Source organism: Carya illinoinensis, chromosome 11 (assembly GCF_018687715.1).
Source record: "Carya illinoinensis cultivar Pawnee chromosome 11, C.illinoinensisPawnee_v1, whole genome shotgun sequence".
NCBI lineage: Eukaryota > Viridiplantae > Streptophyta > Magnoliopsida > Fagales > Juglandaceae > Carya > Carya illinoinensis.
In genome coordinates this window covers 1,719,122-1,780,069 of record NC_056762.1, presented here as the reverse complement: position 1 = coordinate 1,780,069, position 60,948 = coordinate 1,719,122, and the positions used below count along the sequence as shown (strand labels likewise).

At 36.8% G+C, this 60,948-nt stretch overlaps 5 protein-coding genes, 1 long non-coding RNA gene and 1 pseudogene across 6 annotated transcripts; 4 read left to right on the top strand and 3 right to left on the bottom strand.

Annotated features, from left to right (window-relative positions):
• Positions 1–1,691: 1,691 nt before the first annotated feature.
• Positions 1,692–5,554, top strand: LOC122281734. Its single transcript, XM_043093483.1, has 10 exons — positions 1,692–1,987; positions 2,240–2,265; positions 2,483–2,573; positions 2,658–2,867; positions 3,637–3,759; positions 3,839–3,896; positions 4,056–4,129; positions 4,410–4,498; positions 4,580–4,652; positions 5,162–5,554. Exons 1-9 carry the CDS (start codon positions 1,883–1,885, stop codon positions 4,647–4,649), a joined length of 846 nt encoding a protein of 281 aa, XP_042949417.1. The 5' UTR covers positions 1,692–1,882; the 3' UTR covers positions 4,650–4,652; positions 5,162–5,554.
• Positions 5,555–5,716: 162 nt separating this feature from the next.
• LOC122281733 (heme chaperone HemW) lies at positions 5,717–7,642 on the bottom strand. The gene is made up of 2 exons (XM_043093482.1): positions 6,661–7,642; positions 5,717–6,581 (listed from the first exon to the last, which is right to left on the bottom strand). Exons 1-2 carry the CDS (start codon positions 7,455–7,457, stop codon positions 5,954–5,956), a joined length of 1,425 nt encoding a protein of 474 aa, XP_042949416.1. The 5' UTR covers positions 7,458–7,642; the 3' UTR covers positions 5,717–5,953.
• Positions 7,643–8,064: 422 nt separating this feature from the next.
• LOC122280576 (probable ubiquitin-like-specific protease 2A) lies at positions 8,065–11,475 on the bottom strand. The gene is made up of 7 exons (XM_043091533.1): positions 11,262–11,475; positions 9,647–9,845; positions 9,390–9,557; positions 9,131–9,262; positions 8,936–9,017; positions 8,721–8,831; positions 8,065–8,631 (listed from the first exon to the last, which is right to left on the bottom strand). The coding sequence occupies exons 1-7, from the start codon at positions 11,326–11,328 to the stop codon at positions 8,554–8,556; spliced, it is 837 nt and encodes a 278-aa protein (XP_042947467.1). The 5' UTR covers positions 11,329–11,475; the 3' UTR covers positions 8,065–8,553.
• A 14,686-nt stretch (positions 11,476–26,161) lies between these two features.
• On the top strand, positions 26,162–27,083 carry LOC122281305. The gene is made up of 2 exons (XM_043092681.1): positions 26,162–26,234; positions 26,308–27,083. Exons 1-2 carry the CDS (start codon positions 26,162–26,164, stop codon positions 27,081–27,083), a joined length of 849 nt encoding a protein of 282 aa, XP_042948615.1.
• A 2,566-nt stretch (positions 27,084–29,649) lies between these two features.
• Positions 29,650–34,069, top strand: LOC122281029 (annotated as a pseudogene).
• Positions 33,650–40,234, top strand: LOC122281028 (uncharacterized protein slr0889). Its single transcript, XM_043092221.1, has 13 exons — positions 33,650–33,784; positions 34,927–35,375; positions 35,485–35,613; positions 36,028–36,222; positions 36,791–36,838; positions 36,908–37,036; positions 37,320–37,444; positions 37,795–37,905; positions 38,437–38,545; positions 38,778–38,896; positions 39,330–39,483; positions 39,812–39,956; positions 40,098–40,234. The coding sequence occupies exons 2-13, from the start codon at positions 35,259–35,261 to the stop codon at positions 40,148–40,150; spliced, it is 1,434 nt and encodes a 477-aa protein (XP_042948155.1). The 5' UTR covers positions 33,650–33,784; positions 34,927–35,258; the 3' UTR covers positions 40,151–40,234.
• On the bottom strand, positions 36,029–36,928 carry LOC122281030. The gene is made up of 2 exons (XR_006230121.1): positions 36,795–36,928; positions 36,029–36,226 (listed from the first exon to the last, which is right to left on the bottom strand). It is a non-coding gene; the product is annotated as an uncharacterized LOC122281030 (long non-coding RNA).
• Positions 40,235–60,948: the final 20,714 nt, after the last annotated feature.

Genomic DNA, 60,948 nt, shown 5'->3' with positions numbered 1-60,948 from the left:
AAAGTAAATTCAACCAATTAACGTAATCATGTAAATTAATTAAAGATAAATTCAATTTTATAAAAATTAACATTATTTTATTCTTTGAGTCAATTTTTATAAAATTAAATTTATTTTGAATTAATTTACATGATTATGTTAGTTGAATGAATTTGTTTTATTTTGAATTATGCAAGACGGTCATATTTTAAAATTTTTTTGAATAGTAAAATAGTAATAAAAAAGGTGTAAGGATATCTTTGTCCAAAATTTTTTGGTAGTTTGTACTAAGAGCATTCATATGGGTTTCCTATAATTCAACTAAAAATCATATTCCCTAAAATTTTTCTCTAAATTTTATTCATCTTTCAAAAATTTCCTATTAAGAGTGTAAAAAAAACCCGATAAACCGGAAAACCGGCCAAGACCGAACTGGACCAGACCGGTTGTGCTGGTTTTGGACCGGTTTGGTCCTGAACCGGTTTCCATAAATGAAAAAGAAAAACTAGCCGGAATTGGTCCGATTTTGGTTCCGGATAGTTTTAGACCAGACCAGACCGATACTGTTTATATATTAATATTATATATAATATGTTTTATATTATATATAATTTTTAATCACATAAAAAATAATCACATATATACTAATATTAATATTCTCATATAGACCATAGTTATACTCATACAAATATAGTTATATTAAATCATCAAAACTAATACTAATATATAGCTATACTAATAGTCTAATATTAATACTATTATATTGTCTAATATATTATATAGCTATAACTAATACTCTTATATATATATATACTAATACTAATAGTCTAATATAGGATTATAATAGATTTTTTTTACACTAGATTTTTTATTTTAGTTTTTGTTTTATAGCATTTTTTTATATAGCAGAATTTTGTTTATATAATAGATTTTTTTATAAAATAGATTTTTTATATCAGAATTTTTTTACATATCAGAATTTTTTTACATAGCTGATTTTTGTAAATGGTAATAGATTTTTAATAAAATAGAATTTTTTAAATCAATTTTTTTTTAAACAAAATTTTTATGAAAAATTTGTATTTTATTAAAATCGAAAAACCGGACCAGAAACCGGAATACCGGTTTAGGAGGAAAATCGAACCGTAATTGGTTTTGAAAAATACAAAACCGGTGCTTACCGGTTCGGTCCTAGATTTTGTCCAAAACCGAACTGAACCGGACCGGTTACATCCTTACCTCCTATATCTCATTCTCTATTTTTTCTCTATTCTATTAAAATAATATTCCTTTATTCTTTCTTTATTACTTCTTTCTCTCACCTCTCTTTATAAACTTAACTACAAACAATTATAAACGTAAAATAATAGTTTGGGGATAAATAGTAGATCTCTATATTTGGAGATTCTCTATAGTAACCCCATCCATTCACCCCAAAATGGGGGAATGGGAAGGGGAGCGGTTTGGGATGAAATCTCCAAACTTTTTCTCAAAATTTAGAGAATTTATACCTTTACAGTATGGAATGCGGATGCTCTAACCAAAGTGTTTTATATAAACCAATTGGAACAAACTTTGATAAGTTGTTATAACTAAAGAAAACATTTTTATAACTATTTACAACTTATTTTAAATTAACCAATGTAACTATGCATATAAATATCCTTGAAAAAATATCCTTTCTAAAGAAATAATTTTAATTTTATATAAATATCCTTGAAAAAATTGAGTTATAATTATAAGTTCATTAGTTTTTCTTTCTAAAAAAATTCATAATCCAAGCATCCAAACACATCCATATGAAATTCCAAGAAACGAAAACGAAGCTCCATCGAAGCTTTTCTTTCCGAGGAAAAGTTACGCAGATCGTCTCACAAAAGTTCATACCAATCTCAAGATAGAGATGAAGAAAGCCGCAGCTATCGCGTCGATTCTTCTATTGATATCTCTTTCCCTTCAAGAAATATCCCATGGTTCTTCGGCTTCATCCCTTACAGGGGGAAATCAGGTACTCTTACAAAGCTCAAAAGCATAGATGGAGAAGTTGCATTTACAAGAGTTCAAACCACTATAATAAATACAAAAATGAGATTTTGGTTTGTTTTTATATTGAATTTCATAATTTGAGTCATCGGTGTCACTGTGATTTTGGTAAGCGATGGTGATATATGTTCTGATATGGATCTGGTGCTTAGTTTATGTATATAGGATCAATAAGAGATATAATTTTTTTATTTTTTATTTTTGTTTTGTTCTCCAGGATTCTGAAGGATCTGCAGCTGCAAGGTACCATTGCTTTCTTGACAGATTACGCCGAGAAATTAGTATTTGAATTCATTATTAGTGTGGTATTTCAGTATTGAGGTTAATTAGATGCCTGTTGAATGATGAATGAATTAGGAGCGTATATTCGTTATGCCTGTTGAATGATTTCGGTATTATTGGTGTCATATGTTATAGTGCGAAGTTTGGTCATCTGAACTTGTTATGTGTCTTATGTTAGAACTCTTAATCAAGAGCAAGACCAAGAGCATGCTCATGAGGTTCATTGTTCTAGAGAAAGAAGTAGGGCAGCTTGGGAAGTAATTGAGGAGGTATGAGGAAATGTTTCACAGTTACTTGTGGAGTTCTGAATTTGAATAACATCCATGACTTTGTTGTTTGTACACATTGTGCAGTATCTGATGCCATTTGTGGAACGAGAAGACTATCAGATTTCAAGTAAATGTAGACTTCATCCTGACAATGATCTGTTCAGGGATCAGGAGCAGCACAAAATTCATGTGGATATAAATGAATGGAAGTGTGGATACTGTAAGAAAAGCTTCCGTGCTGAAAAGTTTCTTGATCAGCATTTTGACAACAGACACTACAATCTATTGAATATTGTATGTGGAACTATGTTCCTTATCTTTATACAATCTATTGAATATTGTATGTGGCACCATGTTCCAGATCTTCATATGTTCCGGAGCATCCATTCACTAATTGCAGCTCAGTATATCAATTGCCACAATGTGACCAACGTTGCATTCTAGTTTTTTATTTTTTCCTCTATGAGATGGTGCTAATTGTCGTTCATGCATTGACCAATGTTGAGTTGACCACCTGCCATCTGTTATCAACTAATTTATGTTTCTCTCTTCCTTGTACTAAAGTCTGATTTTTTTTCAAGTCTAATAATTTATCAAGTATCATGATATTTATTTATATAAATGATGATTCAAAAGAAGTGGTACATGCCTTAGACAACTTATATTTTAATTTCTAAGTTTTTTTTTTCATTTTATTTAACTGTATACCATAGCGTCTGAAGTATGAAATAATTTTTTCAACCAAAAAATAGAAATAAAAGTAGAAAACTAAATTTTAAGATACATTCTTTGTGAAGAATATATGCTGATTATTCTGTGATGGTGGAAGTCAAATATTGCATTTGTAGTTCTTTTGATTCTGTAAGATTGCCTTGAGTACATTTCAAGACTACACATACTGAAAGCGCCAAGTCTCCTAGGTTCCTAGACATAATGAATTCATGAATTCTGTTTTCAAGAAATTTTGTAATAATTTATTTTTTAGTTTTGAATTGAAAATTTGAGTTCTTTGCATTCAGAAAAATTGGATTAGCTTAACACAACCAACTTTTAATGAATTCAGAGTCATGGCAAGTGCTTGGCTGATTTATGTGGTGCATTGCATTGTGATACCATGATGAATACCAAGTCCCGCAAAACCAAGTGCAATCCAGCGGCTGCTGCTAGAAATCATCACCTATGTGAGGTTGCTTTTTCAGTTGTATTATTTCTCGCCTTCTGTTTTTAGTATGTTTTGTTGCTCACAAATATTATATTTCTTGCAGAGTCTTGCTGACAGTTGTTTTCCAGTCCATCAGGGTCCCTCGGCAAGCCATCTTCATGGTATCCTTCTACCTTTTCAAGAAGATATTCTGTCTTGTTTGTGTAACATACTACTTACATTGACACTACCACTATAGTTCTTTCATTTTTCTTCAAAATAAATGTTTTCAGTCTATTTAGTTGCTAATTTCCCACGGTGGCATTTTGATGCACTGGCAGATTTATTTTTGCGCCAATTTTGTGATGCTCAAACTTGCTCCGGAAAACAGAAACCTTTTCCAAAGGGAGGCAGGGTAAGAGCACTCTCTTACTGCAGTAGTTTTGATTTTGAAGGCGGAGCTCCAATTTACAATTAATAGTCTGTGTTGATCAATGTTATTACAGAAAAAGTGAAATTCATCTTCTTGTCCATAGATGTTTTGCTCATATAGGTTTTCTGGCATGCCTCTCTCTCTCTCTCTCTCTCAAATCCACAATGTCAGGAGATGGCTTCCTGTTGGTTTATGGAATTTATAACTATTAAGATATTCTCTGCATAGTTGATGTCAGCTACCCACTTTTTCATCTGTGCAGAAGAAAACAAGTGTATTCTACCTGGCTATATCAATATTGACTTTGATGCTGCTCCCTATTTTCTATCTAGTCGTCTATTTGCACCAGAGGTACCTTTTTCTGCCTTTCCTTTCTCATTTGACAAGCTTTTTTTTTTTTTTTAAATAACTTTTTCTTTGTGTATTTTGCAGCGAGACGAGGAAGAAAACCCAAGAGCTTAGGCGCATCTCTAAAATTGGACAGAAAGCAAAACCCTCATAGCTGGTAATTTATACCCTTACTTTTCGTATAAAATAAGATATTACATTAATAGATTTCTTAAGTTTTCAGTTGTTGGTATAATGGTTCATATAGTCCCAAGGTTAATTTGTTTTCAGTAAAAAAATGTGATTTTTATACTTCAAGCATTTGTATGCAAAAAGAAAAATAAACCATTACGCTAAGATAGATTGTCACAGAAATTGGTTGGGAACGGCAGGAAATTATCTTTGTATTAGTCTATAATTGCGGAATTATTAAAGCTCAATAGACATTATAGCCTTCAGCAAAGTAGACACTACTAGTCTTACATTATAGTCTTCCGCAAGTAGACACTACTAGTCTTGGATCTGGCTTCGTTATTAAAGCAAGAACAATCAATATGCGTTGTTTCCTCTGATTCTTGGTTATGCTGCCTGTTTTATAGTATCCTTTATACAGGATAGCAGTAAATGTTTCGCAAGTTCAATTCAAACGGTTTCATGTTGTACAGCTCCATTGTTTTGTTGCTACAGGTTAGGCTGGTGCAATAATCAAGGAGGAGAACAGGGAGGATAATGGCGAGATGTATTCTATGTGTGATGCTTTCTTCCAATAGATTCCTCTGTAAATTTGCATTTGTCATGAAAGGCACAAGGAAGGAATTGCATTGCAAGTGTTTGAAGGTACCAGGAATGGAGGCAAACCTTGCCAGGATTCCATTCGATGGTGTAACCACTTTTTTCCCTCAAGAAGGATCTAATAGTTGATGAAAGGGCAGAGATATGTGAAAATTCTCATTTTTATTATTTAGTTTTCCATTGGTTGGAACATTTTGCTCGTGTAAACTCTTTAGACAAAGCCCACCTTACGAATTGAAAAAGTTCTTCCCACTGCTGGGAAACAATCCAAAGAAAGTTCCAAGTAAATTTTTGCTTGCTTTTTATGCAATTCATCCCCTGTTCATTCTCTGCCTTGTTGTGCCCCCAGAGTAGACAGCTTCTTTCTTGATCGTCCGACGCAGCTGTCTCGTAAGTTAAGCTGGTCCTGTCTCAGATTTGATTACTCAGTCTCTTCGGAACTCACCTAAATAACGCCATATCACAACTAGGTTGAACTGCATAATACTTTGTAATAGCACCAGACGATCTGGTGTACAAAACTTAGATTCTCATTGTTTATGCAACAAGTTAGGCACTATGAAACTTTCAACAGAAGGTTGCCCTTGGCCCTAGGATGATACTGGCAGAATTGTTTCGACAATGGCTGTAGGAATCAGATTCTGGTCACTTCGAAAAGACTAATGAATCCCATGAAGAATCGTAGTTCTATGGAGCTATTACCCGAAATGCAAGGGATATCAATTCATTTGATAAAAGGAAACCATCTGGATCACTTAGCCGAATATAAGCCAGCTTTCTTTCCATCGTGTCCTCATCTAGTAATGCAGCATCCAGTTCATCTGCAGTTAAGGCTCTTCTGTTCTCATCCAAGCAAACAACATGCCCACTTTCCAGATAAGGTTTATAGGCCCTGATAAGAGAGGAAACAAGAGAGCCACCATAAGTTTCTCTGAAAGACCTCAGATCTAGGCCTCTTGCAGTTCTGAGAGAGAGCATCAGAACATCCATGGCCATGTCCTTGACATCGAAAGTATCGTTCCCACACCAATCCACCACCCCATTCTCCAAATTCTGCACATAATCCGTGTATTCTTTTAGTTTTCTTGGCCTTGAAAACCTCAACCCACCGACATAACTAGCAGACCCAAGGCCAAACCCATAGAAAGGTATGTTCTTCCAATATGTAAGATTGTGTTTGCACGCAAAGCCATCCTTGCAGTAACTGCTAATTTCATAATGGTTGTAACCAGCATTAGAAAGCGTTCTTGAAGCCGTTCTGTAGAAATCAGCAGACCATGTTTCAGAGGGCAGAGGGGACACCCCGGGTGTGTACCTGCAAGCAACTCCAATATCAACTTCAAATCCACAAGGAAGCTAAAAATAATGTGTTCACTTCTGATTTTAATACTTACAAGTTTCCAAATTTCGTGCCTTGTTCGACTTGTAAATCATATACGGAAACATGGGTGGGTTGCGCCTCAACGGTGAGCCTCAAACTCTCTCGCCACATCTCCGGTGTCTGGTGAGGGAGAGATGAAATAAGATCCACACTCCAATTCTCGACCCCACATGACCCAACAATTTCAATGGCTTCATAGACCTCATTCAAACCATGTGCCCTTCCACATACCTTCAGCAATTCTTCTTGAAATGCCTGAACTCCCAAAGATACTCGATTAACGCCCAACCCAATCAATTCCTCCATCTTCTTAGAATCAAAAGTCCCAGGGTCCATCTCCATAGATATTTCAGCATTTGAACTCAACCCAAATTTCATCCCCAAAACTTCGAGAACCGACGCCACAAGTCTCGGTGGCACAAGTGAAGGCGTACCACCCCCGAAAAAAACCGTTTCTAGAGAGGGGCTGGTCTCAAATTCTACTCTAGTGGCATTAATTTCTCGACAAAGCAATTGTATATAGTTTAACACTCGTGGGTCGTCATCGATTTGGTTAGAAGAAGAGCCGAGAGCGACAATTGGGAAGTCACAGTAGTGGCAGCGCTTTCGACAGAAGGGTAGGTGGATGTATGCTGAAGTAGGGGGAAGCTGGGGTGCTGGGGCGGAAGTGAGAGTGTCGGGCGAATCATTTTGTCGGACAGTTGGTGTGCTGTGCGCGGAATTATTGGTAAAAGCTTGGTACACGAAGTTTGGCGTTCTGGGTTTTGCAGGAAAGATTGAGAAAACGGGAGCAAGTGTTGATTTGAGCATAGTTGCAATGGTAATAATAATAGATGTAAAGCCAAGAACATGGAAGATGGAAGTGGAACAAGAACAACGTCCGCAGCGAAGACAAATAAATAATTTTATTTTGCATCTGTTTTTTTTTCATCCCATCTCAGTCTCTTGTATTACCATTGCTAGCTTAATTGGGCTTTTATGGGTTTCGGCTTATGAACCTCCCCCATTCCTCAAAAACATCGTAGGAATTCAGAAGCATTGTCCAGTAAAGTCCGGTGGGCCCAGGTTCCTTTTTCTGGGTCTGAAAAGAAGCCCCCATTCTTGGCCCAGCACCACAGGCTTACCGGTCTACCAAATCATATCTAAAAGATGGGGGAATTGACAACGACAACTTCTTCCTCTTCTTCTTCATTTTTTTTTTTAAATATATAATTCTGTTTTAAATGGAGGACATAAAATAATGATGCCTCTATAATTATTTATAAGTTATTTTATGAAAATAACCTCTATTTAAAACAAAGTTGTAAAAAGAAAACATGGTAAAAAAGATCATGTCTCTAACATCATTCATATAACATCACCCGACTCAAGGTTTTGCCATCTAAAAATGATCAAATTGTTAATGACAAGCCAATGGTAGAGGTAGAGGCACCACTTTCATTTCTGGAGTTTCAAAAGCAGTAAAATCCAACTTCACCTACCATACAACTAATGTAAGACTTATATTTTACAATTTTCCCAGCTAATGTGGGGATTTCAAAAACTTCACAATTTGGAAGATCAGAGAAGAGAGAGGTGTTCTACAAACATGAAAGAAGAAAAACGTACATAGCCAAATGGTGAACTCAGACTTTTAGCACCATTAACTACCTATCTCTAATTGAAATCATACATCCTAGAAAGTAAATCTGTGGACAACACAATTGCCTCAAATACAACAGTAAACCTACACCTATCTGATATCTGTAATCCTCTAGCAGAGCTTAAAGCTATGGAGCAGTTCAATCCTCGCAATTCTGTATTCATCATCGCGTTCATCACTTCTCTATTTATTTATGGCGAGATGGAAGAAAAGCGGTGCTTGCAGGATAAAGTGCGTCTTTTCATCTGCCAAAGCTTATAAACATCACCTTTTCTTTCTCAAGGAGCCAAGTTTTTGGCAGAAGCTTTCCAAGCCTTGAAGGGTAAACCAATTTTTTCTCATCTGCAGTATATCACAGAAAGGTAAACTCCCTCACTACATCTATGTCCAGTGCTTTATATAATAAACAGGACAACAGGTGGAAAGCTTACAAAGTAAGGATAATCCTCAATGCTAAAATCCTCAGGAGCATCCTCCATGAACAAGTTAATAAAGTAGAGAACATATATGCCACATTCCTCACCATTTCTCTGTTGAGGAACCTGAAAAGGTCGTTTTCCCTTTTCTTATTCTTCCAGAGGCAAAGATAAGTCAAAACACACTAGCATTGATGTGAATATTAATTGCATGCATGCATTATTGTCACCTTAGGCACCAAGAGAGGAATTTTATAAACAGAGCTTTTACTCTCAGGCCTGCCCTCTGCTTTATAGATGTCCACTGCAAATCTGAAAGAAACCAAAACAAAAAAGTTTAACAAACTTTTTTTTTTTTATAAGTACAAAAAAGTTCAACAAACTACTAGCTGAAACAAGTGGTCAGGGTCTATTTAGATGCATACTTTCTTATTTCTGGTTCAAGACGCCTTGGATTTCCCATTTCTAGTGAATCCAGCAATAACATGCATGGTGTTATAGTTTTTGATTGCAAGCTCTCACCAAAGTGGCAGAAGATCAAAAGGCTCCAGTGATTCCTAAAGAAATGGTATTGCAAACAATAAAATAGTCCTACCTCAGGGAAAAGAAACAAGACAATAAAATATAGTCCCATGCATTGGCAAGAAACAAAATTTACAGCAGCAAGTTGATGGAAAAACCTACCAGCAAACTATGGGAACGAAAACAAATTTCTTTGAAAAAATTTGCTTCTTTTTAATCCATGTTATCACCTTGGCTTTATAGTGTGGTTTCCTATACAAGGCAAACCACAAGCAGTCAAGGTAAGCAAAGGAGGTCCTCTTATCTTCTGAAAAGCTCCTCCATAGATTCCTATATATGTCAGACACTTGTATTCAAAACACAGACAAGAAATCTGACATGATTATTGTCAACATATGTCCATTGATATTATGACTCACTGAAAGTGATATTCAAAAGCTCCACTATCTATCTTCTTTTCCTGTAAGATAGCATTCTTAGGGCTAACTCTGCTCTTTGTACGTGGGCGGCGAGGGAAGGGAGCTACAACCTGTGGGACTTCAGCTTCTCCTTCACTCAACTTTTTGCAACCAGACAAGGACAAAACAAAACACTCCGGCATTTGATTATCCAGAGACTCTGCCACAACAAAACAAGCTCATTCATCAGAATCTGATTAATAATCACACAACACCAGTCTTCAACTGGTATGATCAAAACAGTAAAGCACGAACCAAGTTTCTTTGACAAGTTTGGTTGCTAAGAATATACAGGAAAAGAAAATTTTCAATTCCACCAGAAGTTTTATGGCACTATGACATGGTTACGTGGAACAATCCCTGGCCACTAGCAATACAATCTCTTGTTAAATTTAAAGCTTCCATTAACGTAAAAAGGGACCAAAGCCCATTCTCCTAGGGTGTACAAAGGCCTCAATAGCTCAGCACAAAGATAAAAATTTGAAAAGTTCAGATGAACAAAAGAATAATTCCAATGAGTAGAGATAAAAAGGTTTTGGAAAAAACCAAATAAATGAAGCTCAAAATATACTGTGCCACTCCCCCCCCCCCCCCCCCCCCCCCCCCAAAAAAAAAAGAACACACACACACACACACCCACACCCACCCAAAGAAAGACCAGAGAAAAAAAAAAATACAATTCCACACATTCAGCTACAATATCAAAAATAGACATTAGTACAAACAAAAGAGGTGTCCCATTTTGTTATGGCTGCAATTCACACATTGGGGCAAGCAAACTAACCATTGACACCATGCTTAAATGATTCCAACCTTCTAAAATCAATATAATAGAACGTAAAATATTTAGCATAACAATCCCTGCAATACTACCTGAAAGAACTAGTGATCACACATACTCAACCACCTCAAGTCCATTCAATATTGCGGATCCTATTTAACTGATAGTAACAGGGCAGTTTTTGGACCTATTAAAATGTTATAAATACAAACTCCAAAGCAACCGTGTCCACAGATGCCATTTTCTATGATTTTCCCTGTGAAAAGTTAGAACTACACATACACAATGTGGCTATCAATTATCCGTCAACTCCGAGACACTCAGTATCTACATTCTCTAAATTTTTCTTCGTTTTGTCTGAAATATTCACAAAAACAGTGTGAAATCTGATTCAATCGAAAAATGCGAAACAAATCACTGGGTCATTGTTAAATTGAAATGTTCATTATTATTCTGTCTAAACGCACGAGAGAGAGAGAGAGAGAGAGAGAGAGAGAGAGAGAGAGAGAGAGAGAGAGCATCAAGTATAGATACAAACACGTCGCAAATCCTAATTCTCTTTACCATTAACAAAATAAACGTTTAATTTAATACTTTGTTTGGAAAATAACTAAAAAGTGTAAGAGGCTATCAGAAGCTTCCATTCAAATCTTAGGTTTATTTCCATCTAAGACCTGTATCGTCCAAGAGTATTGCACAATCAAGCCTAGTATTTATATTACCCCAGAACGAAATTTCCAACTTTTTTTCAGAAACCAAACAAGGAAGGTGATAGAACATTGAAGAATGATATACCGGAACTCGGATTGTCGCTGTCAATTGCGATTGTTTCTGGAACGAGCTTTCTCTTGCCCTTTGACATTGATATGTGTCACACACCCCAAGTGTCTGACAAATTGCAAGAATGGAACTGCTTTCTTCTAGGGAGCTCCTCCTTGTGAGTTGGCGAAAAAGGGGTGGGGGAGAAGAGAGTGAGGAAGAAGGAGAATTTAAGGGGATGTTTGAAAGTTTCTAATCTTATTTTTATCTTATTAAATTAAATATAATTTATTTATTATTATTAGATAAAAAATAATAAAAAATAATTATTTAATAATACTAAATATATCACATCATACTTATTAACATAAAAATAAGATAGTAGTATGATACATAAAATTTTCTAACTAATAATTATAACTTTTACAAAATTTTAAATAAAAAATAAAAAATAATTTATTTTTTCAAATTTTAAAATAAAAATAATATTAAAAAATAATATTTTAATAATATTTTAATTTTATAATATTTTTTTATTCAATTTTCTCTCTCCTTTCTCAAAATTTAATAAATATTTAATTTAAACTATCTTACTACTATTTATAAATTATTTTACTATTATTTACAAAAATTTTATATTATCTCATTGTTTATGCGTCCTCCAAGTTTCAAAATGTTTACAACACGTAGTGCTACTGTGCTAGGTTCAAAATGTTTACAACACGTAGTGCTAGGATAAATATACCACAAGAGAATCCTATTAACCTAAATAAAGTCATGGGCCCTCAAGTCCAGTTAAACAAACAACATAAAGAGAAAATGCAACAACTAACCTACAACTCGGCCTTGCCCATATAAAGGTATATAATAAGTATTGAAAACAATTAGAACTAAACATAGTCTCGTATCATATAAGCCCATTATGTCCATGAGCCCAGTCTAGCTTCAACTCAATCACTTCAATTAAGCTCAGTGTTTGATCAAAAACCAAGTGAGTTCTCTTCTGCATGTCTCAAAGCTTCCTCTATCCTGAACTCATTTCTTCCTTCTTGCAAACCCTATATCTAAAGTTGTGACGGATCCCTCCCCCATTAAAACACCTTGCCTGCATGCTAGGGCAAAACCTCTTTCAACTTCAACTAAACCACCCAAGTAGCATCCTCAACCTCCTCAACCACCCAACTCTACCCTTGCTCGATTCCCAACCTTGATCTCCGTCTTGCAAGGATCTATTCAAGTTCGGGCTTTTATGACGCCTTGTTCATCTATGAGAGGTAGAACTGGTATGGCGGTAGGGGTGTGGCCTAACTTCCTATTCAGTTGTGAAACATGGAAGGTTGGATGGATGGATAGAACCGATAGGCCAACTTCAAGTTCCTCCATTATGCTACCGTGGTCTAGCGATAAGGTTGAAGCCTTAGGTAAACCCACTCTCCCTCTATAAATTCTCGATCTTTTCTTTTGAGATCAGAGTACCTTTTCATACGTTCTTGTGCCTAGAGTAGATTTGTTGTAATAGTTTGGAAATTTGGTCATAGGAACGAAGGGGGGCTTCCACTATTTCCAATTTGCTTGTTCCCAGTACATAATCTAGGAGCTTCAAACGGGGTAGTCAGAGAGAACCACGAATGGGATGATTTAGGTTGACATGTGTGGAGTAGAGTTATACCACCATTTGGCCAGTGGTATCCATAAGGACCAATCACCTGGTCTGTCCCCTGTGAAGCAATGTAGGTAGTTCTCCAGAGTTTTATTTACGGCCTTTATTTGGCCATCTATTGGTGGATGGTAAGTAGTTTTGAGAGACATCCGAACTCCTTGGAGATTAAAAAGCTCTCGCCAAAACTGGCTAGTGAATGTGTTGTCTTTGTCAGAGACCATAGACTGAGGTAGCCCATGTAGTTTAAGGAAATTTTTTAAGAAGATTTTAGCCACATCCTTGGTTGAGTAGGGGTGCTTGAGGGGGCAAAAGTGGCAATACTTTGTTAACACCACCCAAAGATGACTAAAGCCCCTTAAATTAGGTAGGTCCTCTACAAAATCTATAGTTATATGAGTCTATGGTTGAGAGGGTATGAGAATTGGTTGTAGTAACCCACTTACGTGACTGTTTGGGGCCTTCACCCTCTGACAGGCTGACATATGCCCCACCCTATAATAAATTTCTTAACATCACTTTTCTATCCAGGCCATTAGAAATCTTTCCTAATCATTTGTATAGTCTTTTCCTACTCTGAATAGCCTCCCCTAGGGTTGTTGTGTGCTAGTTGCAATAACTTCTGTTTGAACTCTTCTTATTGAGGAATAAACAATCGAATCTTGTACGTAAGTAATCTAGCCCTTAGCTCATAATCACTACTCAATTTATTGACTTGAAGTAAAGAGATTAGGGTCTATACTTGCTGGTGAGTGGCATAAGCTACCTTTAATTTCTCAACCTAATCCACTATTGGAAATGTGATTAACATGAGAGTGCATTCTTCTTCCTTCTCTTTCCTATCAACAGCCGTATATTTTGCCCATTTATTGTATTCCACAACAAAATCATATCTCATTAGCTTGGAAACCCATTTTTGCTATAGAGGGGTTCCAACCTTCTTATCCACCAAGTATTTAAGGCTTTGTTGGCAGTTTTGACCACAAACCTCTACCCAATAGATAGGGTCTCCATTTAAGGATGGTTGACATTAGGGCAAACAACTTATTTTCATAAGTAGACATCATTAAGGTCCTTCCCTTAAATGCTTGGCTGTAAAAAGCTATAGGCCTTTCATATTGCATCAGCACTACTCCAACTGTTGTCCCCAATGTATCACACTCAACAATAAGAGGGTTTAGAAATTGAAATGCTGAAACTGGGGGACATATAACAGCCTTCTTTAATTGCAAACATGCAACCTTGGCCTTATCATTCATTGGAACTAGCCCTTTTTAAGCAATATAGTTAGGGGGCAGCAAACACCCCATATCACTTTATAAACCTTCGGTAATACCCTGTCAATTCCAAAAATCCCTCATTAATTCCTTTATGGAGTTTGGTAGAGGCGACTCTTTAATAGCAACCAGCTTGTCTAGGTGGGACTTAACCCTTTGGGTTGAGATCATATGGCCCAAATAAGCCACCTCCTTGCACCCAAACCGATATTTAGTCAGTTTTGCATACATTTGGTGTTGCCTCAAGGTATTTATGGCCACTTAAAGATGCCTCACATGGTCATTTTCCTGTTTGGCTGTAGATTAGAATATCATAAAAAAAAAACAATATGAGCTTCCTTATATAGTCTAAACACCTCATTTATTATATTTTGGAATATGGAGTGGGTATTAGTTATCCCAAATGGCATAAGTAGGAATTCATAGTACTCCTCATGAGGTCTAAAAACTGTCTTAGGTACATCAGTTGATTTAACTTGAATTTGATGGTAACCCGACCTCATGCGAATATGACAATCACATATAGTTCATCCATTAGTTCCTCTACCACATGAATTGGGTACCTGTCCTTAATGGTAACATTGTCGAGCCCCCTATGGTCAACACATAGCTTCCAAGTCCTATACGATTTCCTAACCAGCAACATGGAGGAAGAATAAAGGCTTTGCCTTGGTTGGATGAATAGCAACATGAGGGAAGAATAAGGGCTTTGCCTTGGTTGGATGACCCCAGATGCCAATAGTTCCTAGACTATCTTCTATATCTCATCTTTTTAGTAATATGGATACCTATAGGGCCTTATGGATATAGGTTGAGTATTGGGAACTAAGTTAATGGCATGGTTATGGATTCTAGGTGGGGAAAGGCCTTTGGGTTCACTAAATACATCAGAAAAGTATCATAGTAGTTTCTGTATTTATGTAGATGGCTCATTTCCAGCCTCTGATTTGTCTCCCAAGTCTCTCTCTAACACTTGTAAAATCATTTCATTCCTCTCTAATTTGTTGAACTTGTTGATTGACTATTCCTTAATCAGTTTCGATGTTGTTAACCCTTGTAGCACCATTGCTTAGCCTTGGTAGCAAAACTCCATGGTTAACTTATGAAATTCCATAATATCGAACCCAATTCTCTGAGCCAGTGGATTCCAACCATATCACAGCCAACCAGCACAAGTATGTGCACATCCATATTAAAAATAGTTCCTTGTTTTTTAACCCTAACATCCTTGCACCTACCCTCACTAGGGATCACTTCCCCATTAGTCACCTTAACCTTCGCCTTTCAGCACAATCTAGGGGCAGCTTTTCCTTTTTCACCACAGCTAGGTCTAATAAATTGTGGGTGGACCCAGTATCCACTAAAATAGTCACCCATGGGGCCCTAATTCTTCCTATGACCCTATAGTTTTAGGGTTATGGGAATATTTCTAGTTCCCCTTGGTTGTCACTTATTTCACCAATTTTTATTGTTCCTTCTTCCTCAACAAAATTCTCTTCTTGGTCACATTCATCTTCCCTATTCATTAGGAACTACTTTAATAGATATAACTTAGGATTTTAGCATTTATACCCAGGGCTTTACTTAGTATCGCAATAGTAGCAAAGCCTATTTTCTGCTTTTTCTTTCATTTGATTCTAATTAATTTTCTAGATTTGTAAATTTGGTTTTGGAACCATTTTACTTGTCTCACTGACCATTGGATTGGATCTTTTAAGTATCCCTGGGTCAGGAGAATAAGTGACCCTAGACCTTTTGTTCCTTTTGGCTAAATTAATATTCTTTTCTTGAAGTTGTTAAATTTGTGGGATTAAACATCCGAATAGGCAATCGTATATCATCACGAAGGCCACTTAGGAAACAACTAGGTTTATAAGTGTCGGACAACCCCTTTTAGTCTATTGGATAGGGTCTTCTGGCCTTGTAATCCTCTATAGTCCCCATTTGCCTTAGCCTAATAAGTGCCTACATAGGATCATCATAGGCACTTGATCAATTAATCGAAATCTAACTAGCAAGGCTTTAATAAAGGCCCCCAAATCAGTAAGCTGTCCTGACTCCTCTAGATCTTGAAACCATGTTAGGGTCTTACCCTCCATATGAAATAAAGTTAATCTTATTCTGTGTTGTGGCATGTAAAAAACTGGTGTACCTTGTAGATTCAGTTGGCTGGGTCCTCACCATGGAAGGTTGCAAATTCCAAGCATATGGTTCAGGTTTGCACTTCACCTTTAAACCCTTGGTCAACTTCATCATCCCTTGGGTGTACATCATAAGAAGTTCCTCTAAGGCTGGTGTTGTGGTTTCTTCTTTGCACCTCCAAGGTTAAGGTAGAGAGTTGATAGACAATAGAATCATTGTATTTTTAAGGCTACCACGTCAGTTTCTATATTGTGAATCTGTTTGTCTCTTTAGCGCCTGCACTTCAATTTCTAAACCTTGATACTGTGAATATGTAGCATTCTTAACGGAATTAAGCCTATCTTGTAACTAAGTTAACCTACTTCCTTCAACCATGGAAATATATGTAGCTAAATCATAGAGATTGGTATATCTTTGATACGAACTCATCACACACCCCTCAAGTGTTTGACATAATATAAGAATGAGACTGCTCTCTTCAAGTGGAGATCCTTCTTGTTAATTGGGTAAAAGGAGAATAGAGTGAAGAGAGATAGGAAAAAAGAGATTTTTATTAAGTTCCAGAATGCCTTACAACTAGGGATGTAACTGGTTTGATTTGGTACAATTTTGGATAAAATCTAAAACCGAAAAATCTAAAATCGAACTGGTAACAATTTGTTTTGTATTTTTTAATCGATTACGTATCAATTACCTCCTTAAACCGGTATTTCCGATTTTAACGATTCCAGTCCGGTTCTCTGGTTTTAATATATTAAGTATATTAGTATTACTAATATTTTTATCAAAAGAAATATGTTGAGAATTTATTAGGTAATAAACTTTATTTAATATATTTATATTTTATATTTAAAAAATATGATTAAATAAATATTTATATTTAAGATTAAAATGTTATATTATAAATTATAATATATTATTTCATATATAATTATATATAATATAAAATATATTATATATAAAATTAAAAATGAATAAAAATATATAATATGGGAACCCATCTGGTCCAGTGTTGGAAAACGTAAAATCAATTTCAAACTGGATTTGACCAATTTTTAAAATGAAGGAACCAATTTCGGACCGAACCAACTTGTTCTCTCCTATCCAACCAGTTTTTCAACTTTTTTGTTTGTTTTTACGCTTCTCCTTACAATGCCTAGTGCTTGGATACATATACTCTAAGGGAATCCTATGTAACCTGAAAAAGGTCATGTGCCCTCAAGTCCGTTTAAACAAACAACATAAAAGGAAAATGCAACAACCGGCCTACAACTCGACCTAACGTATATAAATAAAAATAATAAGACCTAAACTGTCTCGGATCATATAAGCCCATCATGCCCATGAGCCCAGCCCAGCTTCAAATTAACCACTTCAGTTAAACTCAAGCGTTTGACTGAAAGCCAAGTGAGTTCTCTTCTAGATGTCTCAATGCTTCCTCTATCTCGAACCCATTTTTTCCTGCTTGAAAACCCTGGATCTAGGGTTGTGACAATATGCCAAATTCGAGACCGATTGGAGGTTTTCCTTGTAAAAGAGATTCGTTGCAACTAGGGTTGGGCTGCGAAACGTGCTTCTTGTGAGATTCTCCACCGCTATTAAAATTTTAAAAAATCTATTGTTTAAAGCAAAATGTGTTTGCACAGACGATTTAAACTTGTTAAGAGATTGATTTAAAAAATTTAGCTATAAACTACACAACTGTTTGAATTAATTCTAGGCAAAATCTACTTTTCAAGAAACATTATTTTTCTAAGGAGGTTTTTACATTATTTTGTAGAAATATATATAAAAAAGTTTTATTTATGGAAATTATACTCATTGTGAGTGTGTAATTGACATGAGTTAGAGATAAATTGAGATTAGCTTGAGAATTCGAGCATATGGAAAGCACCAATTAAGCTTTTTTCTAAAGTAGAAGTTTAAAAATAAGTGATTTGCATACTAAATAATATATATACATATATATTGTTCGAGCATTTTTCATGATGGGGCGGGCACATAGCCTGCCATGCTGGTTGGGCGGGGAGAAATGTAGTGCTTGGGAGGTAAGTGACTGGCATGATTGATGTTCAGGGTGAGCTCCATTGCTTGCTTATAAGCATGGTTATTACAGCAAGCAAAATGCTAGCAAGCGTTTAGCGCGAGCGAGCTTCATTGCTCACCCACCATGCTGGTTGGTCGGGGAGAAATTTAGTGCTTGGGAAGTAAGTTCCCAACAACCTTTTTGCTCAAGGTGAGTTTCATTGCTCACCTCCCATGCTTGCTCCTCGATGCGAGTTTCATTACTATCCCTAGGTATTCCGAACACAGATAGGTTGAGTGCCCATCGTGCTTGTATTCGAGGGCGAGCTTTGGTGCTTGCCCTTGCATGCCATATGCATGGGCATGCAGTGCCTGCGTGTGTAGTGCATGCCACAATGCTTTTAAATGTTAGAGATAAGGATAGTTAGTAGTTCCCACTCAAATAGCTCCACTAGATGGTGAATAATCATAAAGCCTACTTCTTAGATAATGGCCATTGAGCCCTATTTTTTGGAAATAACTACCCATTTCCAACTATCTAACTATCAAAAGTTGACATGTGGTAAGCATTTCTAAACTCTGAAAATCCTATAAAAGACTATTTTGTAAGAAGTAAAGGGGATGATAAAAAGAGGGAAGAAAATACGCTCTCTCTCTCTCTCTCTCTCTCTCTCTCTCTCTCTCTCTCTCTCTCTCTCTCTCTCTCTCTCTCTCTCTCTCTCTCTCTCGGATTTCACTATAAGAAAAGAGTGACTAACTTAATCATCAAAGTATCTCCAGTCTTTAAAGACCTAGTGGATTTCTATGAGGATTTTCTTGTTTTACATGAGGAGTTCAAATTACTACAAGAAAGGAGAGGTTCATTCAATCATAGTGATGGCAATCTCCATGGAAATTGAACAAACAATTTGGCACCATATGTGTCATCATTTACTGCTCTCTGAATATAAGGTTGCATGGCCCAATAAAGACTAGTTCTAGACAAAGGAGGCGTATAGGAAAATTACAAAAAAAAAAAAAAAAAAAACCATTTTATTTAAAGTTTAAAATAGCAAGCACCGGGGCGGGTGCAACGTTGCACACACAGGCACTACACGCCCATGCACACGACATGCAAGGGAGAGCACCAAAGCTCGCCCTCGACCATAAGCATGATGGACACTCAACCTGCCTGCATTGGGAATACCTTGGGCAGGTAATGAAACTCGCTATGAGTAACATGAATGGCAGGGGAAAAGCTTGAGAGCATTTTGCTTGCCGCAATAACCACGCTCAAGAGCGAGTAACGAAGCTCGCCCCAAACACCAAGTGTGCTAGGGACTTACCTCTTAAGCACTGCATTTCTCCTCAACCAACGAGTATGGTAGGCAAGCAATGAAATTTGCCCCTAAACACCAACCATGCCGAGCACTTACCTCTTAAGCACTACATTTCTCCCTGAGCAACTAGCATGGCAAACTATGTGCTCACCCCATCACGGGAAGTGATAGAGCTCTCCCTGAGCAACAAGGTATACTCACAGGTGAACAAAGAAGCTTGCCTCGAACAATAAGCATGTGAGGCACTTTCCTCTCTAGCGCTACATTTCTCCAAAGAAACTAGCATGGTGGGCTATGTTCCCGCCCATCATGAAAAGCAACAAAGTTCCTCTCAAGCAACAAGATATCCCACAACAAGCAATGAAACTCGCCCAAAACTAGGAGTGTAACAGGATCAGCACAACGAGCAATAAGACAAAAACTTCCCCAAGCTTTTCTGCTAAGCAAACCTTAACCTTTGAGCAAAGATATATCTTGTATTTGAGCTTTACATGTGTTATAAGTTGACCAACTTGTTTGGTTTATCTATGCAAGCTAATAAAACTCATCAAGTTTTGCCAAGCTTTCACACTGACTTGCCCATCCAAACAACTATCGTCCCTTTAATGAAAAACACAATGGTGTGATGAAAAACTTCTTAGTTCTCACCAATCTTGGTACATGCATACTGGTTGAGAGCAATGACGAGCAGTGGCAACCTATTATGAGGTTTTCTAATTGGTCTCTAATTCAATGAAGCCTGACAAAGAAAATACAAACATTGAATGGTCAAAATAGAAGAAAGAGAGATTCGCAATAGCAAGTGGCAAATAGCTCATCCGTAAACCCTTAACTTTTCTTTTTTACAAAATATAGTTTGAAACTTCTATGCATGTGTCCTCGTTAACATATTTGCAAAGTACCAAAATTATATATCTATGCTTGCTTTTGAATATGTACAAGAAATGAGCTTTGTCTATGCACTAAAATGACATTGAAAAAGGGTCTCACTTGAAATTAGTGAGGTACAAGAATAATCTTTGCTTGGTAATATTGAGTAAGCTTGATCTCTACAAGACCTCACGATTATTGAGGAGGAGACATACTAAGCCCTTATTCAGGACTACCGAGTAAAGCTAATCTCTATAAGACCTCTATGGAGGCACAAAAAATCCTCTACGGAGGCACAAAAAGACCTTTATAGAGGCACAAGAAGACCCTCTATGGAGGCATAAAATAGACCTCTATCGAGGCATAGAAAGACCTCTATAGAGGCGCAAAAAGAGACCTTTACAGAGGTACAAAATGACCATTACAGAGGCAAAAAAGAACTCAATAGAAGCATAAAAAGACCTTTATAGAGGCAACAAGAAGACTTCCATGGAAGCACTAGATAAGACCTCCATGAAGGAAACATAAATACCTTAAATGCTTTAAACAATCCCTCATTCGGGATGAATAAATTAGGGCAATAGATTAAGGTAACATTGTTTGATATATAATTGGACACTTTGACTAAGTAACCAACACATTACCCATAGCATTGAATGGTAGAAATTACCATGATTAAAGTTCTATACAAGATTCCCAAGCTCGATCTACTTAACATGTCAATTAGGGGCGTAACCGATTCGATTTTAAACAAAATTTGAGACCGAACTGGTATGCATTGGTTTTGAATTTTCGAAAATCGACTACGCACCGATTACCCTCCTAAACTAGTACCTTTGATTTTACAGATTTCGGTCTGGTTTGATTCGATTTTCCAGTTTTAATAGTATTAGCATATATATTAGTATTAGTTATAGTGATTAGAATAACTATATATTAATATTTGTTATGATGGTTTTAATTTATTATAATTATATCATTGATAGTGATAGTATTAGTATTACCATATCATTATTTCATATATAATTATTTAATATAGTGATTTATATAGTAATTTATATATAGACTTAAAATATATTACTAATAGTAATATAGTATTAGACTATTACTATTAGGCCATAAAATGTTATTAATATATATATTTTATGATTAAAGCATATGATCAAATAAATTTTCATATTTAAAATTAAAATCTTATGTTATAAATTATAATAACATTATATTATATATAATTATAATTTATATTATTATATATATTATATATAATATAAAAAAATTAATTTAAAATATATAATATAGCGAACCGATCTGATATGGTCTTAAAAATCATAGAACCAGAACCAGTCAATGTTGGAACTAAAGGAACAGGTCTCGGACTGGAGCGGTCCAAAATCGGATAGGTTCTACCGATTCCGGCTTGTTTGGTTCGGTTTTTCGATTTCCTAGTTAGTTTTTACATCCCTAATGCCAACCACGAAAATCAGAAGTTCCTATTAAAGGTGAGGATGGTTAGTGGTCCCCACTCAAATAGCATGGTGTATAACCATAAAGATCACTCCTTAGATAATGGCTACTTAGTACCATTTTTAGGAAGAGTACTGCGATATTTGTAAAAGAATTAAATAAAAATAATATTACAAATTGAGGTGGTTTCATCTGATCTGTTAGATCTATTTTATAATAAAAGTAATTTTATAATCTGACGAATCATATCAAGTTATGTCAATTTATGAGATTACTTTTATGTGATTCTTTTATGATTAAAATATTTTTCTTTTAAAAAATAGCAACCCACTCCCAATTATCTAATTGATTTAAAATTGACACGTGGCAAGTATTTATGGGCTTTGAAATCCCATAAAAGGCCACTCTATAAGATGGAAAGGTTGGATGATGAAAAGAAGGAAGAAAATACTCATCTCTTAATTGAGTTTCACTATAAGAAAAGAGTGACAAACTTAATCATTGGAGTGTCCTTAGCCCATCAGAATCCGATGAAGACTAATGACAATTTCTTATTTTATAGGAGGAGTTCAAGTCATTACAATAAATGAGTAATAATTCCATTTCTTTGATCACTATAATATATGAATAAATAAATTATATTTTAAAAACCATATTTATTTAGTTTTACTTGACATATATTTTGTGGATAAATGTTTGTATGCTAAGAGAGAAGAAAAACAATGGTGTTTACCCATTTGCGACAATTTTAAAAATAGATTCAAATAATAAGTTTAATAACTATTTTGTATGGAGAAATGTTTGGTATACATATAATGAATTATTGTAAAAAATGATGTGACTAAATAATTAATCAACCAGTCGAAAAAGAAGTTGCTGAACTACTTGTTCAAGTAATTAAAAAGTCAAGTACATTTAACCTAGTCTTCTCTCTATCGTCTGAGGAAAAGCGATATTGGAGAAGTTAGTTAGTCTACTCTATTTCTGAGGGAATAGGAGGAAGGAGAGGCAGTTGGAGACGGAGGGGAAAACCGATGGATGAATTGGAAGAGATCTGTGATCGATTGAACCTGAATGAAGAAGAGTCTACTCCAATAACAGTGGACATTGGAGATTTGGAGGAGTTGAAGAAAAAAGGTGACAGAAGCGTGGTGGCAAAATTGTGTTCGGAGAGAGTTGTAGGAAAGGAAGTGGTGAGATCGATGATGGAGAAATTATGGAAAGTAAATAAGCTGATGAAATTCTATGAGATCAGGGTAAATTTTTTTGTTATTTCTTTTGCTACGAAGGCAGATAGGAATAAGGTGCTTGAAGGCTGCCCTTGGCTCTTTGATAGCCATCTGTTGGCACTCAAAGTGTTTGATGGAAGTACTCAACTGAACCTAATTGATTTCTCCAAGGAAGAATTCTGGATCCAGCTGTTTAACTTGCCACTAGGAGAAATGAATCGTAGATTGGGGGAATCTATTGGCAGTTCAATAGGAAGAGTGATAGAAGTGGATACTCAGGAAGGAAGCTTGGCATCGGGGCGTTGCCTAAGAGTGAGAGTGGAATGTGTATTATCAAAGGCTCTGGCTAGAGGTAGAACCATTCTGTTTGAAGGTAAGCAAATGTGGATTCCTATTAAATACGAAAAATTACCTAAGATCTGTTTTAGATGTGGTTGTATTTGTCATAATAAAGAAGGCTGCAGAGGTGGAGAACAAGTGGAAGGAAAGAACCAGTTTGGTTCCTGGCTGAGGGCTCCTGCAATAAATAACAAAAGAATAGAGAGAAGGGGGGAAGAAAATTCTCAAAGTATTGAATCTAGTGGTAAAGATGTGGAAAGTGAGGAGGAAGTGGAAAAATTAAAAAAAGTAGAGAAGAACGAAAAAGTAGAAGAAAAGGGAAAGGTTGTGGTAGAAGATAAAGAGAATGAGGTGGAAAAAAACAAGGAAGGGGAAAAGAATATGGAGGGCTCGACCTTGGTAGGGGAAGGATGGGAGGATAGAGTGAATGTAAAACAAGTGTTTATAAGGGATGAGGGAAGGGAATTAGAAGGGGTAGAAGGTGTGATGAAGGGCAGTACTGAAAATAATCTTGAGCTAAAAGTGATGGTAGCAAAGGGAAGCATTAAAAAAGAAACAAAACAACATAGGAGTGGATGGAAGAGAAGGGCAAGGGGTAGAGGAGTAGGAGGGGATCCAATAAACTTAAATGTTTCTCTGAAAAGAGATGCAGAAAGATGTGGTTTGGAGGAAAGGGATGATGGTGGAAGAGAAAAAAAGAAAAGAATAGAAAATGAAGAGGTGGGAATGATGCTTGTTGATGAATTGGCGGAGGCTGTGAAGCAGCCTCGCCAACAGCAATGAATCTTTTATGTTGGAACTGCCGAGGGCTTGGGAACCCTCGGACAGTTCAGGACCTTAGCAATATTGTTAAGGATAAGTGTCCCAAAATTGTTTTTCTTATTGAGACAAAAGTGAAGGGAAGTAGAGTGGAGAGGTTGAAACACAGATTGAAGATGGATGGATGTCTGGCTGTCGATCCAGTGGGTAGGAAAGGGGGGTTGGGGCTTTTCTGGAGGGAGAAAAAAATAGTAGAGTTGATGAGTTATTCTCAATGGCATGTAAGTGTTAAAATTCATGAGGATGATGGGAAAGTGTGGGTTTTCAGTGGCTTTTATGGCCATCCAGATTCTGCAAAAAGGAAGTATTCTTGGGACTTATTATCAAGAATTCGACCTGAAGGGGGTTTAGCATGGTGTGTAGCAGGTGATTTCAATGAAATCTTAACACAAAGAGAGAAGGAAGGGGAAAGAATGAGAGCTGAAGGTCAGATGAAAAATTTCAGAGAAACTTTAGAGGTGAATGAGCTGTATGATGTGGGATGTGTGGGTTCTGTTTTCACATGGAGTAATGGCCATTTAGATCTCTCTTTCACTAAAGAGAGACTTGACAGATATGTAGTGAACAATGAGTGGAGGAATATGTTTAAAGATTTTATGGTGGAAGGGTTGGTGGCTAGGTGCTCTGATCACAAGCCAATGCTCATGACTGTTCTGAAACCAGAATTTTTGAGGAGAAAGAGGAAATTTATCTTTCAATTTGAGGCTAGTTGGTTGAAGGAAGAGGACTGTGGAAAAATTGTGAAAAAAATCTGGTCAGAAAGAAAACAAACTCAAGAGCCTTTGAAGCAAGCTCAAAAGCTTCTCAAGCTGTGTAGTGGTTCTCTAACAAGAAGTTTCAGAGATAGGGACAAGGACAGAAATGCCAGTATAGAAAAGTTAACCAAAAGAATTAAGGAGCTACAAGATAGGGAAGAGCCACAATACACAGAAGAGTTAAAGGTGCTAAAAGGGGCAGTGGGAAACCTTTTAGAACAAGAAGATATAAGGTGGAAGCAAAGGGCAAAAAAGAACTGGTATAATTCAGGGGATAAAAACACAAAGTATTTTCATGCTTGTGCTAGCCAGAGGAAGAAGAAGAGTCTCATTCTTTCTGTACTTGATGCTCAATCAGTTCTAAGAAACAATCATGAAGAAATAGCCGAGGCCTTCAGGGCACATTTTTTTGAGGTTTATAAATCTGGAAATCCCTCTCAGGGGGCAGTAGAGAAGTGTGTTCAGGAGATGGAAGGGAAGGTGACAAGAAGTATGAATGAAGAATTGATTAAGCCTTTTTCAAGAGAGGAAGTGGAGTTAGCTTTAAAGCAAATGGGGCCCTACAAATCACCTGGCCCTGATGGATACAGTGCCTGCTTTTACCAGAATATGTGGAGTAGCATTGGGACTTATATAAGTGAAGCTGTTCTGAGTTTTTTAAATGGGAGTAGTCGGATGGAAGAGTCTTTAAACTTTACTTATGTGGCCTTAATCCCTAAGATTGTTGACTCAAAAAAAGTGGGGGATTATAGACCAATAAGCCTATGCAATGTGTTATACAAGTTAATTGCAAAAACTCTGGCAAATAGATTGAAGAAAGTCCTGAATGCTGTCATTTCCAAAAACCAGAGTGCATTTGTACCAGGGAGATTGATTGTGGATAATATCATAGTGGCTTATGAGACCTTACATACTATGAAATGTAGACAAAGGGGAAGAATGGGAAGTATGGCTATTAAACTGGACATTTCAAAAGCATATGATAGGGTTGAGTGACCTTTTTTCAAAAGGGTAATGGAGAAGATGAGTTTTTGTGAGAGATGGGTAGAATTAATAATGAACTATGTCACTTCTATTACCTATTCAGTGTTGATAAATGGAGAACCAGGGAAGGTGATTTATCCAACTAGAGGATTAAGGTAAGGGGATTCTCTGTCCCCTTACCTGTTTCTGCTATGTGCTGAAGGTCTTAGTACCTTAATCAATGGGGCTGAAGCTAAGGGTGAGCTACAAGGAGTAGCAGTGGCAAGAGGAGGGAAAAGAGTTACACATTTACTCTTTGCGGATGATTGTATCATTTTTGGGAAAGCTTGTTGGAAGGAATGGAGAAAAATTAGTAGTATATTGAAGAAATATGAACAAGCCTCTGGACAGTGTTTAAACAAGCAGAAAACATCAATTATATTCAGCTCTAATGGAAGACATGCAGACTGGGACAGAATTGTGAAAGGTTTGGGAGGAAGGGTACAGAACAACTGTGAGAAATACTTAGGTTTACCTACAATGGTGGGTAGATCCAAGTACAACACTTTCAGATGCATCAAGCAGCGGGTATGGCTCAAGATCAATAACTGGAAGAACAACTTTCTCTCACATGCAGGAAAGGAGGTACTTTTAAAAGCTGTTATTCAATCAATTCCTACTTATGTTATGAGTGTGTTTTCTTTACCAAAAAAATTATGTAAGGAATTGGCTGCATTGATGTCTAAATTCTGGTGGGGGCAGAGAGAAAATGAAAACAAAATAAAATGGATGAGTTGGGCTAAAATGGGAGTGTCAAAAAATGATGGGGGGCTGGGATTTAGAGAGCTAGAGAGCTTTAATCAAGCTCTGCTAGCTAAACAACTATGGATAGCTCTTAAGGATCCTGATTCATTGGCTGCAACTGTCTTGAAAAACAAATATTTTAGCCAGTTGACTGTATTAGAAGCTAGATTGGGAAATAATCCATCTTTGATATGAAGGAGTCTATGGAGTTCTTTGGAGCTGTTAAATGATGGATTAGTTTGGAGGGTGGGTAATGGGAAGTCGATCAGAATTTGGGAGGACAAATGGGTTCCAAAGCCATCATCTTACAAAGTTCAATCTCCAAGAGATGGTATGGTGGCAGATGCTAAAGTGGCACAGTTAATAGAAGAAGGGAAATGGAGGGAGGAAGCAGTAAAATGTATGTTTAGTGAAGAAGAAGCCAAGCTGATTTGTACAATACCCATTAGCCAGACAGGAAGAGAGGATAGAAGGATTTGGGCACCTGCAAAAAAAGGGATCTTTAGTGTCAAGTCTGCCTATCATTTTCAACTGAGCAGAAAAAGAAGAGTAAATGGGGAGTCGTCTATGGTTTATGAAGGGAGAGAGGGTTGGAAGAAATTATGGAAGCTAAACATTCAAGGAGTCACGAAGATGTTTGTATGGAGGACCCTTAATAATTGCTTACCTACAAAAGAGAATCTGTTCAAAAGGAGAGTGGTAGATAACCCCTTATGTCCTATATGTGAGAATGAGGTTGAAAATAGCTGCCATGCTATTTGGAGGTGCCCTGCTGTAGTGGATGTATGGGCTGAGGAGGGTAGCCCGGTTCAAAAATGGAGTTCAGGTGAAGTGAATATGGAGGTAATATGGAAAAACATGATGGAGAGACTGAGTACAGAAGAAGTGGAATTAATAGCTTCTATTATGAGATGTATTTGGTTGAGGAGAAACAAATTTGTATTTGAGAATGGCTTTAGTTGCCCAAAAGACATTATCATACAAGCCAAGCATAATGTTACAGATTTTCAGTGTGCTCAAACCAGGAAACCAGAGAATGCAAAGCCAACAAGGAGAGACACGGTGAGATGGATGGTGCCTGAGAAGGGGACTGTTAAACTTAACTGGGATGCAGCCTATGATAAAACAGCTCAACAGATGGGGGCAGGGATAGTAATGCGTGACAGTGAAGGGGAAGTCTTAGTATCTCTGTGTGTATCAAAGTCTAATGTTGGGTCTCCTTTTGTAGCAGAGACAGTTGCATTATGGAGAGCTTTGACTCTGTGTGAAGAATTAAATGTATGGGAAGCTGTGTTTGAGGGGGATGCGTTGGGTGTTATTCAAGCTATCAACAGTAAGGAGGAATCATGGGAATGGAGTGGGCAATTGATTGAAGATATAAGAGATATACTAGTAAATAGACCTTTATGGAAAATCCAGCATATATACAGAGAATGTAACAAACTAGCTCATTTTTTAGCTACTTTTGCTTACAATGTAAAGGAGGAACAAGTGTGGATAGAAGATGGCCCTAAGGGTTATTTCAGTTTCTTTTTACAGGATAAATTTTGTAATGACAATCGTTGATCAATAAAGGAGGTGATGTTTTGATTTAAAAAAAAAAAAAAATCAACCAGTCGAAAACATTTTCATACCAAAAGAATTAGTTTGAAAATAAGTTAAATTAAAGAATGATTATTAAATAGTTTATAACGTTATGTAAAAATTAATATATATTTATGTAAAAATACCACAAAATTTAAAATTTAAAAATTTATTTATTTAAAATATTTAAATGAGTTATATAAACACCGCAAAACACACAGCATTATATATATCAATATAGAAAAATTTTACTCATCATTCTCGTATTAGGATTCGGCTTGCCTCCAGTTTCACTGTAACAGGACATCTCCTGTTGAGACTTGAACGGCCATCTTTAGCTTTTGTATGTTGGCAAGTAAAATTCAACCATGTTGAAAATATACTTATAATTTTAATAAAAATAAATTTAAAGAGATCATTGTTATGTTATTTATATGTTTGTATATAAATATTAAAAAAACATATAAATATATTTGATAATAGTTACTATGTTTAATTGATAAATAGATGTTTTTTTATTATTATTATTAGTGTGTTTAATAATTAAATAAATAATTTTTTTAATTTTTTAGTTAAAACAATAATAGTTAATGCAATGTGTTGGACAAAAAGTTATTGCTAGGCCAGTGTGGGGATAAAATTTCTTTATTTTTTAATATTTATATTTTTGCAAGTGACAGCATGAAAGACATTAATATATTTTTATTTTTTTACTATTTATAATAAATAATATATTTATATATCAACACATAAATAATGTAGCAAAAACAAGAATTTTTAAAATTTATTTATAGTAAAATTTTGACAAAAATTAACAAATAAAAAATAAATAAAACATGTTCCTCTCCAACGTTCTATTAGCACCCTCCTTTTTGTTTACAAGATGTAATAATAGCCCTTAGATGTAATAACAGGAGATGTGCTGTTACTTTACAACTGGAGGCAAGCCGGATCCCTCGTATTATATGTATATATTAATTAATTTAAGAAAGAATAAAATTTAAAAATTTTAAAAAAATATGAAAAGATAAAAAATAAGTGAGTGTGCTATTTATGACGTGTGAGAATGATTAACCGCAAAACTGATCAACATGACATCTGGCTCACAGTCACAGTGCTCCCTCGCTCAAGCAAAGCACAGATTCACCCAACTCGGGGAGTTCGCACTGACGAGTCGCCATGGAAAGCCAGGAAGGAACTCAGGAGTTACATCCCGTGCTTGCGCACAAGCTCTTCCTTCTGAGGCGCCCGGACGTCCAGGACATCGAAAAGGTCCGCCTCAAAGAGGAGGTCTTCGCCATCGTTGAAGCCGACGGTAACTATCGATTCTCACCCAGTTTCACAATTTCATTTCTCCGTTTCCTTCTCACAAAACGGTCTTTATTTATTTATTTCTTTTGTCTGCATTGTGCAGATATGGCTCCGTTATATGAAACCCTTGTTGCCGATTCGGTGTTCGAGAAAGATCGAGGCGTTCTGGACTCGATGCGCGTGAAGATCGACGAGGAGATTAAGAATCTTGACGAAAAGTGAGCTCGCTTTTAATTTCAGTTTAGTTTATTTTCTAGATACTTGAATTTCCACAGTAACATCTGTTTGGTAGCGGAGAGAATAAAGGATGCTAAAGGTAGACTTGGCGTAGAGAAACTGTTGTGTAGGATTAGTTCCATGTTGGTTTTGTGTGTATTTGATCTGACTCGAATGTAAACTTTGAGATTTAAGTTTCGAGTGTCTGTTTCCCCATCTTTCTCAGAAACCGAATGCGTGTCACCTATGTATGGAAGTTGAGGGTTTTGGAGTACCCTCATCTTAGCAATTCCAACCGTTTGATTGAGCTTCTTGTAATGCGGGTTTCAACTTTTAGCTTCGAAGTTTTTGTGGAATTGCAGCGTGAAAATGTCGAATATGAGAGTCGTTAGTTTTCTTTATGTTATCGAAAAAATCTGTATTTGAAAGTTGAATGAATAGCCATGTCTTCCAGCCCAACTCGTTGGGTTTTGGTCCTAACCTCCTGGATTCAATTATTGGAAAGGAAAAATTGAAAGAAAAGGTGGTGGGATTTTCATTAAAAGGAGATACTAATGGGTGGGCGTACTAGTGATAGGTACTTGATGATCTAATTGTTCATTGATTTTTTAAATGGGGCGCTATGGTGCAAACCTTTGAGGAGATTAGCAGCTATGGAGTTTTGTGCAAAAATCTGGTGCTTCCTTTTAGTGCTTGCTATTCTTCTTCAGCAACAAGAAAGTAATAAGTTAAGTTTGAACATTTTGTTGTGGGCGATGGTTCTCATGTTGGTTTTTGGTATGACAAATGGTGTGGTAACCATTGTTTCCAAGACACCTTCCCTGCAATCTTTGAGCTCATTAGAGAAAATGATGCAGCGATTGCCGATCTTTTGGCCTTTTCAAATGGCTCACCTCAATGGAATATTGATTTCATTAGGGCAACCCAAGATTGGGAGTTGGAGTCTATTATGGAGTTCTTTGCGGCATTGTATTTCGTAAGTATATCAGGGGGCACTGGAGACAAGATGCACTGGAGTCATTCCAAGAAAGGTATTTTCTCTATTAGTTCATTTTATCAAGTGCTAACAAGCCCTGGAATGACTATGGTCCCGTGGACGAGCATATGGCAGATGAAAGCTCCTTCAAAAGCAACTTTTTTTGTTTGGACAACATCCTTACTACAGATAATCTGAGGAAACGACGGGTAATTGTGTTGGATTGGTGCTGTATGTGTAAGAAGCATGGGGAATCAATAGATCATTTGCTTTTACACTTTGAGGTGGCCAGGATCACGTGGGATGATTTTTTCTCAAGAATCGGATTATCTTGGGTCATGCATTTTAGATTGGTGGATTTCCTTGCAAGCTGGAGAGGACTCCATGGAAATTCACAGGTAGCGGCAATTTGGTGAATGGTCCCAATATGTATGTGGTGGTGTATTTGGAGGGAGAGAAATGCTAGAAGCTTTGAAGATCAAGAGAGAACAACGGACAAGCTAAAAGTTTTCTTTCTTAAGTGTCATTGTTCTTATGGGCGGGGGCCATAGTTTGTAACAGGCGAAGTGTCCATGACCTTCTACTTTCTATTGTAACCTCTAGCTAGGTGTTCCTCATGTATACTTCCTGTGCCTATTTCTATGAATATAACTTTTTGATTACCTATCAAAAAAATAAACAAATAAAAAAAAAAGGTTTAGTTCGCATTTTAATTAGGTTAAGTTTATAAGGTTGGAAACTCTGAACCTTAGTAATATGTCCCAGCTTATCTAAAATACTGATTTTTCTGAGTGTCAACTTTTTATATTTTTCATCTCTCTCATTTCTATAAAACTGAATGCTTGCCGACGATGTCTCTTAGATAATAGATATTTTTATTCACATCAAGATGGCTGTGGATCTTGTGGATGAATAAAGTGTGTGTGTTTGTATCTGGAGTTATGTCAAATTATAATCATCTTAGAATACACTCGGTCTATTTGTTTGGTGTAACCATGACTATTTACTGGGATTCAAAGTGTTTACAGAGCACCAGCTAATTGGTCTATTTTCTTCATAATTTTTTCTCTTAAGGGATTGTATATGGTTGCACTTTGTTCAGGATAGCTGACGCTGAAGAAAACTTAGGTGAAAGTGAAGTCCAAGAAGCTCATTTGGCAAAATCCTTGTTTTTCATTTGAATTGGTGACATGGTACATAAGTTTCATTACTTATTGCTCTTGAAAAGTATTGCCTGCTTATAATAGTGTCACTTATTAAAAAACAATTACACAAAAAAATGGCTTCAAATTTATTTTCACATCTAATTGCTTCTCTTCATAAACCCAGGATAAAGCATTGGAACAATTCAGGGTGACAGAAAACAAAACGGTTGCAGTTGGGCAAAAGATGGACATGGTGTTCTATATGCTGCAGCTTGGTTTTTTCTACATGGATTTTGATCTAATTTCCAAAAGCATTGATAAAGCAAAGATGTAACTAACATTAAATTGCTGACAATGCTCCGTATTTCTCTTTTTCTAAAAGTTGGGTTGAAAATCTGAAGCATGAGTCATTGAATTCTAACTGTTTGGTTAATGGTGCCAGCTTCAAACTGTTTGAAGTGGGTGGAGATTGGGAAAGGAAGAATCGCCTGAAGGTGTATGAAGGCTTGTACTGCATGTCCACTCGAAACTTCAAGAAGGCAGCGACTCTATTTTTGGATTCTATTTCAACTTTCACCACTTATGAACTTTTTCCATATGACACCTTCAGATTCTACACTGTTCTTACAAGTATCATATCCTTGGATAGAGTTTTATTGAAGCAAATGGCATTCAGCTCTCCTCACTGCATCATTATAATCATTGAAGTAATAACATTTTCTTTTTCTACTTCTGAGCAAGTTGTATGCTAGTAATTTTATGAATTACGGTTGACCTTGTTAGGTAGTGGATGCTCCCGAGATCTTTTCAGTGATTGGAAAAATCCCGCATCTTTCAGGGTTTATGAACTCTTTGTATAATTGTCAATATAAATCATTTTTCTCAGCATTTGGTGAGTGGAGATCTAATTTGTTCTGTGAGCTTTTACACAAAAATTGAATATGTTAAGAACTAGAAGTTCTTTTGGTTTCTCTGCCCGGACTGAGCTCCCTGGCAGTATTTTCCATGATTCTTATCCATTTGAGGTTTGTTAATATTGTGTGATATGGGATAAGAGCCCCTCCTACTTGCACCTGTTGATTTGTTCATAAATCGTCTGATTTTCTCAATATCTCAAAACTTCATGTTTTGGATTTTATTTTCAGCTGGTCTAGTAGAGCAAATAAAATTGGACGGCTATTTGCATCCACACTTCCGGTATTATATGAGGGAGGTCAGAACTGTTGTTTATTCCCAGTTCTTGGAATCCTATAAGAGTGTTTCGATTGAAGCAATGGCCAAGGCATTTGGAGTTACGGTGGAGTTTATTGATCTGTGAGTATTCAAATCTCATTGGTGCTATTATTTTGTAATCTATTAATCATGTTGAGTTGTGCAATTTAAATTCGAATTGTCTATTAATCATTTATGATGAAAGGAGGTGAGTTGCGTGTGTAGGATTATTTTGTCACAGAAAGTGGTTAGATTTATGAAGCTTGGTGGTGGAAGTGTCGTTGCAGTTAATGTGGACCCATTCCTTCGTTTCATGGACCCGCTTTCAGTGTCTTGTCCCGAGACAGAGAGACCCACCCATGCACCGATGTCAACAGGCATGGGGCTGCTACTCACTATACGAGATCTACTGCTACGTTTTCTGTGGTGATGTGTGATGTACGGAGATTATGGTAAGTGCAAAAAGTTGGGATCAATGTTAAATACCTGAATCGTAGTCCAAGGAAACTGGTCAAAAAAGACGAATAACTTGCTGCTCTGTAACTTTTACGCCACTCCACTCCTAAAAAGAAGCAAAGAAAAAGAAAAAGGAAGAGGGTCAAATATTATAAAATTGTACCATCACCCGAGAAGTTAGCAAATTAAGTAATGCGTTACCCTCAATGCCCTGATTGATCAGGCATCTCTGAAGTGATTATTAACAAACATTCTATTGAAATGCAACTTTGTTGATTGAAGTTATATTTGCCATGGACGCTTGGAAATAACTTTTTGTGTGCTTGTCCTAAAAAAGAAAACTGGGAGTTTGGTGCATGGATATATACATGAATAATAAAAATCAGAAAAAGGAAGAATAACAATGAAAAATGTTTGGAAAATATTCAATCTCAGTATTAATTAACTGTTTTTATTTACAAAGACATGATACAATTAATTAACATATTATTTATTAATTCATCCTTATAATTGGAAAATGGAGAGACAACATTATAAAATTGAACCCTAAGGGATTGTCTCAAGTAGTGAAAGTCTTGGTCTTAGGGTCGCACTCCTTCCAAGGTCCAAGGTTCAATACCTCATGGGTGTAAACAATTCTTTGGAACCACACCTCTTGGTGAAAAAGTCATCGATTTAACCAGTTTCGTATAGGAAAATTTTTGAGGGTGCGGTGCACGGGACCGGGGTTTACTCTGCAGGGATGGGTCCAAAGGGCCCTGCCTTGGAGAGGTTTCTTGACATAAAAAAAAAAAAAAAAATTATAAAATTGCAAAATACAATATGGTCTTTTCTAAGCATCAAATACTTTGATATCTTGCTTTATTTCAAGGTTGAGATATATACTTTAATTTGCCATTTACAAAATATCTTATAAGAGGAATTTTACATGAAAGTTTTATGCCACACACCTTTATCTAATTAACATATAATTTGTCATTTTTGCTCTTATATCGTATTCCTATTAATTAGGTGGAGGTGTGTGATGTAAGGATTAGATATAACATTTCTCATTTTGATATAATTTAACACAAAAAGGTAAAGTTATGAGTAGCTACAGTGTAAGTCTTTTTTAAGGTCAATGAAATGTTGTGCTTAGGAAGTAAAGAAAAGAGACAATCGAACAGGCAACACATACTAAAACAAAGGAAAGGAACAAAGTTGAAAACCGAGCAGGGACGATGGCCCATGGGTCCGGCTCCCGGCAGGAAACGTTTCCCGGGACGCAAAAGGCAAATAGTAATCCAACAAGCAAAAGACATACATACAAGGCAAGCAACCCAAACCTCGCTAAGATATCAAAACAGAAAACAGTCAGTGAGAGCTCTGGTTTCTCAGCCACAATTCACGAATGTAATGGATAGCACTCCCCCCCAAACCATGCACTGATTTGGTACATGCGTGCACAAGCGCACCACAACGAAAACCACCATGCTACCTCCTCTCGATTTTAAGGATATTCAAGAAAAGTTCTCCTCCCATTTCAGACCTTGGCACCGCTCCTTTCAGTTCTGGGTACGAACCGCTGATATCTACACCGGCTACAAGGTCTTACTTTCTCTCTCCTTCTCTATGCATGATGTGGCTTTATGTGTGGATGTTTGTCTTTTTAAGAACCCCAGTGGGTTTATTTTCCCTTTTGTTTTGGATTTCTTAGGCGTTTCAGCTTCGAGTGAGTTTCGAGAAGGATGTGCAAAAGCAAGAGGCAATGTGGGAAAGACAACATGAACTCGCGGCTGAGAAGATATATGCCATGTGCTTCGACCTCGGTGGATTTTTCCTCAAGGTACTTAAAAGAGTTTTCCCTTCTAATTTCACATACGTACTTTCTCATGTGCTTCTGAATTTGAATTAAGGCTAAGGTCTGTCCTAATTAAACTGGGTTGTGGTGTTTGTCAACTTTAATTGTGGATATTACTGCTTAGGATTTTAATCGGTTATCGTCTGGGAAAAATGAGTTGTTATTATCGGTTTTGTGACTTAACCCATGGATTGGGAAGTTGGAAAGCCATAATTTATATGGGCTATGGTCCACTTGTCTTGCGATTATTCTCTATGATTTGCCTTCTGCTCCATCTCTGGTTATTATCCAATTGGGTTTCTCATTTGTGATAGCTTTTATGATATGAATTTTGGTGGATATGACAATTAATTGATAATTTTTGTTTTATAAACGTCTTGGATATGAGCTGCGAATCAGGTTGCTCAAATTGTGGGGAAGCCTGACTTGGCCCCGGCGGCATGGGTGAGAAGGCTTGTGACCCTATGTGATCGATCTCCTGCAACCCCATTTACCGACGTACAACTTGTGCTGGAGAAGGAGTTTGGTCGAAGTATTACTGAAATATTTGAAAGATTTGATGTGGATCCTATTGGTTCGGCTTCAATTGCCCAGGTACCTCCATCCATGTGAAATTTCTTGCTGGCTATCATGTGGAGTGGCATGAGGCATAAAGTGTGGTCATGATATGTGCCGAGATAATAACCACTTTGCACACACACACCCATACACAAGCAAGCAAACAAACTGACACAATTACTTTTTCTGACACAAGCAAGCAAACATTTAGAGTGAAGCATGTTGATTTGATAATATTTTCTCGGGCTGAGCCAACTTTCCTACTAATACTACAGATTTTATGATATTCTGAACCTCAACTTTTTGTAATACCCAACTTTTTGTATTGTTTTTAACCTCCATTGTTTGTAGGGCTTTCATAAATTAATTCTCGTTTTTCTTCTTGTTTCAGTTTATTATGAAGTCGAATTTGATTTGATGTCAAAGTTTAAAATCTGTTTCAATCTGTGGATTGTCTAAGTTTCACAGTGCTCCATTGTCACTGTCCATTTTATCCTTTTCTTTCGTATTTCATTCTCTGTCAGGATGGCTGTTCAGTAGTGGAGTGAATCATATTGGAAGACTCCTAACTTTGCATATGACATGTCTTTTATGCTCAAATTAGGTACACCGAGCAAGATTGAGAGGTGATAAGAGTGATGTTGTTGTTAAGGTGAGGGAAGGTGGACTACTGTATGGCTCCATATTGTCTTCAGTATTAACTTCTTTGGGCATGTGATAGGTGCAACATCCTGGAGTTCAGGATCTGATGATGACAGACATCCATAACTTGCAAGCTTTTGCGTTATATATGCAAAAGACAGACATCAAATTTGATCTGTACTCAGTAACTAAGGAAATGGAGAAACAGGTCCCCCGAATTTCTTTACTGGTTTTTGTTATAGTTTTCTCCTTCTCTCTCTCTCTCTCTGGTTTGGTTTTTGCCCGACATCTGAAGACAATAGTTGCCTGAAGGTGTACTATGTTGAGTCTGGTTCTTGGTTGTGGGGGTCTTTGATTCTTAATTGTTGAAGTTATGCTATACTAAAACTGAATCACCCCAGCTTATATAAATGTAATATTTCTTCTTGCATGACGTTGAATCTGGCCATCGCTTTCTGGATGCTAATTCTTTGTCCTTTATGCCATTCAAGATTGGATATGAATTTGACTTCACCAGGGAGGCCAATGCTATGGAAAGGATTCGACATTTCCTATATGAGAACAACAAAAAACCTCCTGTTTTGGTTCCACGAGTGATACGGAATATGGTCAGCAGGTATATGCTTCATGTGGTCAGGACTTGCAAACATGGATGATAATTAAGTTATTTGGGGGATCCAGTGTTGGCATTGAGAAAAATCTTAAATGAAAATAGAACGTATTAAGTTATGGAACTAGCCATAAACACCCCAAAAATTGCCATAACTTTGTCCCTATGTTACAGTCAGTCCGTCACTAACTGAGAGTCCTCTGAGTGACGTTGAAACTTGAACGTGTTTTTTTACCTATAGAAAAATGTCCCTCTATTGCATCTGTTAATTCCACTTGATCAATTTCTGGTATTGCTGGTGGTATAATTTTATTTGATATACCTTTTAGTAATCAATTATTTCTCTGTTTTGTTAGGAGGGCCTTAGTGATGGAATATATTGACGGAATTCCAATCCTGAACCTTGGTGATGAAATAGCGAAAAGAGGGATAGATCCTGGTGGTAAGATTGCGGCGGTGGCAAAGCGGTAAGCATCTAGACTATCCCTGAGAGCATGGAGTCCTTTTTCCATGTTAGTTTGGGTATAAAAGTAGCGGTTAAGTGCTTATGAAGTTCTATTTATCTCTATATTTATTTATTTTCTTATTATTTATTTAACTTCCAAGTCTCTTTCATTATAACTTGGAGCCATTCAATGATTCTGACTAACTGCAACTTCCTTTAAATCCCTTATTTTCTTGTAAGGTGACTTACTGTTAGCATAATTTTTTTTATCGCCTTCCTTTTTAAAGTCATAATTCTTTAGATTTTTCTTCCTAGATCAGTTCCTTTTGAAGAGGGCCTTTCCTGAACTTGTAACAAATGTTTGTCTGAAATCAAGTTTTTGTGTTTCTAAGCCTTCATGAATTTTTAAGTAAACTTGCTCTGTTTCCCTTACAACCAATCACTTATGAATCTTTTTTATTTTTATTTTTATTATTTTTTTTCTGGCTCACCTTTAGATATCATCTTCTTCGAGGTGATGGAGCAAGAATACTTATATTTTCTGTAACTACAGGAAAATCCTTGAAAGTTTGACACTAGCATACGGTCAAATGATACTGAAGAGTGGTTTCTTCCATGCCGATCCCCATCCAGGAAATATTCTGATCTGTAAAGGTTCCGAGGCAAGTACGCAAGCAATATCAGTTTCCTTTAAATCATTAGTTCTGTTATCTTGATATACATGCTCCTCATTTTTCTACTTATGGTCTTCTTTAAAATTAGTCGCTTAAAGAAGAAAGAATATTTAAAAAGCTAATAATAAGAAAAGAAGAGAGAATATATCAAACTAATTAAACCTCAGTTTTCCATTGTTATATTAGCATGACAAACTGATGTCTTTTTGCCCCAAGTTAGGTTGGCTTACTAGACTATGGGCAAGTGAAGGATCTCCCAGAAAATTTGAGGCTTGGTTATGCTAATCTTGTTGTCGCCATTGCTGATAGTGATCCTATAAGGGTGTCTGAGAGCTACAGGTAGGTACCAAGGCATTCCCTGTTAATTGTTTACTTTGTTTCCAATGAGTTGCGAGTTGGTTTGCCAGGAAGCAGACCCCAAACTGTTGTGCTGCAAACTAAAAAGTTTTGAATGGAATAAGAGGAAATGAGAGATTTAACACCCTAATTACAGATTGCTATAATTTAACCGGCAGCTAGATTTGATAAATGAAAGGTTCGAATCCAATTCATGAGATGGCAGTGATCTTTAGCCGAGCGTGGCCATAATGTGCTATTTTCTTCGGATTCATTAGAAACACTCATAGAAAAAAAATGGTAAATGTCTGGTTTATGCAACCAGTTCCATTGTTGTGAAAGATGGCTTGGTTTGAGATGATGTTCAAGAAATTTTTGAGGTTTTATTGGTTTTGACTGCTATTTTTGTATCTAATTGATTTTTCCTACTTCATAGGGAGTTGGGCATTGATACCTTAAGCAAATGTGAAAATGAACAGCTGGAATTGCTGAAGTTAGCAGAGACTATGTTTGATACAAAACTACCCCCAGGAGTAGTGATGCTACAACCTTTCTCAGAAGAGTCTTCGATAAAAAAAATTGCTGTTCAGGTATGTGTTAAGACTCCGACCTTTCATCAATTATCCATGGTACGTTGCTTTTTGTACAATTCTGCTTGAAGGATGTGCGCTTGCATGCAGCTCGGGCAGCACAAATGCCCCCACCCACCTACCCAACCACATATAATTGTTATTTATGTGTTTACCTACCAGTAGTCTAGCATAGTCATTACTTTAAGTTTTTTCAACTTTCTTTTCCTCATGTCAATAAAAATGTTTGGATGTATCAAGAAACCAGACAGAAGTAAAATCATTTTACGCTGCTACATTTTCTTCTGATCTACTACATTGTATCATTATTGGGACTTGGCTATGGCAGGCTTTTCCAGAAGAACTTTTTTCTGTACTTCGGACGGTGCATCTCTTGAGAGGACTTAGTGTTGGTCTTGGAATCAACTACTCTTGTGCAGAACAGTGGAAACCCATTGCAGAAGAAGCTTTGTATCGTGCAGGCAGGTTAAAAGGTGACTATTCTGAACTCATATGTTTAATAATGGGCGTACACTGGGACACTGCATGACAAGGATTTTTCTTTTTGCAATGCCATTTTGGTGTTTAAATGCTTAGCTTACGTATTTTAACATCCTCAACCGGCCCTATTACAGGCAAGGACATCAAGCCTCGGACTCGTAGGCGCAGTTTCTTAAGAAGATTATAGCAAAGAGACTAGCTGGCTTGCTGACATGAGGAGACATGAATCAATTTCCTGATATTCTAATTAAACATTTCCTATTTGTTTAACTAAAAAAAAAAAAAATACAGAGGGTGAGGGGTTGCTCAATCCATGTGTTGCATATGTTCAATCATGTGATATTGTTTACGATCACTCAAGGCACCATGCGTGCTGAAAATGCATTTTGGAGTTGTAGGAAGTACTCTCTCTCTCTCTCATTTTTCAGGGGAATGGAACAGGCCCGTACGAGTGGATTTCAATAAACTAGTGTTTTTTTTTCCTCTTTTTAAGACATTTGCTGAGTATATCAGATAATAATAACAAAGGGTGAACTTCTATTACCTCGTTTTGTTCATTTAATAAATGAGTTATTTGTGAACATTGATTTTGGTTTAAAAATTATGTCAAATTCATATAAATTTGACTGGTTCGGTTTGAAAATATAATTATTTTCAAATATTCTGAGAAAAATTTTTAGAGACAGTCATTTTTATATATTCCTTACACACAAAAAAGAGTTGGCATGATAATTGGAAAATAAGACGATGGGTATTGGCAAGATGAAAAGAGGTTGGTTTACATTACGCGTGGTAGAGGAAAAATAGCTGAAAAATGTGCTGGAATTAAAAGTGTAGTCTGTCCCATTTGAAACAATGCATTTCATTTTTTTCTCAAAACACACAGAACATCTCGTCGTCTTCTCCACTTCTCCTTCCCCATTCCCCTGTAGCGAAGGACCCCTTCCTTTTCAATTTTTGAACCCTAACCCTAGGCAATGTGCAATTTGTCCCTCCCTTCTCGTCGTCTTCGTAACCCAAAACCATTTTGCAAGCCCCAAGTTCAATCTCCACTCTCCTCGTTGAGGTACATTGTCCTCCATTCCATCTCGTTTCCATCAATCTCTCTCTCTCTCTCTCTCTCTCTCTCTCTCTCTCTGATTCTTGATTCTTAAAATGAACCATGGATTAAATTTGCATTGTGGATATATTTTCATTATTATGCAATATGTTGGTAAGATAGAATTTGTCCCAATAATCCCACACCGAGAGCTTCCAAAGAAAGGGAAAAAAATAGAAACAGATAAAAAAAAAGAAAAAAAAAAAAGAAAAATAGAGGAAAATGAGCAAAGAATAGGGGATATGAACTTCTGCATATGAGAAAATCGAGAAAATGCTCTGATGGCACGTCAAAAAAAGAGTTAGAAGAAATAAACATTAGAGAGAGAAGAAATGGAATGGTTAAAAAGGTGAAAATTGTACTCATTGCTCTAACAAAAAGAAAAAATATCTGGTGTTGGAACCAATGTGGTCACCAACAGATTCGTATTGATTGATTGAAAATGACAAGAGCTGTCTTCTCCTAATATATATATATACAAGAGCTAAGACAATAAACTAAGTCTGTTCAATATATTAGAAACCGTATCACTAGAGGATAGCAATTTAATCCTTATAATCTGCATACATATGCAGCTCTGATCTGCAATTTGTGCCTAATTTTCCTCTAGCTTTCTCAGTACTCCCCCTCGAGATGGAGAAGCTATAAAATGGATTCACATCTTGTTTAGTAGATAATGAAACTGTCTAGATCTGATTGCCTTGGTTAAAATATTAGCAACTTGTAAATTTGTAGAAATGTGAAATGGTTTCAATAAACCTTCTTGAATCATTTCCCGAATAATGTGGTAGTCAATCTCAATATGTTTCATTCTTTCATGATAAACTGGATTAGATGCAATACAAATGGCAACTTGATTGTCGCAAAATAATTGAACAGGTTGGTTGAGAGTTATACCGAGGTCTTGTAACAGGCTCCAAAACCAAACCAATTCACATGTGGTAGATGCCATTGAGCGATATTCAGCTTCTGCTGATAATTGAGATACCGTTCTTTGCTTCTTTGATTTCCAAGAGACCAAAGCATCTCCCAGAAAAATGCAAAACCTAATGATTGATCTCCTTGTCTCCGAGCATGCTCCCCAGTTAGTATCACAGAAAGCTTTTAACTTCAGTGGTTTGTTAACTGGATAAAATAAGCCTTGTGATGGAGATCCTTTTGTGTATCTTACAACTCTAAGAGCTTCTTTCCAGTGAGCCACTTTCGGTTGGCTTAGAAATTGACTCAGGATTTGCACTGAGTAAGAAATATCTGGGTGTGTGATTGTTAAATATAGCAATCGACCAATTAATCTTCTGTACTCTTTTAGATCAGCAAGTTCGAGTCCTTCCTCCTCATTAAGCTTCAAATTTTGTTCCATTGGAAACTTAATTGATTTTGCTCCAATTAACCCACAATCTTGTAAGATTTCTAACGCGTATTTTCTTTGGCATATGGAAATCCCTTTTGACCAGCGGGTTATCTCTATCCTTAGGAAAAATTTCAACTTCCTAAGGTCTTTCAACTTGAAGCGTTTTTCAAGATACTCTTTCAAGTGTTGAATCTCGGTCTCATTGTCTCCTCCTATCACCATGTCATCAACATAAATAATTATGACAATGAAAGATGTGTTTGTTCTTTTGAAGAACAGTGAGTAGTCGGCTTTGGATTGTGTGAACCCAATTTAAGTTAACTTGTGATTCCATTGCTTTGAAGTTTGTTTCAAACCATAGAGGGACTTTTTTAGCTTGCATACACGATTCTCCCCCTCTCTACCATATCCTGGTGGTAATAACATATAGACTTCTTCTTCCAAATCATCATAGAGGAAAACATTATTGACGTCGAGATGGTAGAGGGACCAACCTTTAGAGGCAGCAGTGGCCAATAGGCAGTGGACGGTAGGCATTTTTGCAACCGGGGAAAAAGTCTCGAAATAATCCTCCCCTTCATTCTGTGTATATCCCTTTGTTACGAGGCGTGCCTTGTGTCTTTCAATGGTACCATTTGCTTTGTATTTTGTTTTGAACATCCATTTGCATCCCACGACCTTTTTGCCTCTCGGTAGTGCTGTACAACATAAGAACCAGGTGGCATTGCTAGAGAGGTAACAAGTTGGCAATTGAAATTCCCCAAGTACCTCAGTATAACTACGAAATTGTCTACCCATTTCCATGAACAAATTGGTTAGATCTCAATTATCAAGATTATATAATGAATCAAATACTTAGAACAAATAATCAAACTTGCAAGACATAATGATTGGTTACGAAAGGAAACCCTTTAACGAACTTTTTAAACGTAAATACGGGGCAGCCAAACCTAAGAAAGTCAATCTTATTATTTGAAAATCAGTTACAAGAAATCATCAATTATAAAACCTTTGTAACTTGACTCTCTTACTTGTCCAGACAAATGACATATTTGTCTTCTACCGTAGTAGCAGTCAAAACCTCTGACAATCTTCAAATGTTGACTTCCTTTCTGGAACTCCAGAGGCTGAAATCCAATCGATATTCCTTCATACTCAAAGCACGATCAAACTCAAGAAGAGATGAAAAAATGAAAATTCTCAAGTGAATTTTCTCTCATAAATGTTCAGAATATACTCTCTAGAATTCGTGGCTTAAACTCCTAACTGAGATACAAAACTGAATCTCTTTAAATAGAAAGTCTGAAAAGAGTTCCAGTCATAGTAGGATGCTAACGGTTAGCAACAGTCGTGAAGATGTGTTCCAACGGACTGCTAACATTTCTTAATAACATTCTTCTGTCTTGACTTATTTTTGTTTAGCTTTCTTCTAATAATATATAGATCTACCAAGACTCGATTTTAACCTCAATGACTTATCTAAACAATACCTAAAACTTTTAGATAGACTCAACATTGTTTAGAGATAAATCAATAATTTTTTACATTCATCCAACAATTTCAAATAATATGATAAGATGAGCCTTATCATCTAGTCATATAATCCTAACCAATTTTTAGCCTTTTCAATCTCTCCCTTTGGAGGATTGATGACGAAACCAGTTTGATGAATGTAAATTCTCTAAAAACATGTCAATTAGCAAACGACAAAAAATATGAAAAATTATAAAGAGTTGTGTTTCAATAAAAATATAAGTGTCAGTTATCCTAATCAAAGCATAAGCAAAACACATGCCAAATTTTATTTGAATTACAACTAGAAAACAGAACATAGATGATCCAAAATAAAACATGATAAAGTTTTTCAGTTTTTCTTCTCTGTCTTGTCACTGTTCTTCCCCTTTGGTGCTGCTACTCCCCCTCAAATTTTTCTCCCCCTTTTTGTTAGCAATCAGCCATGGAGGTCTACAGTTCATCATCAGAATCAGCTACACTTGCCATGATGTGTTGCACATCCAAAGAAAGTTGAACCAATCGATCATTTGCTTGAACATAATCAGAGCGTACAGCAGTCAATTGTTGCTCCAACTTGAACTAACATGCCTACCATTTAGCTTTAAAACCATCAATCTTCTGGGATAACAAAGATATTTGCTCAAGAACTTGAGATATAGGGATGTAAGGTTCAGGTGGAGAAGATGCTGACTCAGCAGTTAGTGGGCACTTTTTAGTGATGACAACCTCATATTTGACCACAGTAAAGGCTGAAATAGACCTTGGCAGCTTCATGGTGGGTTCATTGGCCCTAAGTGAAACTTTAGCAATTATGACCAGCTTAGTAATTAAACTTCCAAAAGGGAGATTTAACTCTTTTGCTACATGTGAGCGATGAATAATGTCAATAACATGCAGTGGAAAATCAATAGAGACACCAGTACTGAGAGCATATATAAAGTAAGCTCTCTCTGAAGAAATTTTTGTGTGACGACTAAGAGGCTATAGATTTGTTAGCACTATTTTGGCCAAAAGATGAAAGTGAAGAAGCATATGATGGAGAGACAGTCTATGAGTTTTGGTAGTCCATTTGGGGCCATTGGGACCAACAAAAAGATTATGCATAGCAGTCTTTGTTGGAGTCCCCATGCCCTTGTATGGGTATAAAGGGGATTCCACCTCGAGAAGGGCAAACAAGCCTTGGAGGATAGCAGGAGAGACTTCAATTTGAATCCCTCGAACTATCGAAATGATGCTATGATCATCTAAATTGAAAATTTTCAAGTACTCCTGTAAAACCACGAAATTATTTATCCATTTCCTTGAACAAATTGGTTAGATCTCAATTATCAAGATTATATAATAAATTAAATACTTAGAACAAATAATCAAACTTGCAAGACACAACGATTAGTTACGAAGGGAAACCCTTTAAAAAACTCTTTAAAGGTAAAATCCTACGGAGCAGCCAAACTCAGGAAAGTCAATCTTATTATTTGAAAATCAATTACAAGCAATCATCAATTATAAAACCTTTGTAACTTTACTCTCTTACTTGTCCAGACAAATGACATGTTTGTATTATACCGCAATAGCAGCTAGAACCTCTGGCAATCTTCAAATGTTGACTTCTCTTTTGAAACTTCAAAGACTGAAATCCAATCGATGTTCCTTCATACTCAAAGCACAATCACACTCAAGAAGAGATGAAAAATCTAATGAAAATTCTCAAGTGAATTTTCTCTTATAAATGTTCAGAATATACTCTCTAGAATTCATGGCTTAAACTCCTAACTGAGATACAAAACCAAATTCATTTAAATAGAAAGTCTGAAAAGAGTTCCAGTCACAGTAGGATTCTACTGACGTGTTCTGACGAACTGCTAACATTTCGCTAGAACATTCTTTTGTCTTAACTTATCTCTGTTCAGCTTTCTTCTGAAAATATACAGATCTACCAAGACTCGATTTTAACCTCAATGACTTATCTAAACAATACTGAAAACTTCTAGATAGACTCAACATTGTTTAGAGATAAATGAATAATTATTTTACATTCATCCAACAATTTCAAATAATATGATAAGACAAGCCTTATTATCTAATCATCTAATCCTAGCCAATTTTTTGCCTTTACAGCAATGAAAATGAAGATAGCTAGGTTGCTGTCTTTGTCTAGTGGATCTTCTCAGCTTAGGGTTAGCGAGTGCCGGTGTGGGTAAGTGTAGTTTTGGCTGGGATGAGTCACTAGGATGAGAGTGCTATGCGGGTGGGTAAATTTCAATGGTAGTGTCATGGTTGGTTTGAGCAGGTGCTATTGGTGTAGACTCAGAATATTCTAAGATGGAGTTGGGTATTATGGGCAGGTCATCAAGTCTTGAGAAAGGAGGTGTTTGTAAGAGTGAGGGTAGCTAATTTGTGTTTAGGAAGGGAAATGTGTTTTCATAAAAGACTACATCATGACTAATGAAGATTTCTTGAGTCTTCAAGTCAAAGAGTTTGTAACCTTTAATGCCATTTAGGTATCCTATGAACAAGCATCTACGTGCTCTTGGATCAAATTTGTATCGGTGATGATTGAGGTTTGATGCATAGCATAGACATCCTAGAGTCTTTAAGTGAGAATATGAACGAATTTTAGAAAAAAAGGATTTGATATGGGGATCCGTTTTGGAGGTTTGGAGAAGGGATTCAATTTATTAAATACGCTGCCGTGACAACGCATTCTCCCCAAAATTTTAGGGGTAAATTGGCTTCAAATTTAAGAGCTCTTGCTACATTCAACAAGTATAGGTGTTTTTTTTTCAACGATGGAGTTTTGTTGGGGAGTATAGATGCAACTTTGTTGGTGAATTACCCCATTTGAAGCAAACAATTCGGTCATTTGAAACTCTTTTCCTTGATCGGATCTTATTCCTTTAATCTTACATTGAAATTGATTTTCAACAAGATTGAAGAAACTTTGTATGATTTGTCTTGTTTGGCCTTTAGAATGCATGAGGTAAATCCATGTCATTCTACTGTGGTCATCAACTATTGTTGGAAAATAATGGGCACCATTGAGTGAACTAACGGAGAAATGTCCTCAAATATCCATGTGTATTAGATCAAAAGGTGCGTCGACAAATTTTTTACTCTTAGGAAAAGGAAAACGGGTTTGTTTTGCCATATGACAAGTTTCACATTGATGCTAGTCAACAAAAGGAGGGATATTAGGCTTTAAACTATGTAATAAATTGAGGCATTGATCGAAGGGGTGTCCTAAATGTAAATGCCACAATTCTGGTGTCAAAACAGATGAAGAGTTGGCCATGGGTTGGTGAGATGGCAACTTGTCCCCGAGCTGATTCTTCTCCAAAAGATAGAGCCCTTGTTTTTCTCTAGCAATTCCAATCATCCTCCAAGTGTCTATCTCATGAATAAAACATTGTTTAGCCAAGAAAATGAAACAAGCGTTTAGGTCTTGGCTAATATGACTTGTAGAAATGAGATTGTAATGGAAGTTAGGTACGTATAGGACATTTTTTAGAATGAGAGCGGATGAAATGATGATAGTCCCTATATGTGAAACTGGTACCGTAGTGCCATTGGGTAGGTTAACCGAGACATTTTTCAAAGGCTTTTTCTGTGTGAAGAGCTCAAGAGATCCTATGATGTGATCAATTGCCCCACTGTCGAGAATCCATGCACTTCTACTGGTGATGTTGTTTGTGTAGCTCAAAGAATGTCTCAAGGAAATAGATGAAGTAGTAAGAAGCTTACCATTATGTTTTGGTAAATTTATACCTTGATTTTCTGAGTTGCTGCTAGTTGGAGTGGAATTTTGGCACTGCAAGAGGGCTATGAGCTACTATATTTGGTTTGGCGAGATGTTCAGATTTGTCACTCCTGAGCCTTCATCTGAGGATGCATTGTTGGCCATCTTCTGCTGGTTCCCGCCTCCAATTCTTGGCTTATACAGTTTGTGATTTGGAGGGTATCCATAGATTTCCCAACAGGTTTCCACGGTATGATTTGTTCTCCCACATTTTCGTGCATGGTGCTCTCTCCTTAGGACCTGATCCCTTGTAGTTTCCTTTTGTTTGCTTGGCATTTCCCTTATGGTTTTGAGGTTTGCTAGTGTTGACTACCTTTGCTACAGATTCCAAAATATTTTGGACCGGGTTAGTAAGCTCATGATTCGGCTCTCCTTGTAGGATAAGATTGAACACATCATCTAGTGAAGGTAGTGGATCTTTCAATAGAATCTGGTTCTGTAGGTTTGTGTGAGTGACATCCAATCCCATTAGGAATTGCATAATCTGTCTTCTCTCGAGCCTTTTGTTCAGCGCTGAAATAGTGCCACAATCCATTGTCGAGCATTTGCAAGGTTCTTCATACCTCATTATCTCTTCTCAGTTGAGTTTCAACTTGGAAAAATAGACACTTGCTGGATTTTTGTCTTGTTTAGTTGTTGACAGCTTCTGTTCAAGCATGAAAATTCTGTTATTGCTAAACCTTGCAAACCTTTTCTTGAGCTCATCCCATACTACTGATGCCGAGTCTGATCACATGATGTATCCATCAATTTTAGGTGAAAGCCTATTGGTGATCCAAGATAGGATCATATGGTTGCATCTTTGCCACTGTGGGTATTTGGCATTTGTATCAGCAGGCCTTTTGATGGTGCCATTGATGAAGCCTAATTTTTTTTTGGCTGAGAGAGCTACATACATAGCTCTACTCCAAGCATGATAATTATGAGGAGTTAACAGTTGTGAGACTAAAACAAGTCCAAGGCTCTCCCCGTGATGTAGGAAATAGGAATTGAAAAATTTATTTTCAGGTTGGTGAGGTTTGGCCATAATGAGAGTTGGTAAGAAAGAAGTTTTTGAGGTGAAGATGGGATATTAGAATCGGTATAATAGAGATTCAAAGCTCTTTCCCTGATACCATAACAAAAAGAAAAAATATCTGGTGTTGGAACCAATGTGCTCACCAATAGATTCGTACTGATTGAATTCAAAATTACAAGAACTGTCTTCTCCTAATATATATACAAGAGCTAAGGTAGTAAACTAAATCCGTACAATATATTAGAAACCGTATCACTAGAGGACAACCATCTAATTCCTTATAATCTGCATATCAAGTTCCAAATTAACAAGTGGCTCTGGTAGTTTTCTTGTAGGTCAGGGGCTTGTCCTTCCAAATAAAGCAAAGTCAAATTGCATACATATAGGGAACAACAACATGCAGCTCTGATCCACAATTTGCGCCTAATTTTCCTCTAGCTTTCTCAATAAAGATGGAGATCTACACTTTTGTTTACAAATACACAAACTTGAGTTTACTCTGTTTACAAACTAACTACTAGAGTGGAGTAAGAGCTTCTAATATCAGTTGAACATATGATCAGAGCACATGAATTATGTATGAAACCTAATTGGAATAGATGATGACACCTTGACCACTTTCAAGAATTGTCCTATTCTTCATCCGCATATCCTCTGTTTCAAGGAAAACTAGGTTTTCCACGTAAGAAATAACCTACAACGTGTTTATTTCTCCGTCAATGTGAAGATCAGTAATTTGCTCGATTGAGGTTTCATACAAGACTAGTCATCCATCATCTGTTTTTAGAAAAAGGGCATCATTCTTCTAAAATTCTAACTGCCTCGAGGATCCTCCAGGAGGACCAACGGTGCATAGCTTTGTCCAAGACTCCTACTTACCATATTCATGTAACAATCATATATCCAAGAACAAACCAGATCGAAAACTAACAACCATAACAATCGATTGATTAAACAGGAAAAGTTTGGTCAAGCAATGCCATCATTATTTTCACGTACAGCATCTAGCTACGGCGTTGAGAAGAACACCTCGTTGATGATATCAAACGTCTCCCTTTCCAACCAAGAACCTATCCCATTCTGGTCTATCCTCATAACTGGCTGTCAATCTGTCTCCCAGAATCGGTGCTCAAGTTATTTACCTTACTAGTGTATATGAATTCCATTCCATAAAAGGACAAGAGTAAATAAAGCTTGATTATCTTGTAGTCGTGAGTTATAGCATCAAAACCAAATCAAATACCAATAAAAGACCGGACAATAGGCAAAAGGAAGCAGCGGCCTGTTTGATATAGGCACAAGTTTTGTTTCTTGAGTTACAAGATTCCAGAGAACAATATTAAAGTCATAATTATCGTGAACACAAACGAGACTGTTGCAAGAAGCCATGATGTAAACCCTTTGATCGTTTGTATGATATACTAAAGGTAGACGTGTGTCGAATACCTCAAGAGTTTCATAAGAAAGCTGGAGGCATCAACAAAATCGGAGGTGGTTATATCACGACAATCAATGAGAAAAAGTGCATTATTGGCCTTGCTGGAAAGGGACCGGGCATGGAGTAGGTGTTCAGAGATGAAGTTTTGACTATAAATGAAAACGTTCCAGGATTTGATAACTGATAGCCATAGCAGAATCTCTTGCAGCAATCCATCAGGGAGTTTATTCTCCATCATAAAAAAGGTTTCTTTATTATAGAGTAATAAGAGGAAAAGAAAATGATGACTATAATGACGCCAACAACAAACAAATTAGGAATAGAGTGTAACCGTTAGAGGGTTCTAGTTTTTAAGAAAGGTGGAAGGGAATAAAATCAAAAGCTGGAGTGTGTATATATATATATATCTTTATATATATATAAAGTGGCTATCAAATGGATTTTTGTTGTTTTAACAAATTTTGTTGTTTTACTGTTAAAGTTAACGCCATCTGTCATTCCTTCCATTATTGGCCGTTTTACATTTTGATTTGTAGTTTCAAAAGAATAATTTATTATTGTTTAAAGCCCAGTTTAAAATAATTGCCGATACAATTGCATGTACATGCATCTAAAAATAATGTTACATTTCCAATTGACAATGACATTGTATTCTATCCTAATTAATGTTACATTTATCCAATTGATAATTACATTACATTCTGTCATTCATTGCATTCTATCAGCCGAAGATATCCCCTCTATTTCTCCTTGAGTTTGTTTTTATCTTTGCATTGCATTCCCCTCTATTTTCATCTTTGCATTTTGGTTGATCTTTTTGCTGTTGGGAGGTACTGAAATTTTCCTACATTTAAGGTAATCATCCATATCATTATTAATTTGTTTTATGATCACTATTAGAGAAAAAAGTTTCTTGTTTTGCCTTCAAAATTTGCATATAAATAAGATAGAATAAAGAAAAACCTTTTATGGTACGAAGCAACAATTCTTTTTGGTTCTTCTGGTGGCCTCCAGAAGATAATTATTTGATGTGGTACAACAAAGAGGAAAAAAAGACAAAACTGATTACAGGATGCATATAAATTCATGATAGAATAATAAGAATTAAGTTACTTTCTAACTATGTTTCCTATTAGTGAGCAAAAGTATGATTGGCAACATCGAAATTCAAGTACTACAAAAAAAAAACTTATATATAGCCCACACAAAATAATGAGTACTAAATCATATCTGTAACTTCATCTTCTGTATTTGGTGTTTTCTTTTCAGGATTTGGGTGGGGGGCTTAAGAACTTAGCATTTTTTTTCTTTTAACTTTGTAAGTATATGTTTTATTAAGTATTTTGTTTCTTTGTTTTGTTGTTGTTTCATGCCTTGATTTAATGATCAATAGAACAATGGCATACAAACCAAAAAAATAAAACTCATAAATTTTTTTACCACGACAAGTTAGGAGAATTAGAAGAAGAACAATATAGCAGAAATAATTAAAAAATCAACCACAAATACTGAGCCAAAAAAAGGAAGCAAGTACTCGGAGAAGATGGTCATTGTATATTGATAGACTGTACCCACACAAAGCAACAAGTTTCAAAATAAAAAATAAGAAGAGAAATACAGAAATTAAAGTAACTAGAACTAAAAAAGATTAAAATTTCTAAGGAAAGGAATATGCACAAGCAGTACGTAAAACTTGAAACAAAGCAGATTAAATTCTTTGGTCCATATCTCCTCCTTTCCTATAGTTAAAAGCAACGGTGATCAGTAAAATCATGAACGTAAATAGAACAGTACCATTCTATTTCTGGTGATCGAATATGCATACATTCTCTACGTTGAAACTTAATTCTTATAAAGGCATATACAAAGAACAAAGCTGCAAAAAGCATAATACAAAACAACAGTAACTAGGGAAGCATGTTGTTACAAAACCATCTAGAAAATATGTGCATCATGTTAAGAATAAAAAAAAAAAAAAGAACAAAACCAAGAGAGAAGTATTACAAATAGCTTATGATGTATAGAGAAGTAACAATCACATTAAAATATGCACAAAAACCAAACTAGAATCCAAAGTACTTGAAAAAAAATCACCAAATCAGATCATTTAAACTGTTAGGACATGCAAAAAAATCCAACCATAGTCCAAAGTCCCTGCAAAAAACACACCACCAAATCAGATCAATTAACCAAAAAATGAAAAAGAGAATAAAATAATGACATGTAAACCAAAAAAATAAAGCCCATAAATTTTTAATAAACACAAACTACAATCTGACTTGAGCATAAAAAGTTGTAGAGATGCTTCAGTTCATACAAAAATTATGATATGAAATATCTAAACATATTTATGTAGAAATTCATAAAACTTATTAAAAAAACCTATCACAAAAGTCAATTCAGAAAACTTATTCGTGCTCTGTCTCTCTCAAATTAGGTGTAGCGAAGCAGTGCAGTTGTGCAAAGATTTGAAGGTACATTACAAAGGTCAGCCTAACTGCCTTTTGTGTATTTATAGTATATATATATATATATATATATTCTATCTATGCATTACACATGTTTGTTTATATTTTTAAGAAATGAAGCAACTAATAACATAAAACCTAAAGATCCATAGAACTTATTAAAAAACTTATAAAAAAATAAAAAATAAATAAAACGTAATCCCTATAGTCAAACAATAATAATAAGAAGAAAAGTGTAGCAGAAATAATCAGAAACAATGTTGTTTAACATTACAAAAGTTCAATGCTACAAAAGTTGAATATTACAAATTAGAAACAGATTATTCAAAAATTGAGCAAAAAAAAGGAAGCAAGTTCCTGGATCAACCTAATACCCGAACAATTATTTTAGCCACGGAGTTCAAAAAAACTAGAGTTAAAACAAGAGAGTCTGCAGAAAATCGGTTCTGGACCAAATATTAAGAAGAGTACACAAGAAAAATATGATATACGAACCAAAAAAAATGTTTTTTTACCCCAAAACTTAAGGCTAAAAATTGGTCCAAATCTGCTGAAGTAGCAAAGAACCAAATTTTTTTTTTTTTTTCTACAACTTAAAGTTAAAAATTGTGGATATGAAAATACACAAGAAAAATAAGATCTGCATAAGTAGGTAGTTTGGGTATGAGATTGAGACCGATAGACCAACAGAAAACATACTACACCAATGGGACACCATCCAAGAAAAGATCAAGAAGAAAATATAAAACAAAATAAAGAAAGAAACCACATCAAACAAAACACTACACAAATCTGAAATGAGGAAAATAAATTAATAACAAAATTACTAATAAAACACAGAAAAAAAGAACTTGAAACTTCTCGGATCTAATGTCTAGATCAGTTAAAGTTGTAAAGAACAAAAAATAAGTTTATTTTTTCTCAAAATTTAAAGCTAAAAATTGTAAATTTGAAGAAGACCGAAGAAAATGAGATATACGAAGGGGTAAAAAAAATATTTTCTGCCCCAAAACTTAAACTTAAAAATTGTAGATTTGAGACATTGACAAGAAATATAATATCTACGTAAGTAGATCAACATATAGAGAGCTTTGAAGAGAGAGAGAGAGAGAGAGAATGGGAAAATTCGTAAAGGTTAAGAAGTTGCTAAAATGAGATTTTTAGAGAAGGAGATAGAGAAATGAGGAAAATTAAACTGTTGGCGCCAAGAGAAGAAGAAATAAAGTCGAGGTAGGGTATGTTTCTTGCTTCTTAAATGCACCGTATAGAGGGAGGGGGAGGCGATTATGAAAAAGAGAAAATAACAACAATAAAAGAATACTATAATTTATCATTAGTTTAATAATAAATAATTATCAATTTAATTAATGATTATTTATTAATAACTTAAAGAATAAAGTAATTATTAATTTATTATTTTTCTATAAAAACAGTAGTAATTAATAATTAAACTATACAATAATTAATAAAAAATTATTTATTTTTCTTCCAAATATTTAAGTTCTTTTAATAATTGGAGTATGTAATCATACACGACTATATATGTATCTATCTATATATATAAGTTTGTAAATATGTATCTATCTATCTATATATATATAAAAGTTTGATTGTTTTTATTTAAAAACAGTAGTAATTAATAATTGAATTGTACAATAATTAATAAAAAATTATTTATTTTGTCTCCAAATATTTAAGTTCTTTTAATTATTGGAGTATGTCATACTCGACTATATATGTATCTATCTATATATATATATATATAAGTTTGTATATAATAAAAATTAAAAGATTACTTAAAATTATAAGTAGCAGAACAGGCACTTGGTTGTACAATAATTGAATAATTTGAATTAATGAAACATGCTGGAGAGGTATATCTTAAATTTTTATTCAAAAGTTGAGTTTGGTTATAATGAGTTGATTAAAAAATATTGGATTTTTATTAATTATGTAAAGCTATTCAAAATTTATTTTGTAGGAAAATTGACCATATCTTAAAAGCGTTGCGGAGAAATTATCAAAAAAGACTTAAAAGATTCTAGTTTATGTAGATCCAAAGACCCTGAAGGAGAAAAAAATATAAGTATTTTAATGTCTTCACTATTGAAGCAATGCAAGATGAGGAAAATGATGAATCGTCATCCTAAAATCAAAATTATCTCTAACAACTTTCATAAAACTATAAGCAATATTTATTTATAGGACTGTGTTATAGATTATATTAATTTTTTTTATAATATATTATAATGTGTAATTATTTATCAATTATATAAATATTACATCATTAGTTATTTAATTAATCAAAAATATTATATCTTTATTAATAAAAAATTAATTCTTAACAAATAAAATTAAATATAAATTAAACAAACGTGCGTTACATTTCATCTAGCATATATTTATGTGTATATATATATATATATATATGTAGGTGCTGCTCAGTGTCACCACCTAGAAATTCTAGAGAATTTCCTACCCTTCTAGAAGCCTCCTAGTCCTTTGTATTCTTGTGGAATTGTGTGGAGTGTTCTAGAAGGGGTGTTATAGACAATTTAGAGTAGTGTTCTAGAAAGGGCATTGTAGACAATTCTAGAGTAGCAATCTAGAAACTTCTTTACCCTTGGATTGATGACAAGTGTCACAATCCTAACCATTCTTTGTACCAAGAGTTCCCTATAAATAGAGGGGCTCTCATTTGTGTAAATCACCAAGCAATAAGAGAAACAAGTTCTCTAGAGCATCTCTCTCTATCTTCTCTCTCTAGGTTGTTCTCTATTGTCTTGAGTCCTTTAGAAGGCTTACTTAGGAGCTTTGTGGGAGAGAAAGCCTCCTAAGGCCGCACGGGTCGAGTGAAGAAATTCTAAGTCCGTGACAGTTGGTATCAGAGCCAACCAAGTTAGGATGGCGGATCCAAGTGAGATCACCATGGAGGTCCAGGAGACAAGAAAGAGCAAGAGGTCGAAGGACTCAAGCTCATCTATGGAGTCTCGTCTCGATGGGATCGAGAGGGCCATGGCCAAGATATTGGCCAAGATCGAGGAATGGGATCAGTCTCACAGGGAGGTGAGCACCCTCGACAACACAGTGACCAGGATGGAGGTGGCGGTAGCGGATGTCAGGGACCGGCTTGACATCGTGGAGCAAGGTATGGAGGAGCTAGGATTGGAGGGACAATCCGAATCGCTCAAGGAGTCCATTCTGAGCACCATCCACCCTACCATCGAAGCACAACGTGTTGAGAACGTTGCTTTCCAAGACCGGGTCTTGGGGGAGCTAACGAAACTCCATGGGCAAATGGAGGAATACCGCGTCGGTCTAGAGGAGACCAAGGCGGATTGGGCTATATGCAAGCGTGCAGTGGCCAATGGGGGCGTCGTCGGAGCTGGGATGATGGCGACACCAAGGGTGGATACCCCCAAACCAAAAGAGTTCGATGGCAAGCGGGATGCCAAAGAACTTGACAACTACATGTGGCACATGGAGCGCTACTTTGAAGCTTTGAACATGCAAGACGAGCGTGTCAAGGTACGTACTGCTTCCCTCTATCTTACTAATCTTGCTGGTACTTGGTGGCGTCGGAAGCATAGTGAGATAGAGAAGGGTACTTGCTCCATTGATTCTTGGGAAGAGTTCAAGCGTGAACTCAAGAGGCAATTCTATCCCGAGAATGTGGCAATTCATGCGCGGAAGAGAATGAAGGAGTTGAAGCACACTTCTTCTATCCGCAACTATGTTGAGGAATTTTCTGCCCTCATGCTTCAAATTACAAACATGAGTGAAGAAGATCTCCTCTTCAACTTCATCGATGGTCTCAAATCTTGGGTGGCTCAAGAACTCAAGCGTCGCGGAGTCAACGACATCTCCACCGCCCTGACCGTGGCAGAGACCTTAGAAGAATTTGAGTACCATAAGAGTGACAACTCTTCAAAACCCAAGTCTTCGAAGGACAATCACACTAAGGGTGGGGGAGCGAAGGGGTTCAAGCCGCCACAATACAAAGACCGTGGAGACAAGCCTTCAACATCAAAGGAGGGCAAGAAGGACTACTCAAAGGACAAGAAGCCAAAGGATGCTTGCTTCCTTTGTAACGGCCCACATTGGGCTAGAGATTGTCCCAAGAGGAAGGCCCTCAACGCTATGTTGGAGGAGAAGGAAGTTCAAGAGAAGTCGCACCTGGGGTGTCTACAACTTCTCAACTCTCTGAAGGCAAGCACGAAGCCAACCACCAAGGATGGATCCTTGATGTTTGTAGAGGTGCTAGTCAATGGGAAGAAGAGTCACGCCATGGTCGACTCAGGAGCTTCTCATAACTTCATTAAGAAGGAAGAGGCCACACGGCTAGGGATTCCTCTTAAGAAGGGTCAAGGGTGGCTGAAGACTGTGAATTCTGAAGCCAAACCCCTCGATGGCGTAGCTCACGGGGTGGAGCTACAACTTGGCACTTGGAGAGGCACGGTGGACTTCTCAGTTGCTCCTATGGATGATTTTGACATCGTGTTGGGGATGGAATTCTTGAGACAGTTCAATGTAGTGTCTCTTCCCCACTATAACTCGGTGTGCATCTTGGAAGGGGGTCCATGCATGATACCCACCGTGTCCAAGCCAAACACCACCCAACTTCTATCCGCCATGCAATTCAAGAAGGGATGGAAGAAGGGCGAGGTGTCATACTTGGCTTCTATGGAGGAAGGTGAAGTGAAGATTTCCTCCCCTCCACCCAAAGAAATCCAAAGGGTCCTCAGTGACTATGAGGATGTCATGCCGCCAGAGTTGCCCAAGCAACTACCACCTAAGAGAGAGGTGGATCATCAGATCGAGATGGAACCCGGCGCCAAACCACCCGCCAAAGCCCCTTATCGCATGTCACCTCCAGAACTTGAAGAACTAAGGAGGCAACTAAAGGAGCTACTTGATGCCGGATTCATCCAACCCTCCAAGGCACCATACGGGGCACCTGTGTTGTTCCAAAGAAAACATGACGGGTCGTTGCGGCTGTGCATCGACTACCGAGCTCTAAACAAGGTAACCATCAAAAACAAGTACCCTATTCCTTTGATTGCTGATTTATTTGATCAACTGGGCCATGCAAAGTACTTCTCCAAGCTTGATCTAAGATCGGGATATTATCAAGTAAGAATTGCGGAAGGAGATGAAGCCAAAACAACTTGTGTAACTCGCTATGGGGCATACGAGTTCCTAGTGATGCCCTTCGGCCTCACAAATGCTCCAGCTACCTTCTGCACGCTCATGAACAAGATCTTTCATCCCTATCTTGATCAGTTCGTAGTAGTCTATCTAGATGATATTGTCATCTATAGTTCTACCCTTGAAGAACATGTGGAGCATCTAAGGGTTGTTTTCCGTGTCTTAAGGGAAAACCAACTCTATGTCAAGAAGGAGAAGTGCTCATTCGCTCTAAACGAAGTCCATTTCCTTGGCCACAAAATCCAAGGGGGAAAACTCAGCATGGAGGAGGGAAAAGTTGAGGCAATCAAGAAGTGGGAGCCTCCCACTAAGGTTACCGAGCTCCGATCCTTTCTTGGGCTTGTCAACTATTACAGGAGATTTATAAAGGGATACTCTACAAGAGCATCCCCCCTCACCGACTTGCTCAAGAAGAACAAGGCCTGGGAGTGGTCTTCAAGGTGTCAAGAAGCCTTCAACGATCTGAAGACAGCCATCACGGAGAAACCGGTCATGGCCTTACCAGATTGTACCAAGCCTTTTGAGGTACAATCAGATGCATCGGATTTTGCCATAGGGGGAGTTCTCATGCAAGACGGACATCCTATTGCATATGAGAGTCGCAAACTCAATGAGACTGAGAGGCGATACATCGTGCAGGAGAAGGAAATGACAGCTATCATTCACTGCCTCAGAGTTTGGCGACACTATCTGCTTGGCTCCCATTTTGTGGTCAAGACAGACAACATTGCCACTAGTTACTTCCAGAGTCAGAAGAAACTAAGCCCAAAGCAAGCTAGATGGCAAGACTTCTTGGCAGAATTTGACTTTGTCTTGGAGTACAAACCAGGCAAGGCCAACCTCGTTGCGGATGCGCTAAGCAGAAAATGTGAACTTTCTGCTATGACTCAAGCTCAAGGGGAGCTACTTGGGGTAATCCGTGAAGGCATGGAGCATGATCCCTTAGCCAAGAACTTGGTGAACATGGCTAAGGAAGGGAAAACCAAGAGATTCTGGGTAGAGGACGGTCTTCTCTACACCCTCAGGCGGAGAATCTATGTTCCAAAGTGGGGAAACCTACGTAGGAACCTTATCAAGGAATGCCATGATTCCTTGTGGGCTGGACACCCGGGCCAACGACGTACTCGAGCTTTGCTGGAAGCTTCATACTATTGGCCTCAACTGAGAGACGAGGTGGAACTCTTCGTGAAGACCTGTCTTGTGTGCCAACAAGATAAGGTGGAGAATCAGAGTCCTGCAGGATTGCTAGAACCACTACCCATTCCTTCACAACCATGGGAGAGTGTGAGCATGGATTTCATAGTGGCTCTACCTAAATCCGAGGGTTGCGGTACCCTCATTGTGGTGGTAGATCGATTCTCCAAGTATGCCACCTTCATCGCGGCTCCTAAAGATTGCTCAGCTGAAGAAACTGCAAAATTATTCTTCAAGCATGTGGTGAAGTATTGGGGCTTACCACGGAGCATCATCAGTGATCGAGACCCTCGCTTCACAGGAAAGTTCTGGTCAGGACTATTCAAGCTTATGGGGTCTGCCCTACATTTCTCTACCAGCTTTCACCCTCAGACTGACGGGCAAACTGAAAGGGTGAATGCCTTGTTAGAGTTATACTTGAGGCACTTTGTAAGTGCCAACCAATCCGATTGGGCCAAGTTATTGGATGTCGCTCAATTCTCCTACAATTTACAAAGGAGCGAGTCCACAAGCAAGAGCCCATTTGAGATTGTAATGGGACAGCAGCCACTTACTCCCCAGTCATTGGAGACAAGCTACGCGGGGAATTGTCCGACAGCCTTCAAGGTTGCTAAGTCTTGGAACGAGCAATTGGATGTGACCCGTTCCTACTTAGACAAAGCAACCAAGAAGATGAAGAAGTGGGCTGATCAGAAGAGGAGGCACGCAGAATATCGTATAGGCGACTTGGTGTTAGTAAAGATCTTGTCGAGCCAACACAAGTTCACAAGAAAGCTACACAAGGGGCTTGTACGACGTTATGAGGGACCATTCCCAATCATCAAGAAAGTAGGGAAGGTCTCCTACAAGCTGGACTTACCCTCCAAGTTCAAACTTCATCCAGTTTTCCATGTCAGCTGCTTGAAGCCTTACCATGGTGATGAAGAGGAGCCAACACGAGGAGAGTCCAAGCGTGCACCATTGGGCATAACTACCACTTTCGACAAAGAAGTAGAAGAAATCTTGGCGGACCGTGTCATCAGGCGAAAGAGTCATATGCCACGCCAAGAATACTTGATCAAGTGGAAGGGATTGCCCGAAAGTGAGACAACTTGGGAACCAAAGGAGTCGTTGTGGCAATTTGAAGATCACATCCGACGGTTCCATGAAGACACCGCGTCGAGGACGTCGCGAAGCTTGGTGGGGGAGAATGTCACCACCTAGAAATTCTAGAGAATTTCCTACCCTTCTAGAAGCCTCCTAGTCCTTTGTATTCTTGTGGAATTGTGTGGAGTGTTCTAGAAGGGGTGTTATAGACAATTTAGAGTAGTGTTCTAGAAAGGGCATTGTAGACAATTCTAGAGTAGCAATCTAGAAACTTCTTTACCCTTGGATTGATGACAAGTGTCACAATCCTAACCATTCTTTGTACCAAGAGTTCCCTATAAATAGAGGGGCTCTCATTTGTGTAAATCACCAAGCAATAAGAGAAACAAGTTCTCTAGAGCATCTCTCTCTATCTTCTCTCTCTAGGTTGTTCTCTATTGTCTTGAGTCCTTTAGAAGGCTTACTTAGGAGCTTTGTGGGAGAGAAAGCCTCCTAAGGCCGCACGGGTCGAGTGAAGAAATTCTAAGTCCGTGACATCAGGGCCGACTCTTTTGACTTAAGGCAATTGCTTAACTAAAGCTACAACCTTGTAGGCATAGGATACTCAACAGTCGTTTAGTGCAGATGCCTTAGCTGCAGCCGATATCCTAGAATTAAATATAGGTTTCTAATGTCTGTACGTTGTTTGTTAATACAAGAAACACATTGTTAGAGGTCAGAAACTCCAACTGCTACTGCAGTGAAGAAGGAGAAGCTGGGATCAGGAAGTAGTCTAGCAGACTTTATCTCTTCTGTGTGTATCAAAATTCTAT

Coding starts and splice junctions, on each gene's coding strand:
- LOC122281733 (XM_043093482.1), bottom strand. CDS start 7,457: ATGCTCAAATCAACACTTGCTCCCGTTTTCTCAATCTTTCCTGCAAAA. Junction 6,582..6,660: donor GGCACGAAATTTGGAAACTT/GTAAGTATTAAA, acceptor AGTTGCTTGCAG/GTACACACCCGGGGTGTCCC.
- LOC122280576 (XM_043091533.1), bottom strand. CDS start 11,328: ATGTCAAAGGGCAAGAGAAAGCTCGTTCCAGAAACAATCGCAATTGAC. Junction 9,558..9,646: donor GCTTTTGAATATCACTTTCA/GTGAGTCATAAT, acceptor TGACATATATAG/GAATCTATGGAGGAGCTTTT. Junction 9,018..9,130: donor CTTGAACCAGAAATAAGAAA/GTATGCATCTAA, acceptor GGTTTCTTTCAG/ATTTGCAGTGGACATCTATA.
- LOC122281734 (XM_043093483.1), top strand. CDS start 1,883: ATGAAGAAAGCCGCAGCTATCGCGTCGATTCTTCTATTGATATCTCTT. Junction 1,988..2,239: donor CCCTTACAGGGGGAAATCAG/GTACTCTTACAA, acceptor TTTGTTCTCCAG/GATTCTGAAGGATCTGCAGC. Junction 4,130..4,409: donor CTTTTCCAAAGGGAGGCAGG/GTAAGAGCACTC, acceptor TCATCTGTGCAG/AAGAAAACAAGTGTATTCTA.
- LOC122281028 (XM_043092221.1), top strand. CDS start 35,259: ATGCTACCTCCTCTCGATTTTAAGGATATTCAAGAAAAGTTCTCCTCC. Junction 35,376..35,484: donor ATATCTACACCGGCTACAAG/GTCTTACTTTCT, acceptor TGGATTTCTTAG/GCGTTTCAGCTTCGAGTGAG. Junction 38,897..39,329: donor AGGGTGTCTGAGAGCTACAG/GTAGGTACCAAG, acceptor CCTACTTCATAG/GGAGTTGGGCATTGATACCT.
- LOC122281305 (XM_043092681.1), top strand. CDS start 26,162: ATGGGTAGAATTAATAATGAACTATGTCACTTCTATTACCTATTCAGT. Junction 26,235..26,307: donor TAAATGGAGAACCAGGGAAG/GTGATTTATCCA, acceptor TATGTGCTGAAG/GTCTTAGTACCTTAATCAAT.